The sequence below is a fragment of the Phalacrocorax aristotelis genome, chromosome W (genome assembly GCF_949628215.1).
Source record: "Phalacrocorax aristotelis chromosome W, bGulAri2.1, whole genome shotgun sequence".
NCBI lineage: Eukaryota > Metazoa > Chordata > Aves > Suliformes > Phalacrocoracidae > Phalacrocorax > Phalacrocorax aristotelis.
The window spans coordinates 13,378,842-13,450,930 of record NC_134310.1 but is presented as its reverse complement, the minus strand read 5'-3'; the positions used below and the strand labels follow the sequence as shown (position 1 = coordinate 13,450,930).

At 49.1% G+C, this 72,089-nt stretch overlaps 2 long non-coding RNA genes across 4 annotated transcripts; both read right to left on the bottom strand.

The window, feature by feature from the left end:
* Positions 1–33,458: 33,458 nt before the first annotated feature.
* On the bottom strand, positions 33,459–43,799 carry LOC142049834 (uncharacterized). The gene is made up of 2 exons (XR_012657838.1): positions 39,124–43,799; positions 33,459–33,934 (listed from the first exon to the last, which is right to left on the bottom strand). It is a non-coding gene; the product is annotated as an uncharacterized LOC142049834 (long non-coding RNA).
* Positions 43,800–44,174: 375 nt separating this feature from the next.
* LOC142049833 (uncharacterized) lies at positions 44,175–63,592 on the bottom strand. 3 transcript variants are annotated; one of them, XR_012657836.1, is made up of 2 exons: positions 63,417–63,592; positions 44,175–61,273 (listed from the first exon to the last, which is right to left on the bottom strand). It is a non-coding gene; the product is annotated as an uncharacterized LOC142049833 (long non-coding RNA). The 3 variants fall into 3 exon arrangements; XR_012657835.1 differs by having other exon boundaries at positions 63,439–63,592; XR_012657837.1 differs by lacking the exon at positions 63,417–63,592 and adding an exon at positions 62,661–63,391.
* Positions 63,593–72,089: the final 8,497 nt, after the last annotated feature.

The window sequence follows — 72,089 nt, the reverse complement described above, 5'->3', positions numbered from 1 at the left end:
CCGGGACACAGGGCTCTACCCACCCTGGGGACAGTGATGCACAGACATCAATATGATGGATACAAAATGTCCGTTTATTTAACTGCGTCACACGCTTATATAGCTCTTGCGCTTCCTGTTCCTGCCACTCCTATGGGGAGGAGTCTATCTTTCTGTCACATCCCGTGATCTTCTGGTCGCCAATCCCTGTCTATTCCCCTACGTCTCCCCCTCCCCATGCTACTAAAAGTTCTACAAAGCTACTTGCGTAAGCGGATACATATTGCGGTCAGGTCTATATTCATGTAACTCTTGCAGGCGCTCTCTGATTTGTAATGGCAGCCCACAAGTAACCATGATTACTACACACAACAAGATCCCCCCAATTATTACTGTCCAATCCCAGTTCATATCTCTCTTTTGCCGCCCTTTCCCAGTGTCGCTCTCGTTGCAATATTGCTTGCGATCTTGTCAAGGAGCTCATTTCTTTTCCCAATGGTACGGCTAGCATGAGGATCCATGTCAGCAGACCCTGCAAAGAGACAACTCAGAGAGGGATTATTCATTGTACATCCTTGCACAGTTCTGCTTTCATACACTTTGCAGGCACCCATTCTATGCGCCCTTCATTCTCAACCGCAGCGTAGTCCCTCCCCAGGCATCTCAGTTTCCATCCTCTCTCCCATTGCTCACTGCCTGGGAACCTTACTCGTACCTGCGGATAGCGCTCGCCTGCTTGAGCTTTGCCAAAGTGCTTCTCCACTGCTGTAACTTGCTCCTGCCCGCGTATAAAATGATTAAGCGAATATAATGCACGCATTAAAATAGTTTGCTGAGCTGCTATGGGTATAGCTCCCTTATACCTCTCCCCCTCCCCAAGCTGTATTATCTTTGCTTTCAAGGTGCGATGAGCGCGTTCAACTATTGCCTGCCCCGTGCTATTGTAAGCAATGCCGTGTTTTAATACAATATTCCAAGCTTTACACCATTCTTGGGTACTTCGAGCCCGAAAGCATGGTCCATTATCTGTTTTTAACTCCGTGGGCTTTCCAAGCCACGCCATTACCGTGGTCCAATGCACAGTCAAATGCGTTGCGGTCTGCTTCCGATGTTGAGTAGCCATGATGACTCCACTATATGTATCAATTGTAATTGCCAGGTGCCGTCCGGGGGCCAACTGTGGACATTCAGTAAAGTCAGTCTGCCAGATAGCATTTGCTTCCAGTCCTCGAGGGTTGACTCCTGCCTCCCACAATGGCAAGTGCTGACAGTAAGGACAGGTGGCTACTACTTCTCTTGCTGCTCTTATTGAGATGCCACACTCCTTTGCCAAGGCTTTAGCACCCAGGTGCAGTTGTTCATGCAGTTTCTTTGCCTCCGTCAATGTCCAGACTCCCGCGGCTGCCTCATCAGCCATGCGATTCCCCTCAATCAGTGGTCCAGGCCCCGTCTGATGACTGCGAATGTGAATTACTGTCACAGTTGCTCCTCGCTGCGATAAAGCAACCTCTAGCATCAAGGCAATTTCCGTGTGTGGTACACCCTCTTGTTTCATGGACGTGACTAATTTATACACATATAAAGAGTCCGTGCACACATTGATACGCCGATCTCTATCCTTTCACAGGGCCATCTCTAGCGCTTTCGCTTCTAGCCACTGCACACTTTTACCCTGCTCCTCATACGTCTGGTGCATCCAACTATTCTCTTCTTTCCACGCTACCGCCGCTCTGTTCGTCTTCGAGGAAGCGTCTGTGAAATATGTTGGTCCTGGGTGAGGGGTATCCAAAACTCTACTATCCACACTTAAATCCACCACTTTGGCTGTCTCGGCCCACCTCTGTACCGTGCCTGTGACGATTTTTCCTGGGTACGAGTTGTGCTGGTTTTGTCTGAGAAGGGGTTAATTCTCCTCACTGTGGGGGTCGGCTACCTTTCCAGCTTCCCGCGCTCTGCCGCGTGGCGGGGGGGGAGCTGGGAGGGGCAGGGCCATGGTGGGGACGGCTGACCCCGACTGGCCAATGGCAGGTTCATTCCATACCATGTGACACCATGACCAATATATTGAGGGGGGGCAGTGGCAGCGCGGAGGCGGCGCGGCGTCGGGTCGGTGGGCGGCGAGCGGCTGCGGCGCGTGCGGTTTGTTTCGGCGGTTCGTTCCCCCTCTCCCCTCCTTTCCCCCTCCCCCGGGGCTTTGCGCCTCTCGTTGTTCTCCTTTACATTGCATTTCTACTGCAGTTTCTTTTAATTTTAATTATTAAACTGTTCTTATCCCAACCCATGAGCGTTACCCTTCTGATTCTCTCCCCCATCTACCGGTGGGGGAGTGAGCGAGCGACTATGTGGGGCTGAGCTGCCACTAAACCACAACAGAATATACCGCCAATTGTATATCCTCTTCACTCTCTACCACCTTCCGCCATTTCTCCCCATTCCACGGCACTGTCAGCTTATCTGGCTCCTTCCCAAAGATTCCCTTGCTTTCCCGTCGCAGATGCCAAATCATTCCCCCGGCTACCTTGACTTTTGTGGAGAACGCATCCTTGGGAACCTTCTGATATACCCATCGCGGTGGTTTTTCTTCCCCCGCCCGTATTTGATATAGCAATCCTAATCCTCCACCGGCGGTCAGAATCCAACCTGCAATTAATTCCTCCTGAGGGTCGCACTGCCATACTCCTTCCTTTTGCATTCAACGTTCTATCATCTGCAACTGCTCGACTGCCTCAGCGTCTAAAGTCCTGGGCTCCCATGGGTCGGTCCCTTTCAGCAATGCATAGAAAGGTTGCATCTCCTCACCGGTGACGCGCACGAATGTCCGCAACCACTGCAGTGCTCCTACCAGCTTCTGTACATCGTGTAAATTTTTAACCTTAGGTGTAAGTTTAATAGGCTGAGCTTGTATGCAATCCCCTTGTATTCTAGCACCCAGAAATCCACACACTGGTCCTCGCTGTACCTTTGCCTCAGCTACCTTGAGGCCCTGTCCCGCAAGGCCCCTTTGGGTGTCTGAAAAGACTTGTTCACACAACGCCTCGGTGGGCGCAGCTATGAGGATGTCATCCATGTAGTGGATCATGTAGATTCTCTCCTGATACTGTTGCCTTACTTGCTGCAATGCAGAAGCCACATACCTCTGGCAGATCGCTGGAGAATTTTTCATCCCCTGCGGAAGTACTGTCCACTGCCATCTACTACCTGGTTCTGCGCGGTTCACCGCGGGCAGAGTAAAGGCAAATCTCTTTCTATCATCTGGATGTAGCGGAATGCTGAAGAAGCAGTCTTTGTTATCTAAAACAATGACTTGCCATCCTTTCGGGACAGCACTCAGATCTGGTAGGCCAGGTTGGAGAGGCCCCATGTCCTCCATTTGCTGATTTACTGCTCTAAGGTCATGCAGCATCCTCCATTGGTTTTTATCTTTCTTTTTTATAGCAAATATAGGGGTGTTCCACGGGCTCATCGAGGGCTCTAGGTGCCCTGCTTCGTGCTCTCGTTTTACTATAGCTCTTACAGCCTCTGTTTTCTCTGTTGTCAGGGGCCACTGCTCCACCCAGGCGGGCTGTTCGGTTTTCCACACTAACTTGTGCTGACGAAACCCCTCTGAGGCAGTGGCCCTTATGCTAAATATTTCAACCCGATCCCCATCTGGGCAAGGGCGTCTCGCCCTAACAAGGGGCTTGCTACCCCATCTGCTACTAGTATGGTCACTACGGCCGTGAGGAGCTTCCCTGCCTCCTCGTCCATGACTTCGAGTTTCACAGGGCAAGTACTAGTCCTCGTTTGTTGTTCTCCTCCTACCCCTATTATACGCTTTCCCATGGCAAGGGGCCAAGTTGGTGGCCACCGTTCGAGTGGCATCACTGTGACATCTGCCCCGGTATCCACTAACATTCCCAGGCATATCCGTGCCGGGCAACTCGGCTCTTGCGGGGTAATCATCGCTGCCATGGGTCTCTCGTCACAGCCTATGACCAAGGCCACGCGGGGGCTGTAACCTGCAAATCTTGCTGGTTCTGCTCCCCTGCCTGAAGGTTCACTCCCCCTTGGCCCACTATGGTGGGCCAAGCTCCTGGCACTGGCACCATGATGGGGGCCATTTGACTCACAGGAGGCGTGAATCACCCTCGCTTCACCCTCCTTTGGCCATTTCCCAGCTTTGTGGCTGGACAATCTCTTGCCAGGCGTCCTGGCTTCCCACACACCCAGCACCTCCCTACTGGGCGCGCTCCTCCTCCATTAAGTCCTCCCCCTTCCGCTAGCGGGCACCCAGCTTTAAAGTGCCCTTGCCGTCCACACAAGTGACATCTCGGCCCCGCCCCGGCCACTTGGACCATCACCCTTTCTTCGCTTCCACAGTCAGGGTTCTGGCAGATGTGCACTCCCACACCGCCATGCTGATTCAACGCCTCCTGGCGCAAGACATGCCTTATGGTTTGACCCAATGATGCCCCCACCGCCAGGGTGCGGAGGATATCTTGTGTTTGCGGATTTGCTTGATTTCGGAGGCAATCCATAAGGACTGCATCCTTGGCTGCTGGTGGCAATTCTGATTCTATAATAGCCTTCTGCAACCTGTCACAAAACGTTGTAAATGGCTCTGCTAGTCCTTGCTGTATCTTTTGCCAAGGTTCCGCTTTTTTTTCATACCTGCCCACTTCGCTATACGCTCTGCGGGAACTCTCCGTTACCGCTTGCAGCTCCCTGCCCCTCCTCCAGGAGCTATCCGGACAGGGAATATCCAGGGCATCTCTATCCTTACTCCATCGAGGCTACAATCTCTGGCTATCAGCCGCCAGTTAGGTAACTCGACTGACTGTCGCTGGGGCGCACCCTTTGTTAAGAGTCCTGTCTGCCGCCGAGTTACTTCCCCTAGTGCGCCCATAGCCTGCTGCAGCTGCCGCAGCACGTCCTCCGCGGACCCCTCCGGAGCTGCAGCGCTCCGGACCTCCCCTTTTGGCGGTCCCTCTCTTCCCTCACTCTGATTGGTCCTCCGAGTCCCTGCTGCCTTATGCCTCTTTTTTGAGCGCTGCAGGCAATCTGCCCCATCTTCCCACATGTGGACATCGGTTTCTCCCCCAACTTCTGATTCGCTGCTACTCGAGGTTGATCTATACCCACCCTGTCCTCCCCTCCAGGCACCCCAATCCTCCTCCTCGTCCGACTCCCATCTCAAGGGTTGCCCCGGGAGCCAGTCTCGAGGGTCGGGCAGAGGGCGGCGCCGCTGCCGGCGCTGATCATCCTCCTCCTTCCGCTCCGTCACTCCCGCTGCGTTCGCTGCCACGTCCCCCTCCCCGCGCGCAGGTACCCGCGCCTGTGCCAAATCATCCCAGGGGTATGCAGGGGGGCATTCCAAAGGTCCTGCTGGCTCAACAGGGAACACCGCCGCTTCCCGATCCACCTCTTTGGGAGCCTCAGACTGAGTAGTTGGCCGGGCTACTCCGTCCGAACTCTCCGCTTCTTCCCCATCCCCCGCGATGCTTGCCCCTGTCTGCGTCCCCACTGCCCATCCTGGGTCTATTTCCGGGCTACTGTCGCCTGTAGCACCGTGCAGGCACAGCCGCGCTTGCTGCCACGTCTCCTGATCATCCCGAGCTTTCAATAGTAATCGGTGTATCTTTCCCCAGAGCTGTATGTACTGGGGTTTTCCCATCATAGACCTTTCGGCTAACTCCTCTTTAATTCTCACCCAATTATCCTTATTAAATATGTCTGCGGGACTCCGTATGAGCCCCTGCGTAATCATCCATTGGATGGCCTTTGAGGTAGGCGCCTTCGAAATCGAAGTTCCATATTCCTTCCCCAATCCCTTCAGTACCTTTACGACTGATTCCATGGCGCGCCCGCCGACCTGCGGCTCCCCGTCCCACCCCTGCGTGCCTCAAGCTATCTTTTCCCCCCGGCGAACTTGCCATGCCGCCCCGCCGATCACGTCGGGGTCACCACTTGTTGCTGTACGCTTCTGTGGGAGAACTTATCTTGGGCCGCATATCTCCGGGACACAGGGCTCTACCCACCCTGGGGACAGTGATGCACAAACATCAACACGACGGATACAAAATGTCCGTTTATTTAGCTGCGTCACACGCTTATATAGCTCTTGCGCTTCCTGTTCCTGCCACTCCTATGGGGAGGAGTCTATCTTTCCGTCACATCCCGTGATCTTCCGGTCGCCGATCCCTGTCTATTCCCCTACACAAGGGAAAACAGTCACTCGGGGGTTCTTCCAGGAAAGCTGCTGCTCCAGTTTCCAGTAAGCAAATCCCCAGAGAGAGGAGCATAAGTGCTGATTTTATTACTGATCCTAATAGAGACACTTGTGATTCTTACTTACAAGAAGTGAGTGATGAATACTATGATCAGGACTAGAGGGGCCCTGCCTCCAGCCAGGTGGAAGAAAGGGATAACCGGGTTTACTGGACTGTGTGGATCCAATGGCCTGGCACATCTGACCCACCTTAATGCCATCAAACTATATAGGGGTAGAACCAATCAGCATTGCTGGAGTGACAGGGGGATCCCAAGAGCTAAGCGTACTGGAGGCCGAAGTGAGCCTAACTGGGAATGAGTGGCAGAAGCACCCCATCGTGACTGGCCCAGAGGCTCTGTGCATCCTTGGCACAGACTACCTCAGGAGAGGGTATTTCAAGGACCCAAAAGGTTACAAGTGGGCTTTTGGTGTAGCTGCCTTGGAGACGGAGGAAACTGAACAGCTGTCTACCTTGCCCGGTCTCTCGAATGACCCTTCTGTTGTGGGGTTGCTGAAGGTCAAAGAACAACAGGTGCCAATCACCACCACAACAGTGCACCGGCAGCAATATTGCACCAACTGAGACTCCCTGACTCCCATCCATGAGATCATTCACTGACTGGAGAACCAAGGAGTCATCTGTAAGACCCACTCACCTCTTCACAGTCCCATATGGCCAGTGCGGAAGTCTAATGAAGAGTGGAGGCTTAATGTAGACTATCATAGCCTGAACGAAGTCACTGTGCCACTGAGTGCTGCTGTGCTGGACATGCTAGAACTTCAATATGAACTGCAGTCAAAGGCAGCCAAGCTGCTTCAGAAGTGGTTGGTACTGAAGCACAGCTCCTCCTGGCACCCCGACTGCCAGTGCTGGGCAGGATGTTCAAAGGAAATGTCCCCTCTACAAACCATGCAACTCATGCTATGTGGAGTAAATGGGTTGCACTGATCACCCAGCGGGCTCGAATGGGAAACCCCAGTTGCCCAGGAATCTTGGAAGCAATCATGGACTGGCCAGAAGGCAAAGATTTTGGATTATCATCATCAGAGGAGGTGACACATGCTGAAGAAGCCCCACTGTATAACAAACTGCCAGAAAATGAGAAGCAGTACGCCCTCTTTAATGATGAGTCCTGTCATCTTGTAGGAAAGTACTGGAGATGGAAGGCTGCTGTATGGAGTCCTATATGACAAGTCGCAGAAACTACTGAAGGAGAAGGTGAATCGAGCCAGTTTGCAGAAGTAAAGGCCATCCAGCTGGCAAATGCCCTGTGGGGTGGTTACTAGCAATGGAAGCAGAGCAACTGGCAGTGCCAAGACAAATCCACCTGGGCTGCCACATTGTGGCAAGATATTGCTGCCCAGGTAGAGAACCTGGTCGTGGAAGTATGTCATGTGGGTGCTCACGTACCCAAGAGTCAGGGCACTGAGGTAAATGAAAACAAACAGCAGGTGCATCAGGCTGCCATCAAGGAAACGATGCAACCTACAGATGGGCTCATGATCAAGGGGTGGACTTGACCATGGATGCTATTGCACAGGTTATTCATGAATGTGAAACATGCGCTGCAATCAAGCAAGTCAAGCGGTTAAAGCCTCCCTAGTAAGGAGGCAGATGGCTGAAACATAAATATGGGGAGGCTTGGCAAATTGATTATATCATATTCCAACAAACCCGTCAAGGCAAATGCCATGTGCTTACAATGGTGGAAGCAACCATTATTTTCAGATCCTGCACATTTTCCTCATCTTTAAGCTGGGTAAAATCAAGAAAGACTTTCGAGCCCTAGGGGAGCAAGTGAAAAATATTGGCATCCAAGTTAGCTTCTCCTCCATTTTGCCAGTTTGAGGGAAGGGAGCAGCCAGAAACAGGTGCATAATGTATATCAACTCCTGGCTACGTGGCTGGTGCCACCGTGAGGGGTTTGGCTTTTATGACAATGGGGTGTGTTCAATGACTACAACATGCTAGGGAGGGATGGAATCCACCTGTCCAAAAGGGGTAAGGGAATCTTCAGCAGTAGGCTGGCTAACTTGGTGAGGCGGGCTTTAAACTGAAGGACTTGGGGGGTGGGATCCGTTGCAAAAATGCTCACACCAGCACGTCCAACAGGGGAGTAAGTCAGGCCAAGCAGTGTGGTGACAAAGGTTCCTTAGCTGTCTCCCAAGATGTGAAACAGAAGAGTAATCACCTCAAGTGTATGTATACAAATGCATGCAGTCTAGGTAACAAACAGGAGGAACTGGAGCTCCGTGCCCACTCAGAGGGGTATGACATCATAGGAGTAACTGAAACATGGTGGGACAACTCAACTGACTGGGGGATCGCAATGGACAGTTACAGACTCTTTTGTAAGGACAGGCAGGGTAGAAGAGGTGGAGGAGTCGCACTCTACATTAAGGAAAAACTTGAATGTATCGAAGTCAACTATGGTGATTGCGACTGCTCTATCAAATGCCTCTGGGTTAAAGTCAGAGGGGTCATCTCCAAGCAGGACCTCACAGTGGGCATCTGCTACTGACCTCCTAACCACGATGACGATGCTGGCGAAGTGATACTTGGGACACTAAAGAAAGCTTCTGGCTGACAGAACCTGGTCCTGATGGGTGACTTCAACTACCCAGACATCTGCTGGAAGAACAATACAGTAGCTCGCATGGCATCCACCAAGTTCCTGGAATGCATAGAGGACTGTTTCCTCATACAAATGTTAGATGTACCAACCAGGAAGGAGGTCACTGCTGGACTTGCTATCCACAAACCAAGAAAACCTGCTTTGTAATATCTTGGTCAGTGGTAGCCTTGGCTGTGGTGATCACAATATTGTGGAGTTTGGGATCCTGCTGAGCATGCTGAAGGTCAGTACTAATACAAGGGTTCTAGATTTTAGAAGGGGAAACTTCAGCTCACTCAGGGCTCAGTTGGGAGGGATTCTGTGGGATGCTTCCATGGAAGATAAAGGAGCTAGTAAGTGCTGGGAGTTCTTCAAGAAATTTCTTGGAAGCACAAAGCCAATTTATCCCCTATAAAGGAAAGGGAAGTAAGTGGAGCAAGAGGCCCCCTTGGCTCAACCATGAGCTCCTGGGTCTATTCAAATCCGAAAGAGAAGCGTACCAGAGATGGAGAAGTGGAGGGTTATCTGTTGAGAGCTACAAGGGCATTGCCAGAGTGTGCAGAGATGCAGTTAGAAAAGCAAAAGTCCAGCTCGAATTGAAACTGGCCGTAGATGTCAAAAATCACAAGAAAGGGTTCTTCAGGCATGTCAACCACAAGCAGAAACAGAAGGAAAACATAGGCCCACTGTTAAACAGAAGTGGAGAGTCAGTCACCAACGATGCTGAAAAGGCAGAGGTCCTCAACGCCTTCTTCACCTCTGTCTTTACCAGTACTGTCGGGTCCCAGGCTTTGGGGATGAAATTCCTGGTTGCTCCAAACAGAGACCCACCATCTGTGAAGGAAGAGTTAGTACATGAATTACTACAGGAGCTTGACCCCTACAAATCGATGGGCCCTGTTGCCATCCACCTAAGGGTGTTGAGAGAGCTGGCTGACATCATTGTGAAGCCACTCTCCATAATCTTCGAGAACGGGGGATGTCCCAGAGGACTGGAGGAAGGCAAATGTTACCCCTATCTACAAGAAGGGCTCGAGGGACAATCCGGGTAATTATAGGCCCATCAGCCTTACTTCAATCCCTGGGAAAGTTATGGAAAGAATCCTCCTGGGGGATTGATGATCACAAGTCAAATGAAGCACGTCACTGGGAAAAGCCAACATGGCTTCACTAAGGGAAGATCATGCTTGACAAACCTGGTGGCCTTCTATGACAAAGTGACCTACTTGGTTAACATGGGGCGGGCGGTGGACATTGTCTACCTGGACTTCTCCAAGGCCTTTGATACGGTTCCCCACAGCCTCCTCCTGGAGAAAATGATGCGTTATGGCCTAGAGAAGTGGTCTGTGCAGTGGATGGGGAATTGGCTGAGAGACTGCACCCAAAGGGTGGTGATAAATAGCTCTTTTTCAAAGTGGCAACCTGTCACAAGTGGAGTCCCCCAGGGATCAATATTGGGCCCAATGTTTTTCAACATCTTCATAAGTCATATGGATAACAGGATCAAGTGTAGCCTGATGAAGTTTGCGGATAACACCAAATTGAGTGGGGAAGTAGACACTCCAGAAGGGAGAGCTGCTCTGCAGGGAGATCTGGATAGGGTGGAAGAGTGGGATAACAAGTACCTTAAGAAGTTCAACAAGGACAAGTGTAAGATCATGCACCTGGGAAAACATAATCTGGGAGTGCAGCACAGACTGGGATCCACCTGGCTGGAGAGCAGCTCTGTGGAAAGGGACCTGGGGTTCCCGGTGGACAGGAAGCTCAACATGAGCGGACAGCATGCTGCTGCAGCCAAGAAGGCCAACAGGATGCTGGGTTGCATCAAAAAGGGCATCACCAGCAGAGAGAAAGAAGTCATTATCCCACTCTACTCAGTGCTTGTCAGGCCACACCTGGAGTACTGTGTACAGTTCTGGTCCCCGCTATACAAAGAGGATGTGGACAGGCTGGTCCAGAGAAGGGCCACCAAGATGATCAAAAGACTGGGAAGCCTGCCATATGAGGCTAGGCTGGGAGAACTGGGTTTGTTCAGCCTTGAGAAAAGGAGGCTTAGAGGGGATCTCATCACCATGTACCAGTACTTAAGGTGTAGCTACAAAGAAGATGGAGAGTCCCTTCTTACACGGAGTCACACGGAAAGGACAAGGGGGAATGGACACAAGTTGCTCTTGGGGAGATTCCGACTGGACATGAGAGGAAAATTTTTCACAGTGAGGACAGTCAACCATTGGAATAATCTCCCCAAGGAAGTGGTTGACTCGGCCACGTTGGACACCTTCAAGAGTCGCCTGGACAGGGTGCTGGCCCATCTTGTCTAGACTGTACTCTTCCTGGAAAGGTTGGACTAGATGATCTCAGAGGTCCCTTCCAACCTGTGATTCTGTGTGATTCTGTGATATAATGTTGTATGTCATCACTCCTATGGTGGTGTCACGATCCACTGTTGGGTTGCACAATTTGGCAGAGGTTGAGCCCCATTGCTTTCTAACCAACCTCAGATAATTCTGGGTGGCAAGGGGCGGCTGGGCTTAACTTCTGAGTCATGTTCAATTGGATGTGTTATCGTGACCAGGTTTGTTGTATTCTTGGGAACAGAATTAAGACTGAAAATGGAGTCAAGTGACAAGTCACTTTATTTGGCCGCCAACAAGTACGCAAGAGAAAAGGAGAGAAAGAGGAAAAAAAAGGAAAAAGAGAGACAGAGAGTTACAATAGCTACCACCACGGATCTGCGGCATCCCGTCAGTCCAATGTATCTTCAGTCTGGTGGGGGAACGTTCCAACTGGTCTCCACTGGTTCCGCCTTTTATAGCATTGTCCTGTTGCATAGTCAATGAGCTGTTTTGCATAGCCACAGCTCCCACTCGGCAGTGGGGCGCATGCGCAATATCATCACTAGAGGGTACTCAACGGTTCCAGAGGGTTCCAGGGGGTCCAAGCCCCCCTCCCATATGTTGTAATATGACCCTGGGGCCAGGCGCATGTGCAGAGTACTGGGCCTATGTGCTCCGAGACATCAAGATATATATATATATATGTTCCTGTTGGGTAGAACTTCCTCAGTTGCCGTCATGGTGAAGCCTTGGTAGTCAAGCCATTCTGCCGGCAATGTTGAGACAAGTTTCTAGTCCCTTACAGGTGGCTATATGCCATATCAATGTTATCACAGTGGGAATCTTCCAAAATAATGGAGAACGAACTTTGATGAAAGCGAGCAAAGTGCAGCAGTGATAGAACAACGACTAACTTCAGCATGCAACAATCTAGCACCACACACGCCATCTGTCCTGCCGTTAAAGGCAGTTACGATATATGGAGCCCAAAGTCATGCCCTAAATGAACTCACTGGACAAAGGACTCTGTGACTAAACTGACTCAATGGACTCAGTGGAGCTCTGCCTTGGAGTGGAAGGAGAACAAATTGAGAGCTGGTGGGTAAAAATTAAGGGACAGCCAAATATGGGCAACACTGTCATGGACATTTGCTACAGGCCACCTGATCAAGAACAGGAAGTTGATGAAGCCTTCTACAGACATCTGGAAGTACCCTCAAAATCTCAGGCCCTGGTCCTCGTGGGGGACTTAAAATGCCCTGATATTTGTTGGAATGGCAATACGACAAGCCATGCACGATCTAGAAGGTTCCTGCAGAGCATCGAGGACAACTTTTTGATACAGGTGGTGGAGAAGCCAACGAGGCAGGATGTGCTTCTTGACCTTTAGTAACGAACAAGGAAGGGCTGGTTGAGGATGTGAGAGTTGGGGGTAGCCTTGGCTGCAGTGACCATGAGATGGTCGAGTTCACGATACTGCTAAGTAGAAGCATGGCTACGAGTCGAATTACAATCCTGGACTTCAAGAGGGCCAACTTTGGCCTCTTCAAAGACCTGCTAGGAGGAATCCCATGGGCTAGGGCTCTGGAAGGCAGGGCTGTCCAAGAGAGCTGGTCAATATTCAAGGACCACTTCCTCTGAGCTCAAGATTGGTGCATCCCTAGGAGGAAGAAGTCAGGCAGAGGAGCCAGGAGACCTGCATGAATGAGCAAGGAGCTTCTAGTGAAACTCAAATGGAAAAGGGAGGTTCACAGCATGTGGAAAAAGGGACTGGCCCCTTGGGAAGAATACAGGAATGTTGTCAGTGATGCAGAGATGCAATGAGGAAGGCCAAGGCCCACTTGGAATTAAATCGGGCAAGGAATGTCAAGGATAACAAGAAGGGCTTGTTTAAATACATCAGCAGTAAAAAGAAGACTGGGGATACTGTGGGCCTGCTGCTGAACAAGGTTGGGGCCCTGGAGACTCAGGATGCAGAGAAGGTATAGTTACTGAGTGCCTTCTTTGCTTTGGTCTTTACTGCTAAGGCTGGCCCTCAGGCATCCCTACCCCAGAAGAGAGAGAAGAAAATCTGGAGAAAGGAGGACTTCCCATCGGATGAGGAGGTTTGGGTCAGAGATCACCTAGGCAAACCAGATCCTCACAAATCCATGGGCCCTGATGGGATGCACCCACAAGTGCTGAAGGAGCTGGCGGATGTTCTTGCTGAGCCACTCTCCATCATCTTTGAAAGGTCGTGGAGGACAGGAGAGGTGCCCGAGGTCTGAAGGAAAGCAAATATCACTCCAATCTACAAAAAGGGCAAGAAGAAGGACTTGGGATGCTATAGGCCAGTCAGCCTCAACTCCATCCCCAAAAAGGTGATGGAGCAGTTCATCCTGGAGGTCATCTCCAGGCATGTAGAGGAAAAGAAGGTTATCAGAAGTAGTCAACATGGATTCACCAACCTGATAGCCTTCTATGATGGTGTGACTAGCTGGGTCAATGAAGAGAGAGCAGTGGATGTTTTTTATCTCAACTTCAGTAAGGCATTCAACACTGTCTCCCATAGCATCCTCATAGGCAAGCTAAGGACGTGTGGGTTAGATGAGTGGACAGTGAGATGGCTAGAGAACTGGCTCAACAACAGAACTCAGAGGGTCGTGACTAACGGGACAGAGTCTGGTTGGAGGGCTGTAACTAGCGGTGTTCCCCAGGGGTCTGTGCTGGGTCCAGTCCTGTCCAATATATTCATCAATGACCTGGACGAAGGGATAGAGTGTAACCTCAGCAAGTTCGCTGATGATACCAAGCTGGGAGGAGTGGCTGATACGCCAGAAGGCTGTGCTGCCGTCCAACGAGACCTGGACAGGCTGGAGAGCTGGGCCGAGGGGAACTTTGTGAAATTCAACAAGAGCAAGTGTAAGGTCCTGCACCTGGGGAGGAACAACCCCATGCACCAATACAGGTTGGGGGCTGACCTGCTGGAAAGCAGCACTACTGAGAAGGACCTGGGAGTGCTGGTGGACAGCAAGCTGACCCTGAGCCAACAATGTGCCCTTGTGGCCAAGAAGGCCAACGGTATCCTGGGCTGCATTAAAAGGAGTGTGGCCAGCAGGTCGAGGGAGGTTATCTTCCTCCTCTACTCTGCCCTAGTGAGACCACATTTGGAGTACTGTGTCCAGTTTTGAGCCCCCGCCCAGTTTCAGAAGGACAGGGAACTGCTTGAGCAAGTCCAGTAGAGAGCTACAAAGATGATCAGGGGACTGGAGCATCTCCCTTATGAGGAAAGGCTGAGACACCTGGGTTTGTTCAGCCTGGAGAAGACTGAGGGGGGATCTTATCAATGCTCATAAATATCTAAAGGGTGGATGTCAGGAGGATGGGGCCAGACTCTTTTCAGTGGTGCCGAACAACAGGACAAGGGGCAATGGGCATAAGTTGGAACACAGGAAGTTCCACCTGAATATGAGGAAAAACTTATTTCCTGTGAGGGTGACAGAGCAGTGGAACCCAGAGAGGTTGTAGAATCTCCTTTCCTGGAGACATTCAAAAGAGGAGGCACTCCTGTGCCCCCTTCTCTAGGTGTCCCTGCTCAAGCAGGGTGGTTGGACAAGATGATCTCTAGAGGTCCCTTCCAACCCCTACCATTCTGTGATTCTGTGACATTTTGTGGATATTTGTGGACTCTCTATGGACATTTTACAGGAGTGGTCCATAGACTAAGGAAATTATATCTGTGTATTTTATCAAAGGATGGGAAAGGGGGCGGGTTGTTAATGAGGTTGTATTGGATAGTATGGGACCTGAGCATGATGTAAATGGTATGGAATAAGGGGTGGATACTGTCATGGTTTTGGCTGGGATAGAGTTAATTTTCTTCACTGTAGCTGGTATAGTGCTGCGCTTTGGACTTAGTATGAGAATAATGTTGAGAACAGACTGATGTTTTAGTTGTTGCTAAGTAGTGCTTGTACTAGTCAAGGACTTTTCCAGCTTCCCATGCTCTGCCAGGTGCACAAGAAGCTGGGAGGGGAGGGGGCACAGCTAAGACAGCTGATCCAAACTGGCCAAAGGGATATTCCATATCATATGACATCATGCCCAGTATATTAACTGGGGGGGAGTTGGCCAGGGGAAGTAGCGATCGCGGCTCGGGGACCGGTGGTGTCGGTCAGTGGGTGGTGAGCGTTTACATCACTTGTTTCTTTCCTCTGGGTTTTCCCTCTCTCTGTCATGTTTTTTTCCTTTTCATTATATCATTATTACTATTGCTATTGCTATTACTATTACTAGTACTGTTTTTTTTTAATTATGAAAATGTTCTTATCTTAACCCATGAGTTTTTACTTTCGCTCTTCCAGTTCTCTCTCCTAGTCCACTGGGGTGGGGGGAGTGAGCAAGCAGCTGTATGGTGCTTAGTTGTTGCCTGTAGCTAAACCATGACACCTGTGAAGGTTAAGCCTTATTTCAGCTGTTTGGTAAAGTTTTAATCATTTAACTCGATGCACTTCAAATAAATAATTTTCATTACTCCTTAAAAGGCCTGAGCACTGAGTTTATGACCTCAGTTAAAAGTGAAAGCGGTCTCTAAGGAGTTCAAAAGAGTCTTTGAACCTCTATGGCTGTCCAACAAAAATCTGTCTTTTCTCCCCTTGTAAGTGGTTATGTTTCCCAACACATGAAAGACTGCTAAAGTGGAACCCTATCAAGCCCTGCCAGGTGTCCTAGCTTAGTCCCCAAAGCTGGGTTTAAAATTTATTTTCTATCCAAACACAGTCTTTTGCCATTGCTCAATAATGCAGACAACAGCCAATCTGCCTACTCTCTCTCAAAGCAAGTGTTTATGTTTCAAAGTTTTGATTTCAAAAAGTCTGAGTACTTATCTTGCTTTACTTCCAGTAAGTTACAAGGTTTAAGAGTGACTTAAAATGTGATGCTTTTTGGTAGAACAGTTTAGGGAGGAAAGGTTATATTTGACTTAAACTGGCTAAAATAACCTAGCTGTTTAACAATTTTCAATTGACTGGGTTACCTTTACTGTTTGAAGATGCTTCACTAATAGCTAAATTCTTATTAATCCTCTTCTCAGCACAGCATTTATCTCCTGCTGATAAAGGGGCTCTTCTGCCTCTCACACAACTGGGTCCAGGCCACAAGATAAGGGAAAAGGAGGTGAGTAGAGCTACAGCAGCCAAATCCAATGGCATCATGAACAGATGGTTCTCAGCTTCAGTTTTCCCATTTATAAATTGTGTATTTGCATTACTGCACTTTCTTATAGTGCAGAGAAGAGAACTGCAAGCTGAAAAATTGAACAGCATTTCAAAATATATTTTATGCTGATTCTAGATATTGATACCCAAGGAAGTGTGAGGTTGCTAGAACTCTTGTCTGTCCTGGAACCCCCCCTACCCGAGCCAATGGTCTGATTAGAACAGATTATTTCAGTTGGAAGAGACCTACAATGATCATCTAGTCCAACTGCCTGACCATTTCAAGGCTGACCAAAAGCTAAAGCATGTTAGTAAGGCCATTGTCCAAATGCCTCTTAAACACTGATAGGCTTGGGGCATTGACCACCTCTCTAGGAAGCCTGTTCCAGTGTTTGACCACCTTCTCACAGTAAAGAAATGCTTCGTAATGGCTAGTCTAAACCTCCCCTGGTGCAGGGTTGAACCATTCCCGAGTGTCCTGTCACTGGATACCAGGGAGAAGAGGTCAGCATCTCCCTCTCCACTTCCCCTCCTCAGGAAGCTGTAGAGAGCAATGAGGTCACCCCTCAGCCTCCTTTTCTCCAAACCAGACAGCCCCAAAGTCCCTAGCCACTCTTCATAGGACATTTTTTCCAGCCCTTTCACCAGCTTTGTTGCCCTCCTCTGGATGCATTCAAGTACCTTTACATCCTCCTTAAATTGTGGGGCCCAGAACTGCACACAGTGCACAAGGTGAGGCTGCACCAATGCTAAATACAGTGGGATAATCACCTCTTTTGACTGGCTGGTTATATTGTGATTTGCATAGACAAGTACAATACTTCTGTCCTGTCCCTATACAAGGATTGGAGTCAGAGGCCTGGCAGAGACTGTGTTATCTCATACTTACACATAGCGTCCTTTCTCCAAACTGGCTATAGAATGTCATCTTAACTTTGTGCTTGTATCCAGTCCTTGGATCAAAGTTATTACAGCTGTTGAAGGGTGGGCTTTACAAATGCAGGCTAACAGCAGACTCCATGTGGCTTATGTTCTCCACACAGTGCAGGCCAATGGAGTCTACACAGGTGAGGACATGAAACAAAAAGTTGTATTAATAGTAATAGTCTTCTCAAATGCCTGGAAAAGTGTAATCTAAGCTGAGACTCGTGAATAAGCCAGTTAGGCACACCTGCACTTTTAGGGGCAATGTATAACTCGGCACAGGGAATTTGACTGCTTTTCTCTATCACAGATTCCTGAATACACTGGTACTTCAGAACACTTCATGTAAGTCAACAGATTATCTACTATGGGATAAAGGCCAATAGAAATCCAAAGCAGGTTAAGGAAAGCCTTGCTATCAGTAATTTACTAGCTGTCATTCCAAATGAGTCAAAGGCTACTTTCCTAAGGAATGCTGTTGTTCTAGAGGCAGGAAGATTTGTGTTTCTAAAAATCAGCAAAACAGTTTACAGGGAAAGAGGCTTTGTATTGTTAATTATCCTTATTACTGGGCTGAGGTCAATCACATTAAGAGTTAGATATTTGTATTTGGGGCTTGAGCAGAGATATAGTTGTCTTCTACTGCAGACATCCATTTCCTAATTAATCTTTCCAATTTATTAGTTTGAGGTAGGACAGTTTTTTCATTTGTGTGGTCTTTTGACTAATATGACTAATGACTGACATACTTCCAATCTTAACTGAATAGTAAGCATAGTTAAACAGGTAATAAAACAAAGCACTGTCTTGTGTGGCTACTAATGAATTAGTGTCATTTTCTGGGATGATGGACTAGAAATCAAGGTAGTACATAAAAATGTAAGATATGAAGAATCAAATCCACAAAAACATCCATTTCCATTCTATAGTGAAGCAGAGTTTGAGTTACTCAAGACAGACCTTGAATTTAAGTTTGATTTCTGCTGTAAAAACAACTCAGGCCTATGTACTTGAATTAGTGTTATATAATATTCAAGACCTATATTGTGTAATGTAGGCATGGTATTCTGAGAATCATAAGTACACTCTTAACTCTGATATGTTTGAAGTGTAAACTCTAAGTGTCATTAACATAGTTAATCTAAATAAAGGATGTGGGGGGAAAAGCCCTAAATGTACGCTTGTGTAATGGGAGATTCAAATAGACTCAATTTAGTAGGCTTTAACCTTAGAAGTAAAGTAGAACAGTGACCAAGAAGCACACAATAGAAACACAAAGGTAATTATTAAAATAGTACAGCAATCAAATCACATTGTTAGTGGTTTTCTTCGACTTATTTTATCTGTTTCTTTTAAACTAAAATATCCAGTATGAAACACGGCAGAGAACTAAACTGTCCCAGAGAACTAGATACCAAATTTGTTTTAAGCAACCAAGAAAGCTTTGGATCAGATAAACACAGAATATAATTGTTTGCATTGGAAAGAACCTCATATGGAGGAAAAACTAAACAAGTCTGAGAATGCACGTCTGTCGTGGTTTAGCCGGCAGCTCAGCCCCACACAGTCGCTCGCTTGTAGGGGAATAGACAGGGATCGGCGACCGGAAGATCACGGGATGTGACGGAAAGATAGACTCCTCCCCATAGGAGTGGCAGGAACAGGAAGCGCAAGAGCTATATAAGCGTGTGATGCAGCTAAATAAACGGACATTTTGTATCCATCATATTGATGTCTGTGCATCACTGTCCCCAGGGTGGGTAGAGCCCTGTGTCCCGGAGATATGCGGCCCAAGATAAGTTCTCCCGTAGAAGCGTACAGCAACACTCGCTCACTCCCCCAACAGTAGATGGGGAGAGAATCAGAAGGGTAACACTCGTGGGTTGAGATAAGAACAGTTTAATAATTAAAATTAAAAAAAAAACAACAAGAAGAATGCAATGGAAAGGAAAACAATGAGAGGCGCGAAACCCGGGAGGGGGAAGGGAGGGGGGAGGGGAATGAACCACCGAAACAAACTGCATGCGACAAGCTGCTCACTGCCTGCCGACCTGACGCCGTGCCTTTTCGAGCCGCAAACTGCCCCCCCCTTAATATACTGGTCAAGGTGTCACATGGTATGGAATGAATATGCCGTTGGCCAGTCGCGGTCAGCCGCCCCCACCATGGCCCTGCCCCTCTCAGCCTCCTGACGATAGGGGCAGAGCTCGGGAAGATGGAAAGGTAGCAGACCCCCACAGTGAAGAGAATTAACCCCTTCTCAGCCAAAACCGGCACATTCTCCACCCTTTATTCCATACCATTTACACCATGCCCAGGTTCCATACGATCCAATACAACCTTACCAACCACCATCCCTCCCCTTCCCATCCTTTAACATAATACACAGACATCATTCCCTTAGTCTATGGACCTTGCCTGTAAAGTGTCCATTAAAAAGTCCATTGAGTTCACCCAGTCCATGACTCTGGGCTCCATCTCTCGTATCAGTCTTTCAGGGTGGGAGAGATGGTGTGTGGTGTTGGGTTGCTGCATACCAAGTCAGTCATCATTCCATCACTGCTGTACTTTGCTTGTTTGACAGTTTATCTTCCATGGATTGGGAGGCTTGTACTATGGTATAATTGATACAACACAGAGGTGACACACAATATTATATAGCAGTTCGCATTGTGCCATTCAGTTCATTGACTGTTTTCTCCCAAAATCAAATCCCCTTGAGGCACACATCGGATTTCTCCATCCTCCCGCATCACCCACCAAGTGCACCCAGGTCCTCGAGCAAAAGCAATCCCATGAATGGGTTTGCCTTTGCCAGAAGGAGGAATAACCCAGACTGTTTTGCCCAGCATATATTTTGCATACACTACAGGGACTCTATCCCCTTCCACAGTATGTAGGATTTCTGATTGGGCAGGGCCAGCTCGATTGGCAGATCCCCTCGTGTTGACTAACCACGCGGCTTTTGCTAAATGTGTATCCCAGTGTTTAAATGTTCCACCCCCATTGCTCTCAGTGTAGTTTTTAACAGTCCATTGTACCGTTCAATTTTCCCAGAGGCTGGTGCGAGATAGGGGATGTGATACACCCACTCAATGCCGTGCTCTTTGGCCCAGGTGTCTATGAGGTTATTTCGGAAATGAGTCCCATTGTCTGACTCAATTCTCTCTGGGGTGCCATGTCGCCACAGGACTTGGTTTTCAAGACCCAGGATAGTGTTCTGGGCAGTGGCATGGGGGACAGGATATGTTTCCAGCCAGCCGGGGGTTGCTTCTACCATGGTGAGAACATGGCGCTTGCCTTGGCGGGTCTGTGGGAGTGTGATATAGTCAATTTGCCAGGCCTCCCCATATTTATATTTCAGCCATCATCCCCCATACCACAGAGGCTTTACCCACTTCACTTGCTTGTTTGCAGCGCATGTTTCACATTCGTGGATAGCCTGTGCAATAGCATCCGTGGTCAAGTCCACCCCTCGATCACGAGCCCGCCTGTATGTTGCATCTCTCCCTTGATGGTCTGAGGTGTCATGGGCCCACCGAGCTAGAAATAGTTCACCCTTATGTTGCCAGTCCAGATCTGCAGGGATCCACCCATACGGGGGTCTCTCTTGTCCATTTGAGGCGGAGTGGCGGTTGCGCCTCAATGGACGCTACCGAAAATGTTCAGGGGTGGAGATGGTAAATCTGCGCCGTCCCATCACATCATGTCCCAGCAGGCTGATGGGAATCGGTGTGATGTAAGGATGAACAGTACATGTCGTTCCCTCTTGGGTCTTTATCGTGAAGATTGTAGAACTTTGAAATGTGCTGGATAGGCCTCCGACTCCTACTAATCCGCTAGCTGGGGATGTTGTAGGCCATGTGGAAGGCCAATCTTTGGCCGCGATAACTGTAACATCTGCGCCTGTATCTACTAGCATCGTGCATTGGCTCGTCTGTGGCTGCTCGGTAGGATTCCACAGGGTTACATGTATGGTTGGATGATGTCGTGTGATATCTCATGTCCAAAAAACAGCTGGTTGCCCTGTCAATCCAAACCCAGCAGAGCCGCGGCTTGTTTCACTGGCTGTAAGTACTATTGCTCGAAAAAGTATTAATTGCGCAATTTGGGTTCCTTTCAGAACTGTCAGCAGTGGGGCCGGTGTCCAAACCATAGCTTGTATTTGGCCACTACAATCAGCATCAATTACTCTGGGGAGGACAAACAGGCCTGTCATGGTGGTACTGGAATGACCTAGCAACAGTGCACTACAGCCTCCCCCAATTGGCCCCTTCACATTCAATGGAATGTGATGTACATGTGTGCCCCAGAGAGTTAAGTCTTCTACTGTGGTGACATCCAGTCCGGCACTCCCTCCGGTGCTGGCAGAGAGGGCGCCCATGGTGGTAAGCAGGGTGGCTGCATTCCAGATGGAGTTGGAGATTGTGCAACCATCACATGTGACGCTATTCCCATCGGGGGGCCCTGCTTTGGTTCTTGTGATGAGGGAGCTTGTGTCATTGTGCGACCTTGCCCCACGCTCCGCCTCCCGTTTCCCTGCCACATTGGCAGGGGCTGTCTGTCTGCATCATATTTGGATCTGCACTGGCTCACCCAATGGCATCTTTTACCACACCTTGGGCAAAGCGTGGATGGTGTGGCGGGCGCGCTAGGGGCTCCCCCTCCTTGTCTTTTTTGAGGGCACTCAATAACTAAGTGGCCTGGGCTTCCACAGCGGTAGCACCACTTCTTCGTGTCCCTATTCATTGTTAAAGCTGCTGCAAAGGCTGATGCTAAGGACTCCATTTGATGAGCAATAGAGCCTACATGGTTGCAAGCCTTGATCATTTGCACCAGGTTAGTATTGATTGGCAGCATTTGTAATATCTTTTTACAATCAGTATTTGCATTTTCTACCGCTAATTTCAACAGCAGCAATTCTTTTGCTTCTCTGTTGTCTATCTGCTTGTCTAATGCATCCCGCAAGCGATCCACAAACTGCATATAGGGTTTGGTTGGCTGCTGTTGGACTCGAGTAAATGATAGAGATGGCTTTCTGGCTTCTGGAATTTTTAACATAGCTTGAAGCGCAAGAGTGGCAGACTGTTGGAGTATATTCTCATCCAACCGTGCCTGTAGGCGCAGGTCCGCTACAGGATCCGTGCCCATTAACTGTGATATGCCTGCCCCTAAGAGAGGGTCTTCTTGCCATCGTTCTAAATTTTGAAGGGCAGCTTGTTCACAAAGTTCCCTCCATTTTTGCTCTGACAACAACTTCTGCGTTGGGGTTAATATCATAGCCGCTATTGTTCGTAAATCATAGGGACACAATAATTGCCCTGTCATCACATTTTAAAGCAAAGATTGGGAAAATAGAGCTGCAAGCCTGTATGTAGTTACTGTTTTTCTTAATTCTTTTATTAGAACCCATAGAAAAGGGCCCCAGTCATTGGGTCCTCCATCTCTGATCAATACTGGAAAGACTAGTCCTGCCGCCCCTTCCTCCCTTATTGCATCTTGTTGCAGTTGTTTCCATCGGTCCTGGGGATCAAAGGGCACTGGCAGCTGTAAAACAGCTGTCATGGGTGGTATGGACGGCGGAGCCGTCGGCTTTAACAGGGGCGATGGCAACAGCTCGGTGTCTGCGTCTAAATCTACTATGTCATTTTCTGGCAGGGAGTCCCTACAGGGAGTCTCACCGCCCCTGTCCACGCCTCCGGTCACTTTCTGCACAGCAATGGTTTCCACCCTTTTCTCCGCTTGCCAGGACTTTAATGTGTCCAGCACCAGCCACCAGGTGGTCATCACCTCCTTGGCAGTCTCATTCCCCCAGCAGGCAGCCTCCCATACTATTGTCCCTGCTTCTTCCCAGGTTTTAACATTGAACACTGCTGAGGCTGTTGATGGAGCCCCATGCTGTTGCAGGAATTTCAGGAATAACTTTACTTTAAAAGTATCATATTTAATGCCTCGTTTGCTCAATAACTGAATCAGTAACTTAACAATCGCCCCTTCTTAGGCAGAGAGATTAGCTCCCATGGTTATTGCCCCAGCTGCTCACCTCTAATATCAAGGTGATGTCCCAGGATTAGAGCTACGGTCCCACCGTCATCTTGATTCGTCTGGCTGGGGTCCCTACGGATGCTGCTTGTCAGCATTGCTCTCCCACGTCAGGGGTCACCATTTGCAGGGATGAATGTCACGGACTCCTGACAGATGTTCCACAGAAGACCTCTATTGCCAGCTTTTCACTGCTTATATATCTTTTCGACACACTCTCCACGTGATCAGTTTCTGTTATTCGTCAGCTAGCTCTAAGCACGCGCCTTATACTATATTCTAATAGGCTGTTCTATTCGCGTTACTTACTTGTTTAAGCTTATTTAATTCCTTCTTGACATTCCCGTGCTCCTGTCTCTGTTTTTTACTGCCGCGCTGCTTCAGCTCAAGGACATGTCAAACAGCGCTAAGTTACTTGCAAATTAATTTTCTACACAGATCAACCTCAGCCACTTAAATCTTGGCAGCCTGATCTACCTGCTGGTTGTTTCGATAACTCTTCAGCGGCCCGACTCTTGGGGACGTAAGCATCCACATGACATACCTTGACAACCAGGTTCTATACCCAGGCAGCAATATCTTCCCACAATGGGGCAGCCCAGATGGGTTTGCCTCTGCGCTGCCAGTTCCTCTGCTTCCACTGCTGCAGCCAGCCCCACAAGGCATTTGCCACCATCCAGGAGTCAGTATAGAGATAGAGCACTGGCCACTTTTCCCATTCAGTGATGTCTAAGGTGAGCTGGATGGCCTTTACTTGTGCAAACTGGCTCGATTCACCTTCTCCTTCAGCAGTTTCTGCTACTTGCCATATATGACTCCATACAGCAGCCTTCCATCTCCGGTGCTTTCCCACAAGGCGACAGGACCCATCAGTGAACAGGGCATATTGCTTCTCATCTTCTGGCAGTTTGTGATAGAGCGGGGCTTCTTCAGCACGTGTCACCTCCTCCTCTGGTGATAATCCATAGTCATTGCCTTCTGGCCAGTCCATGATCACTTCCAAGATTCCTGGGTGACTGGGGTTTCCTACTCGAGCCCGCGGGGTGATCAGTGCAACCCATTTTCTTCATGTAGCATCAGTTGCCTGTATGTGTATAAGGGACGTTCCCTTTGAACGTCCAGCCCAGCACTGGCAGTCGGGGTGCCAGGAGGAGCTGTGCTTCAGTACCAACCCCTTCTGAAGCAGCTCGAACCCCTTCATATGCTGCCAATATCTCTTTTTCAGTTGGAGTATAGTGGGCTTTGGACCCTCTGTATCCCCGACTCCAAAACCCTAGGGGTCGACCTCGGGTCTCCCCTGGCGCTTTCTGCCAGAGGCTCCAGGTATGGCCATTCTCCCCGGCTGCAGTGTAGAGAACATTTTTTTACATCTTGTCCTGCCCGGACTGGCCCAAGAGCTACTGCATGAACTATTTCTTGCTTAATGTGTTAAAAGGCTTGTCGTTGCTCAGGGCCCCATTTGAAATCATTCTTTTTCCGGGTCACTTGATAGAGAGGGCTTACGATCAGACTATAATTTGGACTATGCATTCTCCAAAAACCCACAACACCCAAGAAAGCTCGTGTTTCCTTTTTGCTGGTTGGTGGAGACATGGCTGCTATTTTGTTGATCACATCCATTGGAATCTGACGACGACCATCCTGCCATTTGATTCCTAAGAACTGGATTTCTCGTGCGGGTCCCTTGACCTTACTTTGTTTTATGGCAAAACCAGCTTTCAGAAGGATTTGGACTATTTTCTCTCCTTTCTCAAAATCTTCTTCTGCTGTGTTGCCCCACACAATGATTTTGTCAATGTATTGAAGGTGTTCGGGAGCTCAACCTTGTTCCAAAGAATTATGGATCGCTCCATGGCAAATGGTAGGGCTGTGTTTCCACCCCTGGGGCAGTCGATTCCAGGTGTACTGGACACCCCTCCATGTGAAAGCAAACTGTGGCCTGCACACTGCTGCCGGAGGGATGGAGAAGAATGCGTTAACGCTAACAATTGTGGCATACTACTTGGCTGCCTTTGACTCCAGTTCCTATTGACGTTCTGACATGTCTGGCACAGCAGCACTCAACGGTGGAGTGACTTCATTCATGCCACGGTAGTCTACTGTTAGCCTCCACTCTCCATTAGACTTCTGCACTGGCCATATGGGACTGTGAAAGGGTGAGTGGGTCTTACTGATGACTCCTTGGCTCCTCAGTTGATGAATGAGTTCATGGATGGGAATCAGGGAATCTCTGTTGGTGCGATATTGCCACCGGTGCACTGTAGTGGTGGCGATTGGCACCTGTTGTTCTTTGGCCTTCAGCAACCTCACAACAGAAGGGTCCTTCGAGAGGCCAGACAAGGTAGACAGCTGTATAGTTTCCTTTATCTCCAAGGCAACTCGAATACAAGCCTACGAGTACACTTCTGGGTCCTTGAAATACCCTCTCCTGAGGTAGTCTATGCCAAGGATGAATGGAGCCTCTGGGCCAGTCACAATGGGGTGCTTTTGCCACTCATTCCTGGTTAGGCTCACTTCGGCCGCCAATAGAGTTAGCTCTTGGGATCCCCCTGTCACTCCAGCAATGCTGATTAGTTCTGCCCCTATATAGTTTGATGGCATTAAGGTGCACTGTGCACTGGTGTCCACTAAAGCCTTGTACTCCTGTGGGTCGGATGTGCCAGGCCATCGGAGCCACATAGTCCAGTAAACCCGGTTATCCCTTTCTTCCACCTGGCTGGAGGCAGGGCCCCTCTAGTCCTGATCACGGTATTTATTACTCACTTCCTGTACATATGAATCACAAGTGTGTCTATTAAATCAGAAATAAAATCAGCACTTCAACTGCTCTGTCTGGGGACTTGCTCACTGGAAACTGGAGCAGCAGCTTTCCTGGAGACATCCCTGAGTGATTTTTTTCCCTTGCAGCTCACGTGCCCATGCCTCTAGGGCTGAGGTAGGTTTTCCATCCCACTTCTCCATGTCCTCTTTGTGGTCATGCAGGTAGAACTATAGGGTGCCCCATCATTATTATCCTTTCTCTTGAGCAAAGGGACGTTTAGTCCTAATGGTTGAGATACTGGTCTGCACTGGTGGGGAGTAGGACATAACTTCTTTGAATTGCTGGACCTCCTGTTACAGTTTCTCAACAGCAGAGATGAGCGAGGAAGAGAGATTCGCTTCATATTCCCGGAGTTTATCAATCAACTCAGCCACTGTTGGTGTCTCGTCATCTTTCCAGGACATTACTGCCAATGAGTTCCCACGTGTCGATGGTGTGCTCCATACGAAAATCTGCCACATGCACTGGGATTCATCTGGATCTTTGGATGTCTGTTGATTGTCCAGGTACCTATATATCACCTCAAGCATGGCTAGTTCCCTCAGGTACTGGATACCTTTCTCCATAGTCATCCATTTTCCTAGGCGATCTTCCTTGAAGGGATACCTTTCCTTCACTCCGGACAGGAGTCGCCTCCAGAGGCTGAGGTCTTGTGTTCCTTTTCCAATTGCTTTATCAATGCCCCCTTCCCTAGAAAGGGATCCCAGTTGTTTGGCTTCCTTCCCCTCTAATTCCAAACTACTGGCCCCATTATCCTAGCATTGGAGTAGAGAGGTGACGATATGCTCACCTGAAGGACGGCAAAAATCTTCTTGCCTATCCCACAACTCACTCCAGGATAGGGATCAGGTAGTTTCCGTTTCTTGTATTTCTTCTTCTTCCTCCTCCTCTCCTCATGAGGGCACTGCTTCTCCATCCTCTCTTTCTAAACAAGTCGACTTTCTCTTCCAAGATTTCTTCTTGTGTATAGGGGTGACTGATACTGGCAGGGGTTGTTCCTCTGATTTAGCTGCAATGCTTGTCACTAGAGTTGGAGTATCTGCATTGTCTGTTGTGGGGGTTTGAGTGGCCACAATGCTTGTGGCTTTCTTTTTCTTTGTCTTTTTACATCCAGAGTCCTTCTCTTCCCCTTGGGGGTACTGATGAATGTTAAACAGGGCTCAGTAGGCATGGGCCAGGCCCCAGCACATTGCAGTGATTTGTATCTCTCTGGAATTGCCAGCGTGACAACATACTTCCTCCAAATATTCTACTTATCTCTCAGGATTCTGCACTGGTTCAGGGGTGAACTCCCACAACAGTGGGGGTGCCCACCTCCTTAGGCATTTGCCCATATTATCCCACATACCCTGCCACCCATAGCCATTGAGCCTTGCGGCAGACCTCTCGATGATATTCTGAAATTGCTTATTAACCTTAGGCAAAACTGAAACAATATGCCCAAGAAATACCAACAGTTATATCTTAACTACCCAAGGATGTTCAAGATACTGAAAGGTTGTTGTAATGAAGGAGAAGACATTCTAGAAGAAGGTAGCTAAGGTGCCATTCTGTATTTCCTCCATAAAAAACTTCTCAGAGGATGAGGTATAATTGCTAATTGCCTCCATGAGGTGGTAGCTGAAGTACAGTAATGGCTTCCATGCAAGACCCAAATAACCGATAACAGTCAAGGCCAGTGTTTTAATAACAAGTCTCCTAGGCAAAACATCTCTAATCACTGCAGAGCACGGCAAACTACAAAAACCAACACAAATTTTTATCATGTACTTTACAATCAGCATGGTATAGACTGGACAAACTAATACTGAGAGCAGATGAATCAATGCTGTGACCAGCAAGTGTTATAATCTCAAACCCTTCGTGCCCCACGTTGGGCGCTATAATGGACTGTTATGGTTCAGCCCCAGTCGGCCAACTAAACACCATGCAGCCGCTCGCTCACTCCCCCTAACCCTGTGGGATGGGGGAGAGAATCAGAAGAGCACAAGCAAAATAAAAACTTGTGGGTTGAGATAAGAACAGTTTAATAATTAAAATTTTAAAATAATGGTAATAATGATAATTATTATAGTAATAGCAATAATGATAATATAATAAAAAGAAAAAGGGAAAAAGGAAAAAAACAGAAACACAAACGATACTACCGCTCACCACCCGCTGACCAACGCTGCCCGTCCCCGAGCTGCAATTGCTGCCTGCCTCCCCTGGAGAGCTCCTCCTAGTTAACATACTGGGCATGATATCACATGATATGGAATAGCCCTTAGGCCAGTTTGAATCCACTCTCTTAGCTGTGCCCCCTCCCCTCCTGGCTTCTTGTGCACCTGGCAGAGCATGGGAAGCTAGAAAAGTCCTTGACTAGTATAAGCACTACCCAGCAACAACCAAAACATCGGTGTGTTATCAACCTTGTTTTCATACTAAGTCCAAAGCACAGATCTATGCCAGCTGCAGTGAAGAAAACTAACTCTGTCCCAGTGTGCTGGTTTTGGCTGAGAAGGGGTTAATTCTCTTCGCTGTGGGGGTCGGTTGTGCTTCATCATCCCGTTCTAAACAACAGGTGCCAATCGCCACCACAACAGTGCACCGGCAGCAATATCACACCAACAGAGACTCTCTGATCCCCATCCATAAACTCATTCACCAACTGAGGAGCCAAGGAGTCATCAGTAAGACCCACTCACCCTTTAACAGTCCCATATGGCCAGTGCGGAAGTCTAATGGAGAGTGGAGGCTAACAGTAGACTACCGTGGCCTGAACGAAGTCACTCCACCATTGAGTGCTGCTGTGCCAGACATGCTAGAACTTCAATACGAACTGGAGGCCAAGGCAGCCAAGTGGTATGCCACAACTGATATCGCTAATGCATTCTTCTCCATCCCTCTGGCAGCAGAGTGCAGGCCACAGTTTGCTTTCACATGGAGGGGCGTCCAGTACACCTGGAATCGACTGCCCCAGGGGTGGAAACACAGCCCTACCATTTGCCATGGACTGATTCAGACTGTACTGGAACAGGGAAAAGCTCCCGAACACCTTCAATACATTGACAAAATCATTGTGTGGGGCAACACAGCAGAAGAAGTTTTTGAGAAAGGAGAGAAAATAGTCCAAATCCTTCTGAAAGCTGGTTTTGCCATAAAACAAAGTAAGGTCAAGGGACCCGCACGAGAAATCCAGGTCTTAGGAATCAAATGGCAAGATGATGGTCGTCAGATTCCAATGGATGTGATCAACAAAATAGCAGCCATGTCTCCACCAACTAGCAAAAAGGAAACACGAGCTTTCTTGGGTGTTGTGGGTTTTTGGAGAATGCATATTCCAAATTACAGTCTGATCGTAAGCCCTCTCTATCAAGTGACCCGGAAAAAGAATGATTTCAAATGGGGCCCTGAGCAACAACAAGCCTTTTAACACATTAAATGAGAAATAGTTCATGCAGTAGCTCTTGGGCCAGTCCGGGCAGGACAAGATGTAAAAAATGTGCTCTACACTGCAGCCGGGGAGAATGGCCCTACCTGGAGCCTCTGGCAGAAAGCACATGGGGAGACCCGAGGTCGACCCCTAGGGTTTTGGAGTCGGGGATACAGAGGGTCCGAAGCCCACTATACTCCAACTGAAAAAGAGATATTGGCAGCATATGAAGGGGTTCGAGCTGCTTCAGAAGTGGTTGGTACTGAAGCACAGTTGCTCCTGGCACCCCGACTGCCGGTGCTGGGCTGGATGTTCCAGGAAACGTCCCCTCTACACACCATGCAACTGATGCTACGTGGAGTAAATGGGTTGCACTGATCACCCAAGAGGCTCAAGTAGGAAACCCCAGTCTCCCAGGAATCTTGGAAGTGATTATGGACTGGCCAGAAGGCAAAGATTTTGGATTATCACCAGAGGAGGAGGTGACACGTGCTGAACAAGCCCCGCTCTATCACAAACTGCCAGAAGATGAAAAGCATTATGCCTTGTTCTCTGATGGGTCCTGTCGCCTTCTGGGAAAGCACCGGAGATGGAAGTCTGCTGTATGGAGTCCTACATGACAAGCTGCAGGAACTGCTGAAGGAGAAGGTGAATCGAGACAGTTTGCAGAGGTAAAGGCCATCCAGATGGCCTTAGACATTGCTGAACGGGAAAAGTGGCCAGTGCTCTATCTCTATACTGACTCCTGGATGGTGGCAAATGCCTTGTGGGGCTGGCTGCAGCAGTGGAAGCAGAGGAACTGGCAGCGCAGAGGCAAACCCATCTGGGCTGCCCCATTGTGGCAAGATATTGCTGCCCCGGTAGAGAACCTGGTTGTAAAGGTATGTCATGTGGATGCTCACGTCCCCAAGAGTCGGGCCACTGAAGAACATCGGAACAACCAGCAGGTAGATCAGGCTGCCAAGATTGAAGTGGCTGAGGTGGATCTGGACTGGCAACATAAGGGTGAACTATTTCTAGCTCGATGGGCCCGTGACACCTCAGGCCATCAAGGGAGAGATGCAACATACAGGTGGGCTCGTGATCGAGGGGTGGACTTGACCATGGATGCTATTGCACAGGTTATCCACGAATGTGACACATGCGCTGCAATCAAGCAAGCGAAGCAAGTAAAGCCTCTGTGGTATGGGGGACGATGGTTGAAATATAAATATGGGGAGGCCTGGCAAATTGACTATATCACACTCCCACAAACCCGTCAAGGCAAGCGCCATGTGCTTACCATGGTAGAAACAACCACCGGCTGGCTGGAAACATACCCCATGCCCCACGCCACTGCCCGGAACACTATCCTGGGTCTTGAAAACAAGTCCTGTGGTGACATGGCACCGCAGAGAGAATTGATTCAGACAACGGGACTCATTTCCGAAATAACCTCATAGACCCCTGGGCCAAAGAGCATGGCATTGAGTGGGTGTATCACATCCCCTATCTCGCACCAGTGTCTGGAAAAATTGAACGGTACAACGGACTGTGAAAAACTACACTGAGAGCAATGGGGGGTGGAACATTTAAACACTGGGATAGACATTTAGCAAAAGCCACATGGTTAGTCAACACGAGGGGATCTGCCAATCAAGCTGGCCCTGCCCAGTCAGAAATCCTACATACTGTGGAAGGGGATAGAGTCCCTGTAGTGCACACAAAAAGTATGCTGGGCAAAACAGTCTGGGTTCTTCCTGCCTCAGGCAAAGACTAACCCACTCATGGAATTGCATTTGCTCGAGGACCTGGGTGCACTTGGTGGGTGATGCGGGAGGATGGAGAAATGCGATGTGTGCCTCAAGGGGGTTTGATTTTTTTGGGTGGAGATGTTTTAGTTATTTCTAAGTACTGCTTACACTAGTCAAGGACTTTTTCAGTTTCCCATGCTCTGCGAGGTTCACAAGAAGCTGGGAGGGGACACAGCCAGGACAGCTGACCCCAACTGACCAATGGGATGTTCCATACCATATGACATCATGCTCAGTATATAAAGCTGGGGGAAAAAGAAGGAAGGGGTGGCGATGTTCAGAGTGATGGCGTTTGTCTTCCCAAGTAACTGTTACACTTGATGGAGCCCTGCTTTCCTGGAGGTGACTGAACACCTGCCTCCAATGGGAAGGAGTGAATTAATTCCTTGTTTTGCTTTGCTTGTGTCCACAGCTTTTGCTTTACCTATTAAACTGCCTTTATCTCTACCCACGAGTTTCCTCACTTTTACTCTTCTGATTCTCTCCCCCATCCCGCCAGGTGGGGCGAGTGAGCGAGCGGCCGTGTGGTGCTTAGTTGCTGACTGGGGCTAAGCCACAATATTAATGAAGAATGAACTTTGGTGAAAGTGAGCAAAGTGCAGCAGTGATGGAACAAGGTCTAACTTCGGCATGCAACAATCCAACACCACACACAAAGCAACCCTCCTGCCCTGAAAGACTGTTATGATAGGTGGACCCCAAAGCCATGGACTAAATTAACTCAGTGGACATTTTGTGGATATTTGTGGATATTTGACAGACATTTTACAGGGGTGGTCCATAGACTAAGGGAATGATATCTGTGTATTATATCAAAGGAGGGGAAGGGGGCGGGTTGTTAATGAGGTTGTATTGGGTAGTATGGGACCTGAGCATGATGTAAATGGTATGGAATAAGGGGTGGATACTGTCATGGTTTTGGCTTTGGAGTTAATTTTCTTCACTGTAGCTGGTATAGTGCTGCGCTTTGGACTTAGTATGAGAATAATGTTGAGAACACACTGATGTTTTAGTTGTTGCGAAGTAGTGCTTATACTAGTCAAGGACTTTTCCAGCTTCCCATGCTCTGCCAGGTGCACAAGAAGCCGGGAGGGGAGGGGGCACAGCCAAGACAGCTGATCCAAACTGGCCAAAGGGATATTCCATATAATGTGACATCATGCCCAGTATATTAACTGGAGGGAGTTGGCTGGGGAAAGCAAGAATTGCGACTCGGGGACTAGCGGCATTCATCAGCGGGTGGTGAGCAATTGCATCACTTGTTTTTTTTTTCCCTGGGGTTTCACCTGTCTCTGTCATGTTATTTTCCTTTTCATATTGTTTTTGATATTATTGTCATTATTACTGTTACTGTTATTATTTTATTTTAATTATTAAACTGTTCTTATCTCAACCCATGAGTTTTCTTACTTTGGCCCTTCTTATTCTCTCCCCCATCCCACTGGGGTGGGGGGAAAGAGCAAGCAGCTGCGTGGTGCTTAGTTGCTGACTGGGGCTAAACCGTGACATTTGGTATCATGTTTATCCTGTTGTGCTGCCACCAAGGAGGCTCCTAAAACCCCACAGACCAATGCTTTTTCTTTCCCAAGCTTCAGCCTTCATTTGTTAGCTAAGGTGAAATTTCTGTCTGTTACAGCTTGCAGATTGTGCCAATTACTACAGGCCCAGGTCATACCAGAGGCAGAGGGTCGAGCTTTATAGCCCTTTAATTTCTCCAGGAGAGGGTTACAGTCTACAGTTGGACCTCCTAATGAGGTCATAAGGGCTACAATTGGACCTCCCAGGGAGGCCATAATGGACACACAATGATAGGGACCAGATCCCTTAGTTGTCTGAGGACTATCTCCCCTTATTCATGGCTTCTCTCAGAGAGGTGACCATATTAAAGTCTTAATTTTAATGATCGCTTTAGTAACAATGAGGGGATCCTGTCCATGACACCAATAAAATATGACACACCCCAACATGAGAGGAGGAGGAAGAGGGACTGTTGCTGTACGCTTCTACGGAAGAACTTATCTTGGGCCGCATATCTCCGGGACACAGGGCTCTACCCACCCTGGGGACAGTGATGCACAGACATCAATATGATGGATACAAAATGTCCGTTTATTTAGCTGCGTCACACGCTTATATAGCTCTTGCGCTTCCTGTTCCTGCCACTCCTATGGGGAGGAGTCTATCTTTCCGTCACATCCCGTGATCTTCCGGTTGCCGATCCCTGTCTATTCCCCTACATCTTCCCCTCCCCATGCTACTAAAAATTCTACAAAGCTACTTGCGTAAGCGGATACATATTGCGGTCAGGTCTATATTCATGTAACTCTCGCAGGCACTCTCTGATTTGTCTTATAACACAGCATAACGATGGCAGCCCACAAGTAACCATGATTACTACACACAACAAGATCCCCCCAATTATTACTGTCCAATCCCAGTTCATATCTCTCTTTTGCCGCCCTTTCCCAGTGTCGCTCTCGTTGCAATATTGCTTGCGATCTTGTCAAGGAGCTCATTTCTTTTCCCAATGGTACGGCTAGCATGAGGATCCATGTCAGCAGACCCTGCAAAGAGACAACTCAGAGAGGGATTATTCATTGTACATCCTTGCACAGTTCTGCTTTCATACACTTTGCAGGCACCCACTCTATGCGCCCTTCATTCTCAACCGCAGCGTAGTCCCTCCCCAGGCATCTCAGTTTCCATCCTCTCTCCCATTGCTCACTGCCTGGGAACCTTACTCGTACCTGCGGATAGCGCTCGCCTGCTTGAGCTTTGCCAAAGTGCTTCTCCACTGCTGTAACTTGCTCCTGCCCGCGTATAAAATGATTAAGCGAATATAATGCACGCATTAAAATAGTTTGCTGAGCTGCTATGGGTATAGCTCCCTTATACCTCTCCCCCTCCCCAAGCTGTATTATCTTTGCTTTCAAGGTGCGATGAGCGCGTTCAACTATTGCCTGCCCCGTGCTATTGTAAGCAATGCCGTGTTTTAATACAATATTCCAAGCTTTACACCATTCTTGGGTACTTCGAGCCCGAAAGCATGGTCCATTATCTGTTTTTAACTCCGTGGGCTTTCCAAGCCACGCCATTACCGTGGTCCAATGCACAGTCAAATGCGTTGCGGTCTGCTTCCGATGTTGAGTAACCATGATGACTCCACTATATGTATCAATTGTAATTGCCAGGTGCCGTCCGGGGGCCAACTGTGGACATTCAGTAAAGTCAGTCTGCCAGATAGCATTTGCTTCCAGTCCTCGAGGGTTGACTCCTGCCTCCCACAATGGCAAGTGCTGACAGTAAGGACAGGTGGCTACTACTTCTCTTGCTGCTCTTATTGAGATGCCACACTCCTTTGCCAAGGCTTTAGCACCCAGGTGCAGTTGTTCATGCAGTTTCTTCGCCTCCGTCAATGTCCAGACTCCCACGGCTGCCTCATCAGCCATGCGATTCCCCTCAATCAGTGGTCCAGGCCCCGTCTGATGACTGCGAATGTGAATTACTGTCACAGTTGCTCCTCGCTGCGATAAAGCAACCTCTAGCATCAAGGCAATTTCCGTGTGTGGTACACCCTCTTGTTTCATGGACGTGACTAATTTATACACGTATAAGGAGTCTGTGCACACATTGATATGCCGATCTATATCCTTTCGCAGGGCCATCTCTAGCGCTTTCGCTTCTAGCCACTGCACACTTTTACCCTGCTCCTCATACGTCTGGCGCATCCAACTATTCTCTTGTTTCCACACTACCGCCGCTCTGTTCATCTTTGAGGAAGCGTCTGTGAAATATGTTGGTCCTGGGTGAGGGGTATCCAAAACTCTACTATCCACACTTAAATCCACCACTTTGGCTGTCTCGGCCCACCTCTGTATCGTGCCTGTGACGATTTTCCCTGGGTATGAGTATACTGCCAATTGTATATCCTCTTCACTCTCTACCACCTTCCGCCATTTCTCCCCATTCCACAGCACTGTCAGCTTATCTGGCTCCTTCCCAAAGATTCCCTTGCTTTCCCATCGCAGATGCCAAATCATTCCCCCGGCTACCTTGACTTTTGTGGAGAATGCATCCTTGGGAACCTTCTGATATATCCATCGCAGTGGTTTTTCTTCCCCTGCCCGTATTTGATATAGCAATCCTAATCCTCCACTGGCGGTCAGAATCCAACCTGTGATTAATTCCTCCTGAGGGTCCCACCGCCATACTCCTTCCTTTTGCATTCGACGTTCTATCATCTGCAACTGCTGGACTGTCTCAGGGTCTAAACTCCTGGGCTCCCATGGGTCGGTCCCTTTCAGCAATGCATAGAAAGGTTGCATCTCCTCACCGGTGACGCGCACGAATGTCCGCAACCACTGCAGTGCTCCTACCAGCTTCTGTACATCGTGTAGATTTTTAACCCTAGGTGTAAGTTTAATAGGCTGAGCTTGTATGCAATCCCCTTGTATTCTAGCACCCAGAAATCCACACACTGGTCCTCGCTGTACCTTTGCCTCAGCTACCTTGAGGCCCTGTCCCGCAAGGCCCCTTTGGGTGTCTGAAAAGACTTGTTCACACAACGCCTCGGTGGGCGCAGTTATGAGGATGTCATCCATGTAGTGGATCATGTAGATTCTCTCCTGATACTGTTGCCTTACTTGCTGCAATGCAGAAGCCACATACCTCTGGCAGATCGCTGGAGAATTTTTCATTCCCTGCGGAAGTACTGTCCACTGCCATCTACTACCTGGTTCTGTGCGGTTCACCGCGGGCAGAGTAAAGGCAAATCTCTTTCTATCATCTGGATGTAGCGGAATGCTGAAGAAGCAGTCTTTGATATCTAAAACAATGACTTGCCATCCTTTTGGGACAGCACTCAGATCTGGTAGGCCAGGTTGGAGAGGCCCCATGTCCTCCATTTGCTGATTTACTGCTCTAAGGTCATGCAGCATCCTCCATTGGTTTTTATCTTTCTTTTTTATAGCAAATATAGGGGTGTTCCACGGGCTCATCGAGGGCTCTAGGTGCCCTGCTTCGTGCTCTCGTTTTACTATAGCTCTTACAGCCTCTGTTTTCTCTGTTGTCAGGGGCCACTGCTCCACCCAGACGGGCTGTTCGGTTTTCCACACTAACTTGTGCTGACGAAACCCCTCTGAGGCAGTGGCCCTTATGCTAAATATTTCAACCCGATCCCCATCTGGGCAAGGGCGTCTCGCCCTAACAAGGGGCTTGCTACCCCATCTGCTACTAGTATGGTCACTACGGCCGTGAGGAGCTTCCCTGCCTCCTCGTCCATGACTTCGAGTTTCACAGGGCAAGTACTAGTCCTCATTTGTTGTTCTCCTCCTACCCCTATTATACGCTTTCCCATGGCAAGGGGCCAAGTTGGTGGCCACCGTTCGAGTGGCATCACTGTGACATCTGCCCCGGTATCCACTAACATTCCCAGGCATATCCGTGCCGGGCAACTCGGTTCTTGCGGGGTAATCATCACTGCCATGGGTCTCTCGTCACAGCCTATGACCAAGGCCACGCGGGGGCTGTAACCTGCAAATCTTGCTGGTTCTGCTCCCCTGCCTGAAGGTTCACTCCCCCTTGGCCTGCTATGGTGGGCCAAGCTCCTGGCACTGGCACCATGATGGGGGCCATTTGACTCACAGGAGGCGCGAATCCCCCTCGCTTCGCCCTCCTTTGGCCGTTTCCCGGCTTCGTAGTTGGACAATCTCTTGCCAGGTGTCCTGGCTTCCCACACACCCAGCACCTCCCTACTGGGCGCGCTCCTCCTCCATTACGTCCTCCCCTTTCCGCTAGCGGGCACCCAGCTTTAAAGTGCCCTTGCCGTCCACACAAGTGACATCTCGGCCCCACCCCGGCCGCTTGCACCATCACCCTTTCTTCGCTTCCACAGTCAGGGTTCTGGCAGATGTGCACTCCCACACCGCCATGCTGATTCAACGCCTCCTGGCGCAAGACATGCCTTATGGTTTGACCCAATGATGCCCCCACCGCCAGGGTGCGGAGGATATCTTGTGTTTGCGGATTTGCTTGATTTCGGAGGCAATCCATAAGGACTACATCCTTGGCTGCTGGTGGCAATTCTGATTCTATAATAGCCTTCTGCAACCTGTCACAAAACGTTGTAAATGGCTCTGCTAGTCCTTGCTGTATCTTTTGCCAAGGTTCTGCTTTTTTCTCATACCTGCCCACTTCGCTATACGCTTTGCGGGAACTCTCCGTTACCGCTTGCAGTGCCCTGCCCCTTAATTCTGCTGCTTGCAACTGCGGGGTTTCCAGTCCTTGACTTCTGCCATTGAGCCGGTCAAGGGTGGTCCCTCTCAGCGGGTGGCCCGGAACTGCCGCCGCTTGCTGTACGAGGGCATGGCAGGCACTGTGCATTGCCTCCTTCCAAAGTATGTACATTGTGGGAGCCAATATTGCTTTCGCCAACTGCTTAGCATCAGAGGGGGTCAACGGCGCTGCATGCGCAGCGTCCAGCAGCAATCCTACTCCTTCGTCTTTCAGCCCCTTTTCTCTAATTTCTCGCCATAAACTTCGCACTAGCTTGGCATCTATCAGCGTCCACTCCACCCCTCCTCCTGGAGCTAGTCGGACAGGGAAGATCCCAGGCATCTCTATCCTTACTCCATCGAGGCTACAATCTCTAGCTATCAGCCGCCAGTTAGGTAACTCGACTGACTGTTGCTGGGGCGCCCCCTTCGTTAAGAGTCCTGTCTGCCGCCGAGTTACTTCCCCTAGTGCGCGCATAACCTGCTGCAGCTGCCGCAGCACGTCCTCCGCGGACCCCTCCGGAGCTGCAGCGCTCCGGACCTCCCCTTTTGGCGGTCCCTCTCTTCCCTCACTCTGATTGGTCCTCCGAGTCCCTGCTGCCTTATGCCTTTTTTGCGCGCTGGAGGCAAGCTGCCCCCTCTTCCCACATGTGGGCATCGGTTTCTCCCCCAACTTCTGATTCGCTGCTACTCGAGGTTGTTCTATACCCCCCCTGTCCTCCCCTCCAGGCACTCCAATCCCCCTCCTCGTCCGACTCCCATCTCAAGGGTTGCCCCGGGAGCCAGTCTCGAGGATCGGGCAGAGGGCGGCGCCGCTGCCGGCGCTGATCATCCTCCTCCTTCCGCTCCGTCACTCCCGCTGCGCCCGCTGCCACGTCACCCTCCTCGCGCGCAGGCACCTGCGCCTGTGCCAAATCGTCCCAGGGGTATGCAGGGGGGCATTCCAAAGGTCCTGCTGGCTCAACAGGGAACACCGCCGCTTCCCGATCCACCTCTTTGGGAGCCTCAGACTGAGTAGTTGGCCGGGCTACTCCGTCCGAACTCTCCCCTTCTTTCCCATCCCCCGCGATGCTTGCCCCTGTCTGCGTCCCCACTGCCCCTCCTGGGTCTATTTCCGTGCTACTGTCGCCTGTAGCACCGTGCAGGCACAGCCGCGCCTGCCGCCACGTCTCCTGATCATCCCGAGCTTTCAATAGTAATCGGTGTATCTTTCCCCAGAGCTGTATGTACTGGGTTTTTCCCATCATAGCCCTTTCGGCTAACTCCTCTTTAATTCTCACCCAATTATCCTTATTAAATATGTCTGCGGGACTTCGTATGAGCCCCTGCGTAATCATCCATTGGATGGCCTTTGAGGTAGGCGCCTTCGATATCGAAGTACCATATTCCTTCCCCAATCCCTTCAGTACCTTTACGACTGATTCCATGGCGCGCCCGCCGACCTGCGGCTCCCCGTCCCGCCCCTGCGTGCCCCAAGCTACCTTTTCCCCCCGGCGAACTTGCCATGCCGCCCCGCCGATCACGTCGGGGTCACCACTTGTTGCTGTACGCTTCTACGGGAGAACTTATCTTGGGCCGCATATCTCCGGGACACAGGGCTCTACCCACCCTGGGGACAGTGATGCACAGACATCAATATGATGGATACAAAATGTCCGTTTATTTAACTGCGTCACACGCTTATATAGCTCTTGTGCTTCCTGTTCCTGCCACTCCTATGGGGAGGAGTCTATCTTTCCGTCACATCCCGTGATCTTCCGGTCGCCGATCCCTGTCTATTCCCCTACAAGGGACCAAGGTTCTAATGATCCCCTTGGAGTAAATGAAGGTGAAATGACACCAAGCGATCAATTAAACATTTTCTTTTAATGCAGAAAGAAAAATAGGTACAGGGACACAATGTCCCAAATCAAGGACTCCCAAGGAACAAATCCCTTGTCCAGGCCTCTCTCAGGGCTGGCCGAGCAGAGCCATCATCCCTACAGTCCAGGTGTGAAACCCATCACCATGAGTCATCTGGAGCAGCTCTTTGGATCTCCTTTCGAACTAAAGGTGGTTGCTGCCTAGGGGTGTGGGACACAATATCGGATGCAGGGGAAAAGCAGTTTGGGATCGCATAGGACTTATGGGATGTTCAGGAGAGTAACCAAAGGCAGGAAAAGGGAGGTGTTTAGGTGAATTGGGGAGGAACAAGAGTGGGAAAATAGAGGGATAAGGGGATAAAAAGAGCTGGTCGAGTGTAAATAGTTGACTGGTCAGTAAGCTTGTCTGGCTATGCCCTGTGCCTGATCAGCACAGTTTGTCCTGTCTTCTTATTAAATTGCTTTCTAACTCTTTCCTGGGTGAGTGGCTCTCTATTCTGTGTGTATGCATGGGGGTCTGAGTGCACAGGTTGGAGGGCCCATGTGTCTGTGGTGCTAGCAACTGGAGCGAGTGCGAGTATGTGATTACTAGCGAAGATCAAGCCGGATTAGCTGGTGAAGAGGTAAAGTAGCCTGGGAGCAAGGGTGGGTGAGGTCTATACCAACAACTGGAGTGGGGCTGCTGCCTTGGGGGCTCATGTCCAGGTGCTGGACACATGAGCCTGGGGAGACTGAGATCCAGGGGCCAGCTGCTAGGCAGACTCTATGTCTGAGCCCAGTTGCTGGAGGGTTCCACCTTGTATATATGTGTACATATATTCTCACTAGTGGACCTCCATCCTACTTAGCCAGAGAGGGGAGCAGGATGAGGCCATTGGTGCTGTCTGTGTTTGTGTGAGTGCTCTGAGTGTCCATCTATTATCTGTGTGGCCAGCCATGTATATATGTATACATATATATGTAGTGCATATGTGTGCTCTGTGTGCATGTGCCTGCTGGGCATCTTCAGCCTCATTACTGATTGGACCTGGGCACATTCAGTGTCAGCAACCTTGCCTCTCTCAAGCTATTGGATCTGGCCTGATATATTTTCCTCTAACAGAATCTCTTCAGGCTAACAGGCCAGAGGAAAGAAGCAAGTCACAGGCTTGCTTTCACTCTCATTTTGTCTCTAGTCCAAAGAATATGTATTCACTCTAGGCACTGTCATTTGAATACATCACTATGTAGTATCACTCTGTGATCATACAGATGTTATGGCATGATAAAGATTCACTAGTACCAAATGTGATTATGTATCTCCTCCAAGAATCACCAATGAGTGCCAATATTAAGCTAAGGGCAAAGTACCTGTTAATCATGAAAGCCAAGGACTGAGACAACAGGTGATGCCCAAAGACAGGGTGATAGATCTAATTTGTGAAGCATGTTTGGTACAGTAGGGTTCTGCTAGAAAATGATGGAGTAGAAGGGATTGATTGTGTACTTTTTCACCTTCATTCATGTGTGACTAGGCATGATACCTGAGGAACCGCCAGTGAAATTCATGAATACCAGCTGGTGTTCCATTCTACATTGAAAGATATCTAAATGTAAATCACTGTGCATTTACCTCAACTTTGAACTTATTTTTCAAATAAGCTTTAAGTAATTGATCTTAAAAGGGACCTAAGCTGTTTGTTATAAAATTTAAAGTTACAACATCCCTTACATTTTTTGGAATAAAGCTTCCCACAGTCTGAATATTATTCTAATGAATAGCTGAGGTACATGGCTATTCACTGAATAATGAATTGGCTGGACAGTTGCATCCGGAGGGTAGTGGTCAACGGCTCAATGTCCAGATGGAGATCAGTGATGAGTGGTGCCCCTCAGGGGTCTGTATTGGGACCACTACTGTTTAATACCTTCATCAATGACATAGTGGGATCAAGTGCACCCTCCGCAAGTTTGCAGATGACACCAAGCTGAGTGGTGCAGCTGACATGCCTGAGGGACATGATCCCATCCAGAGGGACCTGGACAAGCTTGAGAAGTGGGCCCATGTGAACCTCATGAGGTTCAACAAGGCCAAGTGCAAGGTCCTGCACCTGGGTCAGGACAACCCCCATTATCAATACAGGCTGGTGGATGAAGGGTTTGAGAGCAGCCCTGTGGAGAAGGACTTGGGGGTGCTGGTGGATGAAAAGCTGGACATGAGTTGGCAATGTGCTCTCACAGCCCAGAAGGCCAACTGCATCCTGGGGTGCATAAAAAGAAGCATGGCCAGCAGGTCGAGGGAGGTGATTCTGCCCCTCTACTCTGCTCCAGCTCTGGAGCCCTCAGCACAGGAAAGACATGGACCTGTTGGAGCAGGTCCAGAGGAGGGCCATGAAGATGATCAGAGGGATGGAACGCCTCTCCTATGAAGAAAGGCTGAAAGAGCTGGGGTTGTTCTATCCTGGAGAAGTCCAGGGGAGTACCTGCTTTGTTGTGGGCTTATCCATGGCCACACGCTTTGAGGTGCTCCAGCATGACCTCATGCACAGCCAATGATGCTTCAAGGTGTACCTTCTCCAGTGTGCACTTATCCTTGGGCCACAATCCCTGCATACCTGCTGCGGCACAGACATAACCATGGCCAGAGACGCTTTGAGATATACCTGCTCTGGCATGGGCTTATACACAGCCACAGATGCTTTGGGGTGTCCTGCTCCCACATCGACTCATCCACAGGTCACATTCCCTTCGACTCAAGTTCACACTGGAGTTCCGGCCTCTCCAGTATAGGAGCACAGAAACAGCAGTGATACCCTGGCCACCTGCCAGCCCAGGCATGAGCCATTGCTGTTATCAAAATGTTCCCAGGCACAGCAGAGTCAGATGATCAGCAGTATGGCAGTACAGCAAGCAGAGAAAGCAAAAAGCAGCCACTAACGAGCACTAGACTAATATACAGTGAGGCAAGCAAGCCCCATTGCAAGCACAGGAGCCTGTCAATTAATAGCTAAACAGCAATAACAGCTATAAATTCCATCTAGCACATTCCAATCAAATCTGTCGTTATCTCAAAGCCTTCGAGCCCCACGTTGGGTGCCAAAAAGCACTGTCATGGTTTAACCCCAGTCAGCAACTAAGCACCATGCAGCCGCTCGCTCACTCCCCGCACCCAGTGAGAAAACTCATGGGTTGAGATAAAGACAGTTTAACAGGTAAAGCAAAAGCCATGCACACAAGCAAAGCAAAACAAGGAATTAATTCACTACTTCCCATTGGAGGCAAGTGTTCAGTCAGCTCCAGGAAAGCAGGGCTCCATCAAGCGTAACAGTTACTTGGGAAGACAAACGCCATCACTCTGAACATCCCCCCCTTCCTTCTTCTTCCCCCAGCTTTATATACTGAGCATGGCATCATATGTTATGGAATATCCCTTTGGTCAGTTGGGGTCAGCTGTCCTGGCTGTGTCCCCTCCCAGCTTCTTGTGCACCTGGTAGAGCATGGGAAGCTGAAAAAGTCCTTGACTAGTGTAAGCGCTACTTAGCAACAACTAAAACATCTCCACATTATCACCACTGTTTCCAGCAAAAATCCAAAACATAGCCCCATACTAGCTACTATAAAGAAAATTAACTCTATCCCAGCTGAAACCAGGTCACCTCTCTATCATGAAAGCATCATTCTGTCTTGACGTTTTTTAAAATCTCCTTTCTTACACTGACTCTTCTCCATTCAGAACAAATCACAAAATTATAAGAGAACACAGGAAATTAAGAATTAGAAAAACAAAGTGTGGCAACATTAGAAGTATGCATGACAGCCTTTCTTTTGGTCAGTCGGGCCTGCTCTACAGAAATAACAGCACCTGAAAAGTTCAGTCAAAAGCCAACATTGATTGCTTATGTTTTGACATCTGTCTTGTAGCTGACGTTTTTCAAGTCCTGCTATATGTAAGCTTATCCCAATACATTTCTAATGCAGCAGTTTTAAGTAGACATACCTTAGCCACTGTGATTATTTTTTTCCAAGATGTCTGTGCATGACAAATGTGTGATAGCATTTCATTCTAGGGCTATGTCCAGATACAATATTCTGTGCCATCTGTCCTGTTTCCTATATTTAAATTAAATGCATATATCCAACTGAGTTTGGCTATTTTTTTTACATATATAGCAGCATCCATGATCACAGTGACTCACACTGTTTTATGAAGATCCTCCAGGGAAATCTAAAGGAAACTCTGTTTCAATGGCCTGAGGAAAAAGGGAATGGTGAAATGACTAAGAAATCAGAATGAGTTTTGAGGGAAAATCAGTGTCATGGTTTTAGCTGGGATAGAGTTAATTTTCTTCACTCTAGGTGGTATAGTGCTGTGCTTTGAAATTAGCATGGAAAAAAAACCCTGTTGAGATAACACACAGATGTTTGGGCTGTTGCTGGGTAGCGCTTGTACTAGTCAAGGACATGTCTAGCTTCCCATGCTCTGCTGGGTGCACAAGAAGTCGGGAGGGGAGGGGGCACAGCTAAGAGAGGGGATTCAAACTGACCAAAGGGATATTCCATATCATGTAACGTCATGCCCAGTATGTTACCTGGGAGGGGCTGGCCGGGGGAGGAGGGAAGCAATTGCCGCTCGGGGACGGGCAGCGTCGGTCGGCGGGTGGTGAGTGGTTGTATCGTTTGTGTTTCCGTGGTTCTTTTTCCTTTTTTTCCCTTTCCCTTCCTTTTCCATTTTATTATATTAACATTATTGTTATTATTATCATAATCATTGGTACTATTATTATCATTTTATTGTAATCATTAAACTGTGCTTATCTCAACCCACAAGTTCTTTTGCTCGTCCGATTCTCTTCCCCATCCCACAGGGGTGGGGGGGGAAGTGAGCGAGTGGCTGCGTGGTGTTCAGTTGCCAGCTGACGCTGAACCATGACAGTCTATTTTTGGCGCCCAACGTGGGACACGAAGGGTTTGAGATAATAACAGTTGCTGGTCACAGCATTGATTTATCTGCTCTCAGTATTAGTTTGTCCAGTCTTTACCATGCTGATGGTAAAGTACATGTTAAAACTTGCTGTTGGTTTTGTCAGTTTGCTGTGCTCTGCAGTGATTAGAGATATTTTGCCTAGGAGACTTGTTATTAAAACACTGGCCTTGACTGTTATTGGTTATTTAGGTCTTGCATGGAAGCCATTACTGTACTTCAGCTACCACCTCATGGAGGCAATTAGCAATTATACCTCCTCCTCTGAGAAGTTTTTTATGGAGGAAATACAGAATGGCACCGTAGCTGCCATCTTATATAATGTCTCCTCCTTCATTACAACAACTTTTCAGTACCTTGGGTAGTCAAGAAACATCTGTTGATATTGCTTTGGCAGATGGTATCAGATCTGTCTAAGGTTAGTAAGCAAGTTAAGAATATAATCCAGAGATCTGCCCCAAGGCTCGATAGCTATGCGTGGCAGGGTATGTGGGAAAGTATGGGCAAATGCCTAAGACGGTGGGCACCCCCCGTGGTGTGGGACTTCACCCCTGAACAAGTGCAGAATCCTGAAAAATTAGTAGAACATTTGGAGGAAGTATGTTGTCACCCTGGCAATTCCAGAGAGATACAAATCACTGCCATGTGCTGGGGTCTGGCCCACGCCTAATGAGCCCTATTTAACACTATTCAGTACCCCCAAGGGAAAGAGAAGGGAGCTACTCCAACCCCCGTGACAAGCACTGCGGCCACCCAACCCCCTACGACAGATACTGCAGCTACTCCAACCCCAGTGACGAGCACTGCGGCCACTCAAACCCCCACGACAGGCACTGCAGCTACTCAAACCCCAGTGCCAAGCATTGCAGCTAAACCAGGGGACCAACCTGTGCCAGTATCAGTCGCCTCTAAACGCAAGAAGAAATCATGGAAGAGAAGGTCAACTCGTTTAGAAAGAGATTACGAGGAACCAGGGCCATCACGAGAAGAGGAGGAGGAAGAGGAAGAATGTGTACAAGAAACGGAAACTACCTGATCCCTATCCTTGAGTGAGTTGTGGGATATACGGAAAGATTTCGGGCGTCATTCAGGTGAGCACGTTATCACCTGGCTGCTCTGATGCTGGGATAATGGGGCCAGTAGTTTGGAATTAGAGGGGAAGGAAGCCAAACAACTGGGATCCCTCTCTAGGGAAGGGGGCATTGATAAAGCAATTGGAAAAGGAACACAAGCCCTCAGCCTCTGGAGGCGGCTCCTGTCTGCAGTGAGAGAGAGGTATCCCTTCAAAGAAGATATGGTATTTCGCCTAGGAAAATGGATGACCGTGGAGAAAGGCATTCAGCATCTAAGGGAATTAGCCGTGCTTCAGGTGGTTTATGGTGACCTGGACGATCAACAGTCCTCCAAAGATCCAGATGAAGCCGAGTGCACATGACCCATGTGGCGGAAGTTTGTACGGAGTGCACCATCCTCGTATGCAAACTCATTGGCAGTGATGTCCTGGAAAGATGACGAGACACCAACAGTGGCTGAGTTGATTGATAAACTCTGGGAATATGAAGCGAATATCTCTTCCTCGCTCATCTCTGCTGTTGAGAAACTGTCCCGAGAATTCCAGCAACACAAAGAAGATAGGTCCTACTCCCCACCAGTACGGACCAGTATCTCAGCCATTAGGAGTAATCGTCCCTTGGCTCAAGAGAAGGGATACACACGACGGAGCACCCTATGGTTTTACCTGCGTGATCACGGAGAGGACATGATGAAGTGGGATGGAAAACCTACCTCAGCCCTAGAGGCACGGGTACGTGAGCTGCAAGGGAGAACAATTACTCAAGGGAGTTTCTCCAGGAGAGCTGCTGCTCCAGTTTCCCGTAAGCAATTCTCCAGACAGAGGAGCAGAAGTGCTGATGTCCTGACTGATCTTAACAGAGACACTCGTGATTCATATTTACAGGAAGTGAGTGATGAATACTATGATCAGGACTAGGGGGGCCCTGCCTCCAGCCAGGTGGAGGAAAGGGACAACTGGGTTTACCGGACTGTGTGGATCTGATGGCCTGGCACATCTGACCCACAGGAGTATAAAGCTTTAGTGGACACCAGAGTACAGTGCACCTTAATGCCATCAAACACTTCAAACAAATCCAGCTTGGGTTTGGTACATTCTTCTGAGCAGCCATGAATGAAAGCCATCCTTTTAAAAATATATTTCCTTTTCTAGATGTAGAACAAGACACCTTTCTCTGGGTTATCCATTTCTTTTGCACTACTCGGCCTGGCTTGTTCTTTTTCTTCTTCTTGTCCTGGTCAGACTGTTGTCTGGCACTCCTGATTTGCTGGCATTTCCAACTTTTCCATGGCAACCTTGGAAACATGTCCAAACACGTTTTCCGCAATATCTTGAGCGGCACTTTTAACGTGTGGCTTAACAATTTTCAAACTCCTTTTCAAAACCTGGATGGCCTTTTTGAGCAGGCTACAGAATATATCTCCGACACCTGCACCATCCATCAGAAGGACGTCTTGAAAACTAAGACGACCATTACCAACCTGGGCTCTATAACAACTCACATACAAGGAAGGGTCCCCATAATTTTTTACTACTACCATTTTGGCGGGGTTTTTTTAAAACTATCAGAGGTCCGTGTAGAGGTAGAGCAAGCTAAACCCTCTGGTGATGTCTGCCAAAAAGGGAACTTTCTTAGTGGCAACACCCAGAGAAGCCCCCAAAACATGTGCCAGATCCCCAGCTGTAGAAAAAAATGTAAGGCTTTTCATCCATCTTGAGCTTTGATTTCCTTATGATGGGGTCATAGACCAGGCCCACTGGTGGAGAGTAAACAGCTGAAGCTTTCTTGTGGAGGTTAAGAAGATGGTTCATACATTCCATCAACATGAAGAGGGACAGATAGCCTTTCTGCAAAGTACACTGCCATATCTTGTCCTGCAGTGCTATTTCAAAGATGGTGACTTCATTGATGTTATTCCACCAGTGCAGGTACTGTATTTACGCCACACTCACCTCCCACTTGCCTGAGAGCTCAAGGGATCTCACCAGCTGTACGGTAAAGTCTGAGCTGGTGTTTTGTGGGAAGATTCTGGTGCTGGCATTGCTAGGTACCATTATGTATAAGCCCGTCTGCCATCCTTCCCCTTCCCTCTGCTCCACTGCTGTTTTCCCAAAAGCAGGTTCATTCACCCAGTGTGCAAAACGCCAAACTACACACAGAGTGGAGGTATTTTATTCAGTTCATTTTTGCACAAAGATGGGTGCTAGGTGGTAATTCCACAAAGCTAACACACTGCACTAAGAAACTACAAGGCATTTATAGAGTTAAATGTGTCAGTAACAGCTAATATCCACACCCCCCAGCTAATCAGTGGTTAGTTTATTTCTCACTTATCGTAAAGGTACAGCTCCCTTTAAATTTACCACCCATGCTCAGAGAGTAAGGGGCTTATTTGAGTAGGGGGTTTTCTGGCCTATGGGAGTGATTTTTAGTATTATAATGAGGATAAGCGCCTAGTGGGTGCTTAGTTTTAGTTCTTATCAACATGCATAAAAATCCCAATTAGTTGTCCTCCTTGACTTCATACTTTATTGCCCAGCTTTTGGTGTCGTCTTGTTATCCTGAAAAGTGGGTTCGTTCACCTGGTGTGCAAAACGCCAAACTACACACAGAGCAGAGGTATTTTACTAAAGTCATTTTTGTGCCAAGATTGGTGCTAGGTGGTAACCCACAAAGCTAGCACCCCACACTGAGAAACTGCAAGGCATTTATACAGTTAAATATGTCAATCACAGCTAATATTCACATGCCTCAACTAATAATTGGTTAATTTCTTTCTCACTTGGATGTAACAGTACAGCTCACTTTTAATTTATCATGCTGACCCCAACTGGCCAATGGGATATTAATTCCATACCATGTGACACCATGACCAGTATATTAACCAGGGCAGCTGCTGTGTGGTGGGGTAGTTGTGGCTCAAGGACTGGTGGTATCTGGTTGGTGAGTGTCTGTGACATGCATTTTGTTTTGGTTGTTCATTCCCCCCCTCACCCGGCCTGGGTTTTGTGCCTCTCATTGTTTTCCTTTCCATTGCATTATTGTTGTTGTCATTGTTTTATTTTAATTATTAAACTGTTCTTATCTCAATGCAGGAGCTTTACCCTTCTGATTCTTCCCCCCCCATCCTGCCGGTGGGGGAGTGAGCAAGTAGCTGTGTGGGGCTGAGTTGCTGGTTAAACCACAACGGAGGGTGTTGTTTCTTTCTTACCAGCTGGGGTCCTGGTTTTAGTTCCATCTTTATTGGAGTCACATTATTGGCTTATCCTGGCGTTCCTGATGACCACACCATGGATATGACTGCATCTAATACCTTGTCTGGAATATTTCCTTCTGCTGGACCCTTCTCAGGTAGCAGGCATATCTGGGCGCTCCATGCATTCTCTGGAGGAATATGTAACTGGACAAAATCTTCAGAGAAGGCTAATTGCGCATTTAATTTACAGAGTAAATCCCATCCAAGTAATGGGAAGGGACATTCTGGCATATAGAGAAAATGATGTGTTAATGTAGTATCCCCAATCATGAGCTCCATAGGCTGTAAAAATGGCCTAAAGGGTTTTTTTTTCCCTGTAGCACCAACAATGCTTACTTTAGTCTTACTTAAAGGTCCCTTGCAACTAGTTATCACAGAATAGGTGGCCCTGCCATCAGTCAAAGAATCAATTGCTTCATTCCCCAGCTTAACTGGAATCCGAGGATCGGCTGAGAAAGCTTTAATAGATTCCTCCAGTCCCCTTCAGCCTAACCCAACTTCTGCCATTACCCCAACCTCTTCCTCTGCTTCTCTCTCCTGGTCATTAAAAAGACGTGGGCATTTCTCCTTGCAGTGACCCTCCTGCCTGCAATTTAATAAGTCAGAAGCAGTCACTGGTTTATGTACACACACTGGTCCTCCTTCAGGTCCCACAGCCTGCCTAAGAGGAGCCTGGATTCCAGGTCTCTGTTCCCTAGTCTTACTGGCTGTAAGACTAGTAATCTCATCTCCCTCCTCACTGAAGGAGCTTGATCCTAATTGTTTCAGGGGGGGCTACCAATAGCTGTGCATCCTACTGCATATCCTCCGACTTGTTTGTTTTCTTACAGTTAGTACAGCACAAACTCTCTTTTCCCTTTTTTCCTTTTTTCTCATTTAAAGAATATATTCCATTCTGGTATTTTGAATCCACCAAACCACGTTTCTTTCTATTATCCCAGTCACCTCTTAACATAAAGAATAATTCAATGTATAGCATTTCGTCCCATTTCTCATTTTTCTGACAAAACATTAATTGCAGTATAGTATCATATTTCAAAGACCCATTTTCAGGCCATTTCTCAGCCTCTTCTAATTGATATTGTGGCCACAATTGATTGCAATACCATTTTAATTTATCCTTAGTCAGGGGGTCCCCTCCAAATTTACTCCAATTCTTTAGGATGCATCCTAAGGGAGAACAAGGAGGAGGGTTCCTGGAAGCAGCGGAACCCATTTCAGTAATGAACTCCAAACCAATGTTTCATAGACAACAAATTCCAAAATTCCCCATGTAAAATGAGGGATCTTCTCCCTGCGTTAGGAATTTCAAATGCAAATACAATGTGTAGAAACAAAACAACACTGCAATGTGTCTTATGCAGAGTAAATACCAAAACAATTCCAGTTGCTTCCTTAAGATCTTGCTCTTCCCCCCTTTTCCCCTTAAAATACCTCTTTTAAATAGCATTGCACCATTGTGTCGCTCACTGCCCGACTGCAGGAGAGAGGAGCCGATGGAGTCCCCAATCAACAGGTTGTTGTGTGCTGGCGTCTAGTGGCTCCATTTCTCCTCATCAGGTACGGTGAGACAATCAGGGCAAGGCTGTCAGCACAGTCCCATCTGGGTCGCCAAAACTGTTATCCCAAAAAGCGGGGTCATTCACCTGGTGTGCAAAACGCCAAACTACACACAGAGCAGAGGTATTTTACTAAAGTCATTTTTGTGCCAAGATTGGTGCTAGGTGGTAACCCACAAAGCTAGCACCCCACACTGAGAAACTACAAGGCATTTATACAGTTAAATGTGTCAGTCACAGCTAATATTCACGTGCCTCAACTAATAATTGGTTAATTTTTTTTTCACTTGGATGTAAAAATACAGCTCACTTTTAATTTACCAGGCATGCTCATAGATTAAGGAATTTACTAGAGGGGGGCTGGTTTCTGGCCTATGGGCCTGATTTTTAGTATTATAACGAGGATAGTTCCCCTACTGGGCACTTTGTTTTAGTTCTTATCAACATCCCAATTAGTTGATCTCCTTGACTATACAGAATGCTTCTAACCTCACGCTGGGCAAGCACACCTCTAACGCTAACACCAACTGTAATTGACCCCCAAACTGTGATGATACTCCCAATACTGTCGCTCTGCATAGAAAACCTTAGGTAGGGAGGTATGTCGCTGCTTTACATATTTCCAAGCAATACTGGTCCACAAAGCGAGTACAAATAAAAAGTACAGCTGCTTGGCAGTTTCAATTCTTTGACATGTCTTAAAGAAAAGAGAAAATGTCATGAGCATAACATTAAGTTAAAGCTGTGGAGAAAAAACATCAGCAGCAGTCCTGGTGCTTTCCTTATTTTCTCTGACTAGGATTTTGATACATTTCACTTCCACTGACTAAAATGGCCTTCTGGAGGATCTAGCAGCACAAACTCAGAGGCCTACAAGATATGTGTAAAATCAGTGGGGCACATTTGTATAGCTGGGGACTACCGAGTCCAAAACTGGTCTGAACAGGAAATAAAAGAAAAAAAAAAAAGATTAAAAAAATAATTTTATAAATATTATCAAGAAGAGCTGTTTTGCATTCTAGGATTTCAGATGCAGGGTAGGTAGTTCCTGTGCGTGGCTGGGGTTTACTGAGGTCAAACCCAGAGCTCAGCAGGCCCGGGACAGCAGTCCAACTCACCTTAAGTTTTCCCAAAAGTGTGATCATTCACCTGGTGTGCAATATGCCAAGATACCCACAGAGCAGAGATATTTTATTAATTTCATATTTGCTCAAAGATGGGTGCTAAGTGCTAACTCCACAAAGCTAGCACAAAGAAACTACAAGGTATTTATCTTGTTACATGATTAGTAAAAACCTGCATAAATTCATATTAATTGGTTAGTAATTATCATCTCATCTGCTATTGGTTAGCTATATTTTAATTAGCCTTGCTAGCTATGTAAATTAGCACACATGTTCCTTAGGGGGGGAGCAATTGTTCTCAGTACTGAATTGAGTCGGAGGAGGGAGCTGAGAGATAAGGAAATATTTGTTTTACGACTATATCCTTGCAGAACCGAGAGACTGATAAAAGGGAACATCCTGCCCCAGAAGACCTCGAAAGCTGGGTGATAAAGTGTGAAGTCAGTCAAAACTGTGGTAACTGGGGGAAAGGTAAAGGCGGCAGGGGAGATCACAACCAGATGCTGTTTTGCAAACGTTACATGGATCATTGTTATTACATAGTGGAGAATTCAATTTTATGCAGTGTATCACTCAGGGCAGCCCAAGAGCGAGCCTCCCCCATCCCCACGTCTCGCAGCTGTGGGACACTCGCTTCCCTCTGCGCCACACCTGCTCTAACACATGCACAGGTACACACAGAATCACAGGTTGGAAGGGACCTCTGAGATCATCTACTCCAACCTTTCTAGGAAGAGCACAGTCTAGACAAGATGGCCCAGCACCCTGTCCAGGCGACTCTTGAAGGTGTCCAACGTGGCCGAGTCAACCCCTTCCCTGGGGAGTTTATTCCAATGGTTGACTGTCCTCACTGTGAAAAATTTTCCTCTCGTGTCCAATCGGAATTTCCTCAAGAGCAACTTATAGCCATTCCCCCTTGTCCTTTCCGTGTGACTCCGTGTAAGAAGGGACTCTCCATCTTCTTTGTAACTACCCCTTAAGTACTGGTACACGGTGATGAGATTCCCTCTAAGCCTCCTTTTCTCAAGGCTGAACAAACCCAGCTCTCCCAGCCTATCCTCATATGGCAGGCTTCCCAGTCCTTTGATCATCTTGGTGGCCCTTCTCTGGACCAGCCTGTCCACATCCCTTTTGCATAGCGGGGACCAGAACTGTACACAGTACTCCAGGTGTGGCCTGACAAGCACTGAGTAGAGTGGGATAATGACTTCTTTCTCTCTGCTGGTGATGCCCTTTTTGATGCAACCCAGCATTCTGTTGGCCTTCTTGGCCGCAGCAGCACGCTGTCCGCTCATGCTGAGCTTCCTGTCCACCGGGAACCCCACGTCCCTTTCCACAGAGCTGCTCTCCAGCCAGGTGGATCCCAGTCTGTGCTGCACTCCCAGATTATGTTTTCCCAGGTGCATGACCTTACACTTGTCCTTGTTGAACGTCATAAGGTACTTGTTGGCCCTGTGCTGGTTTTGGCTGAGAAGGGGTTAATTCTCCTCACTGTGGTGGTCGGCTACCTTTCCAGCTTCCCAAGCTCTGCCTCGTGGCAGGAGGGGCAGGGCTGTGGTGGGGGCGGCTGACCCCGACTGGCCAATGGCAGGTTCATTCCATACCATGTGACACCATGACCAGTATATTGAGGGGGGCAGGTTGCAGCTCGGGAGCGGCGCGGCGCCGGGTCAGCGGGCGGCTGCGGCGCATGCGGTTCGTTCCGGTGGTTCGTTCCCCCCCCCCACCCACCCCCCCGGGGCTTTGAGCCTCTCGTTGTTCTCCTTTCCATTGCATATCTGTTGTTCTTTATTTTAATTATTAAACTGTTCTTATCCCAACCCACGAGCGTTACCCTTCTGATTCTCTTCCCCCATCTACCGGTGGGGGAGTGAGCGAGCGACTGTGTGGGGCTGAGCTGCCGGCTAAACCACGACAGTCTTTTTGGCGCCCAGCGTGGGGCTCAAGGGTTGGAGATAACAACAGCTGCTGGTCACAGCACCATGTTGTCCTTTTTGCAGTTGGTGTTAAAGATTGGTGTTGGTTTGCTGAGTCTACTGTGTTCTGCTGTGATTAGTAATGTTTTGCCTACAAGATTTATTATACAAACACTCGTTTTCAGCTTTATCTGGTATTTGGGTTTTTTGCTGAAACCGTTACTGTACTTTGCATACCACCTTGTTGAGGCAATTAGCAATTATACCTCCTCCTCTGAGAGGTTTTATATGGAGGAAATACAGAATAGTACCTTTGCAACTTTGTTCTATGATGTCTGTGCCTTTGTTACAACAACCTTTTTGTATCTTGAACATCCTTGGGTGGTTAAAGTGCACTTATTGTTAGTTTTTGGGCATGTTGTTTTGGTTTTCACTAAGCAAATTAAGAATATCACCCAGAAATCTGCCCCAAGCCTTGACAGTTACGAGTGGCAGGGCATGTGGGATAGCATGGGCAAATACCTTGGGCAGTGGGCACCCCCAGTGTTTTGGAGTTTCACCCCAGAACAAGTGCAAAATCCTAAAAAATTAGTAGAATATTTGGAGAATGTATGTTGTTACACTGGGCCACCCTATGATGCTACCTGCGTGGGCATGGAGAGGACATGATGAGGTGGGATGGCAAGCCTACCTCGACCCTACAGGCATGGGTACGTGAACTGCAAGGAAGAACAGTCACTCAGGGAGGCTACTCCAGGAAAGCTGCTGCTCCAGTTTCCAGTGAACAAGTCCCCAGACAGAGGAGTAGAAGCGCAGATTTTATTTCTAAGTGTAATAGAGGGACTCTTGATTCACATTTACAGGAAGTGAGTTGTGACTGCCATGATCAGGACTAGAGGGGCCCTGCCTCCAGCCGGGTGGAGGAAAGGGATAGCCAGGCTTACTGGACTGTGTGGATCTGATGGCCTGGCACGTCCGACCCACAGGAATATAAAGCTTTAGTGGACACCGGCGCACAGTGCACCTTAATGCCATCAAACTATATAGGGGCAGAACCCATCAGCATTGCTGGAGTGACAGGGGGATCCCAAGAGCTAACTGTATTGGAGGCCGAAGTGAGCCTAACTGGCAATGAGTGGCAGAAGCACCCCATTGTGACTGGCCCAGAGGCTCCGTGCATCCTTGGCATAGACTGCCTGAGGAGAGGGTGTTTCAAGGACCCAAAAGTGTAGAAGTGGGCTTTTGGTGTAGCTGCCTTGGAGACGGAGGAAATTAAACAGCTGTCTACCTTGTCTGGCCTCTCGAAGGACCCTTCTGTTGTGGGGTTGCTGAAGGTCAAAGAACAACAGGTGCCAATCGCCACCACAACAGTGCACCGGCGGCAATATCGCACCAACAGAGACTCTCTGATCCCCATCCATGGGCTCATTCATCGACTGGAGAGCCAAGGAGTCATCAGTAAAACCCACTCACCCTTTAACAGTCCCATATGGCCAGTGCGGAAGTCTAATGGAGAGTGGAGACTAACAGTAGACTATCGTGGCGTGAATGAAGTCACTCCACCATTGAGTGCTGCTGTGCCAGACATGCTAGAACTTCAATACGAACTAGAGTCCAAGGCAGCCAAGTGGTATGCCACAACTGATATCGCTAATGCATTCTTCTCAATCCCTCTGGGAGCAGAGTGCAGGCCACAGTTTGCTTTCACATGGAGGGGTGTCCAGTACACCTGGAATCAACTGCCCCAGGGGTGGAAACACAGCCCTACCATTTGCCATGGACTGATACAGACCGTACTGGAACAGGGAGAAGCTCCAGAACACCTTCAATACATCGATGACATCATTGTGTGGGGCAACACAGCGGAAGAAGTTTTTGAGAAAGGAAAGGAAATAGTTCAAATCCTCCTGAAAGCTGGTTTTGCCATAAAACAAAGTAAGGTCAAGGGACCTGCACGAGAAATCCAGTTCTTAGGAATAAAATGGCAAGATGGTTGTCGTCAGATCCCCATGGATGTGATCAACAAGATAGCAGCCATGTCTCCACCAACCAGCAAAAAGGAAACACAAGCTTTCTTGGGTGTTGTGGGTTTTTGGAGGATGCATATTCCACACTACAGTCTGATCGTAAGCCCTCTCTATCAAGTGACCCGGAAAAAGAATGATTTCAAATGGGGCCCTGAGCAACGACAAGCCTTTTAACACATTAAACGAGAAATAGTTCATGCAGTAGCTCTTGGGCCAGTCCAGGCAGGACAAGATGTAAAAAATGTGCTCTACACTGCAGCCGGGGAGAATGGCCCTACCTGGAGCCTCTGGCAGAAAGCACATGGGGAGACCCGAGGTCGACCCCTAGGGTTTTGGAGTCGGCGATACAGAGGGTCCGGAGCCCACTATACTCCAACTGAAAAAGAGATATTGGCAGCATATGAAGGGGTCCGAGCTGCTTCAGAAGTAGTTGGTACTGAGGCACAGTTGCTCCTGGCACCCCGACTGCCAGTGCTGGGCTGGATGTTCAAAGGAAATACCCCCTCTACACACCATGCAACTGATGCTACTTGGAGTAAATGGGTTGCACTGATCACCCAAGAGGCTCGAGTAGGAAACCCCAGTCGCCCAGGAATCTTGGAAGTGATTATGGACTGGCCAGAAGGCAAAGACTTTGGAATATCACCAGAGGAGGAGGTGACACGTGCTGAACAAGCCCCGCTCTATCACAAACTGCCAGAAGATGAAAAGCATTATGCCCTGTTCACTGATGGGTCCTGTCGCCTTCTGGGAAAGCACCGGAGATGGAAGGCTGCTGTATGGAGTCCTATATGACAAGTAGCAGAAACTGCTGAAGGAGAAGGTGAATCGAGACAGTTTGCAGAGGTGAAGGCCATCCAGATGGCCTTAGACATTGCTGAACGGGAAAAGTGGCCAGTGCTCTATCTTTATACTGACTCCTGGATGGTGGCAAATGCCCTGTGGGGCTGGCTATAGCAGTGGAAGCAGAGTAACTGGCAGCACAGAGGCAAACCCATCTGGGCTGCCACATTGTGGCAAGATATTGCTGCCCAAGTAGAGAACCTGGTTGTGAAAGTACGTCACGTGGATGCTCACGTCCCCAAGAGTCGGGCCACTGAAGAACATCGAAACAACCAGCAGGTAGATCAGGCTGCCAAGATTGAAGTGGCTGAGGTGGATCTGGACTGGCAACATAAGGCTGAACTATTTCTAGCTCGGTGGGCCCATGACACCTCAGGCCATCAAGGGAGAGATGCAACATACATATGGGCTCATGATCGAGGGGTAGACTGGACCATGGACGCTATTGCACAGGCTATCCAAAAATGTGAAACATGCGCTGCAATCAAGCAAGCGAGGCAGGTAAAGCCTCTGTGGTATGGGGGACGATGGCTGAAATATAAATATGGGGAGGCCTGGCAAATTGACTATATTACACTCCCACAGACCCGCCAAGGCAAGCGCCATGTTCTCACCATGGTAGAAGCAACCACCGGCTGGCTGGAAACATATCCTGTCCCCCACGCCACTGCCCGGAACACTATCCTGGGTCTCGAAAAACAGGTCCTGTGGCGACATGGCACCCCAGAGGGAACTGAGTCAGACAACGGGACTCATTTCTGAAATAACCTCATAGACACCTGTGCCAAAGAGCATGGCATTGAGTGGGTGTATCACATCCCCTATCACGCACCAGCCTCTGGGAAAATCGAAAGATACAATGGACTATTAAAGATGACACTGAGAGCAATGGGGGGGTGGAACATTTAAACACTGGGATACACATTTAGCAAAAGCCACCTGGTTAGTCAACACGAGGGGATCTGCCAGGCGAGCTGTCACTGCCCAGTCAGAATCCTTACATACTGTGGAAGGGGATAGAGTCCCTGTAGTGCACATAAAAAATATGTTGGGCAAGACAGTCTGGGTTATTCCTGCTTCAGGCAGAGGCAAACCCACTCGTGGGATTGCATTTGCTCGAGGACCTGGGTGCACTTGGTGGGTGATGCGGGAGGATGGAGGAGTCCGGTGTGTACCTCAGGGAGATTTAATTTTGGGTGAAAACAGCCAATGAACTGAATAATATGCTGTTAATTGCTATATGATGTTGTATGTCATCACTACTATGGTTGCTATATGCCATATCAATGGAATGTTATCATGGTGGGAATCTCCCAATTAATAATAATAGCAAATGAACTTTCAATGGAACCGAGCAAAGTGCAGCAGTGAGAGAACAAGAACTACCAGTGCAGCGGTGATGGAACAAGGACGGACATGCAACAATCTGACCCCACACACACCTCCTCTCTGAAGGACCCTTACAATAGATGAAACCCAAAGTCATGGACTAAATGAACTCAATGGACATTTCACAGGCATTTTACAGGGGTGGTCCATAGACTAGGGGAATGATAAATGAAAAATCTGTATATACTGTTAAAGGATGAGAAGATGGGTAGGGATTATTGAATTTGTACTGAATAGTATGGGACCTGAGCATGATGTAAATGCTATGGAATAAGGGGTGGATACTGTCATGGTTTTAGCTGGGATAGAGTTAATTTTCTTCACTCTAGCTGGTATAGTGCTGTGCTTTGAAATTAGCATGGAAAAAAAAGCTGTTGAGGTAACACACAGATGTTTGGGCTGTTGCTGGGTAGCGCTTGCACTAGTCAAGGACATGTCTAGCTTCCCATGCTCTGCTGGGTGCACAAGAAGTCGGGAGGGGAGGGGGCACAGCTAAGAGAGCGGATTCAAACTGACCAAAGGGCTATTCCATATCATGTAACGTCATGCCCAGTATGTTACCTGGGAGGGGCTGGCCGGGGGAGGAGGGAAGCAATCGCGGCTCGGGGATGGGCAGCATCGGTCGGCGGGTGGTGAGTGGTTGTATCGTTTGTGTTTCCGTGGGTTTTTCTTCCTTTTTTTCCCTTTCCCTTCCTTTTCCATTTTATTATATTAACATTATTGTTATTATTATCATAATCATTGGTACTATTATTATCATTTTATTGTAATCATTAAACTGTGCTTATCTCAACCCACAAGTTCTTTTGCTCGTCCGATTCTCTTCCCCATCCCACAGGGGTGGGGGGGGAAGTGAGCGAGTGGCTGCGTGGTGTTCAGTTGCCAGCTGAGGCTGAACCACGACAACCTATATTAATGGTAAGCTCTTCTAATATTTTGTTTGATAGCTACCCATCCATGAGTCTGTCTTCTAATAGAAGAGTTCATGTACTCTCTTAGTAGGCTCTTACCTTTAACAGTATTGTACTTCAACAATTGTGTGTGAAGCCATTAGAACTTGGCTCTATAGCTTCTGCACAAAGCTGTGTTTAGATTCAGTAAAACAAAACGCTTCCTTTTAACTTGCTCTTAAGACATGAAAACAATTGTTTGGTACTTAAAAATACCAGCTAGCTCCTCTACACCAAGTAGACTTGAGCACTGTAACTGTCTGAAATTACTTGTTTTGCACCAGGAGGTGCTGGTTGCTTATGATCCCAGTAAGAAAGGCACTCAGACTCTGAAATATCATTTAAAATGCTGTCTATTAGAGCTAACACTCTAAAAAAAAGAGCATAGTAAAGATAATCTTAAGTCCCTTGAGGCGCTGTGATTCCTGAGTGATTTAGCATCAAACAGCCCTCTAATCTATGCACAGTATACCATGCAGACCCCACCCATAGAAGAGATTCCCTTGGTTTGGTCTTTTGAGCTGTTATAGGATTGGAAGGAGTGAACTCTGGAACTTCCTCAGTTCAAGGGGGTCACATCCACAGCATCATACTGGGTTGTGGATTAGGCCAGGGTGACGGGCATGGAGGAAACTTAAATAGTACTCTACAGCCCTTTGAAGGTATGACACATTAAGTGAAAGTACAAAATTCATAGAACAGGAAATGCAAGAAAGAGCTTGACATGTCTGCTGATGGAAGGAACATTGCCCTACCTGAGACATTGTGCTGGTTTTGGCTGAGAAGGGGTTAATTCTCTTCACTGAGGGGGGTTGGCTACATTTCCAGCTTCCTGCGCTCTGCCATGTCAGCGGGAGGCTGGAAGGAGAAGGGCCACAGCGGGGGCAGCTGACCCTGACTGGCCAATAGGATGTTCATTCCATACCATCTGACACCATGACCAGTATATTAAGGGGGTACAGTTTACAGCTCGAAAAAGAGTGGCGTCGGGTTGACGGGCGGATGTGTTGCGTGTGGTATGTTTTGGCGGTTCATTCCCTTCCCTCCCCCCACCCCCGTGTTTCGTGCCTCTCGTTGTTTTCCTTTCCATTGCATTCTTGTTGTTTTTTTTAATTTTAATTATTAAACTGTTCTTATCTCAACTCACGAGCGTTACCCTTCTGATTTGCTCCCCATCTACTGGCAGGTGAGCGAGCGAGCAACTGTGTGGGGCTGAGTTGCTGGCTAAACCACGACAGTCTTTTTGGCGCCCAACGTGGGGCTCGAGGGTTGGAGATAATAAGAGCTGCTGGTCACAGCACCATGTTGCCCTTTTTGCAGTTGGTGTTAGAGATTGGGGTTGGTTTGTTTAGTCTGCTGTGATTAGTAACATTTTGCCTACAAGATTTGTTATGCAAACACTGGTTTTCAGCTTTATCTCATATTTCAGCATTTTGCTGAAACGGTTACTGTACTTTGGATACCACCTGACTGAGGCAATTAGCAATTATACCTCCTCCTCTGAGAGACTTTATATGGAGGAAATACAGAATGGTATCTTGGCAACTTTGTTCTATGATGTCTCTGCCTCTATTACAACAACCTTTTTGTATCTTGAACATCCTTGGGTAGTTAAGGTATACTTATTGCTAGTTTTTGGGCATGTTGTTTTGGTTTTGACTAAGCAACTTAAGAATATCACCCAGAAATCTGCCCCAAGGCTTGATAGTTACATGTGGCAGGGCATGTGGGATAGCATGGGCAAATACCTAGGGCAGTGGGCACCCCCAGTGTTTTGGAGTTTCACCCCTGAACAAGTGCAGAATCCTGAAAAACTAGTAGAATATTTGGAGAATGTATGTTGTTACGCTGGGAACTCCAGAGAGACACAGATAACTGCAACGTGCTGGGGCCTGGCCCATGTGTACCAAGCCCTGCTCAACAGTATTCAGTGCTCCCAAGGGGAAGAAAATGTCTCTGGATTGAAATGCAAAGTGACTGGCACTGTAGACAATCCAGCCCTGATGACAGGCACTGCAGCCACTCAAACCCCCACCAAAAGTACTGGAGCTGGCTCAGAGAATCAACCTATACCAGTATCAGTTGCCCCCATACACAAGACGAAATATTGGAAGCAGACGTCAACTCATTTAGAAGGGGATGATGAAAAAGCAGGGTCGTCACGGTGAGAGGAGGAAGAAGTCATAAATGAAATAGAGACCACCCGATCCCTGTCCTTAAGCGAGTTGCGAGATATGCAAAAAGATTATAGCCGTCGTTCAGGTGAGCACATTGTCACCTGGCTGCTCCGATGCTGGGATAATGGGGCCAGTAGCCTGGAACTAGAGGGAAAAGAAGCCAAACAATTGGGATCCCTTTCTAGGGAAGGGGGTGTTGACAAAGCAATTGGGGAAAAAAACACAAGCCCTCAGCCTCTGGAGGCGACTCCTGTCTGGAGTGAAGGAAAGTTACCTCTTCAAGGAAGATATTGTATAGCTCCTCGTAAAATGGACAACTATGGAGAAAGGCATCCAGTACCTAAGGGAATTAGCTGTGCTTGAGGTGATTTATGGTGACCTGGACGATCAACAGTCATCCAAAGATCCAGATGAAGCTGAGTGCACACGATCCATGTGGCGGAAGCTTGTACGGAGCGCACCATCTTCACATGCAAACTCATTGGCAGTAATGACCTGGAAAGATAACGAGACACCAACGGTGGCGGAGGTGATTGATAGATTCCGGGATTACGAAACAAATATCTCTTCCTCGCTAGTCTCTGCTGTGGAGAAACTATCCCAAGAGGTCCAGCAACTCAAAGAAGATATATCCTGCTCTCCACCTTGACATAGTAGTTTCTCAGCTGTTAGGAATAAGCGTCCTTTGGCTCAAAGGACCCACTGCCATGGGTCTCTCGTTACAGCCTACGACCAAGGCCACGCGGGGGCTGTAACCTGCAAATCTTGCTCGTTCTGCTCCCCTGCCTGAAGGTTCACTCCCCCTTGGCCTGCTATGGTGGGCCAAGCTCCTGGCACTGGCACCATGATGGGGGCCATTTGACTCACAGGAGGCGTGAATCACCCTCGCTTCACCCTCCTTTGGCCATTTCCCAGCTTTGTGGCTGGACAATCTCTTGCCAGGTGTCCTGGCTTCCCACACACCCAGCACCTCCCTACTGGGCGCGCTCCTCCTCCATTACGTCCTCCCCTTTCCCCTAGCAGGCACCCAGCTTTAAAGTGCCCTAGCCATCCACACAAATGACATCTCGGCCCCACCCCGGCCGCTTGCACCATCACCCTTTCTTCGCTTCCACAGTCAGGGTTCTGGCAGATGTGCACTCCCACACCGCCATGCTGATTCAATGCCTCCTGGCGCAAGACATGCCTGATGGTTTGACCCAATGATGCCCCCACCGCCAGGGTGCGGAGGACATCATCTTGTGTTTGCGGATTTGCTTAACTTTGGAGGCAATCCATAAGGACTGCATCCTTGGCCGCTGGTGGCAATTCTGATTCTATAATAGCCTTCTGCAACCTGTCACAAAACGTTGTAAATGGCTCTGCTAGTCCTTGCTGTATCTTTTGCCAAGGTTCCTCTTTTTTTTCATACCTGCCCACTTCACTATACGCTCTGCAGGAACTCTCCATCACCACTTGCAGCTCCCTGCCCCTCCTCCAGGAGCTATCCGGACAGGGAATATCCAGGGCATCTCTATCCTTACTCCATCGAGGCTACAATCTCTGGCTATCAGCCGCCAGTTAGGTAACTCGACTGACTGTCGCTGGGGCGCACCCTTTGTTAAGAGTCCTGTCTGCCGCCGAGTTACTTCCCCTAGTGTGCCCATAGCCTGCTGCAGCTGCCACAGCACGTCCTCCGCGGACCCCTCCGGAGCTGCAGCGCTCCGGACCTCCCCTTTTGGCGGTCCCTCTCCTCCCTCCTTCTGATTGGTCCTCCGAGTCCCTGCTGCCTTATGCCTCTTTTTTGAGCGCTGCAGGCAATCTGCCCCATCTTCCCACATGTGGACATCGGTTTCTCCCCCAACTTCTGATTCGCTGCTACTCGAGGTTGATCTATACCCACCCTGTCCTCCCCTCCAGGCACTCCAATCCCCCTCCTCGTCCGACTCCCATCTCAAGGGTTGCCCCGGGAGCCAGTCTCGAGGGTCGGGCAGAGGGCGGCGCCGCTGCCGGCGCTGATCATCCTCCTCCTTCCGCTCCGTCACTCCCGCTGCGTTCGCTTCCACGTCACCCTCCCCGCGCCTGTGCCAAATCATCCCAGGGGTATGCAGGGGGGGCGTTCCAAAGGTCCTGCTGGCTCAACAGGGAACACCGCCGCTTCCCGATCCACCTTTTTGGGAGCCTCTGACTGAGTAGTTGGCCGGGCTACTCCGTCCGAACTCTCCGCTTCTTCCCCATCCCCCGCGATGCTTGCCCCTCTCTGTGTCCCCACTGCCCATCCTGGGTCTATTTCCGGGCTACTGTTGACTGTGGCACCGTGCAGGCACAGCCGCGCCTGCCGCCACGTCTCCTGATTATCCCGAGCTTTCAATAGTAATCGGTGTATTTTTCCCCAGAGCTGTATGTACTGGGGTTTTCCCATCATAGACCTTTCGGCTAACTCCTCTTTAATTCTCACCCAATTATCTTTATTAAATATGTCTGCGGGACTCCGTATGAGCCCCTGCGTAATCATCCATTGGATGGCCTTTGAGGTAGGCGCCTTCGAAATCGAAGTTCCATATTCCTTCCCCAATCCCTTCAGTACCTTTACGACTGATTCCATGGCGCGCCCGCCGTCCTGCGGCTCCCCGTCCCGCCCCTGCGTGCCCCAAGCTACCTTTTCCCCCCGGCGAACTTGCCATGCCGCCCCGCCGATCACGTCGGGGTCACCACTTGTTGCTGTACGCTTCTACGGGAGAACTTATCTTGGGCCGCATATCTCCGGGACACAGGGCTCTACCCACCCTGGGGACAGTGACGCACAGACATCAACACGACGGATACAAAATGTCCGTTTATTTAGCTGCGTCACACGCTTATATAGCTCTTGCGCTTCCTGTTCCTGCCACTCCTATGGGGAGGAGTCTATCTTTCCGTCACATCCCGTGATCTTCCGGTCGCCGATCCCTGTCTATTCCCCTACAGGGCCCTGAGCAACAACAAGCCTTTGAACAGATTAAACAGGAAATAGTCCATGAAGTAGCTCTTGGGCCAGTCCGGGCAGGACAAGATGTAGAAATAGTGCTCTACACTGCAGCTGGGGAGAATGGCCCTACCTGGAGCCTCTGGCAGAAAGCACCAGGGGAGTCACGAGGTAAACCTCTAGGGTTTTGGAGTCGGGGATACAGAGAGTCTGATTCCCGCTATACTCTAATTGAAAAAGAGGTGTTGGCAGCATATGAAGGGGTTCGAGCTGCTTCAGAAGTGGTTGGTACTGAAGCACAGTTGCTCCTGGCACCCCGACTGCCAGTGCTGGGATGGATGTTCAAAGGAAACGTCCCCTCTACACACCATGCAACTGATGCTACGTGGAGTAAATGGGTTGCACTGATCACCCAAGAGGCTCGAGTAGGAAACCCCAGTCTCCCAGGAATCTTGGAAGTGATTATGGACTGGCCAGAAGGCAAAGACTTTGGAATATCACCAGAGGAGGAGGTGACACGTGCTGAAGAAGCCCCGCTCTATCACAAACTGCCAGAAGATGAAAGCAGTATGCCATGTTCACTGATGGGTCCTGTCGCCTTCTGGGAAAGCACTGGAGATGGAAGGCTGCTGTATGGAGTGCTATAGGGCAAGTAGCAGAAACTGCTGAAGGAGAAGGTGAATCGAGACAGTTTGCAGAGGTGAAGGCCATCCAGATGGCCTTAGACATTGCTGAACGGGAAAAGTGGCCAGTGCTCTATCTCTATACTGACTCCTGGATGGTGGCGAATGCCCTGTGGGGGTAATTACAGCAATGGAAGCAAAGCAACTGGCAGCGCAGAGGCAAACCCATCTGGGCTGTCACATTGTGGCAAGATATTGCTGCCCGGGTAGAGAACCTGGTTGTGAAAGTACATCATGTGGATGCTCACGTCCCCAAGAGTCGGGCCACTGAAGAACATCGGAACAACCAGCGGGTAGATCAGGCTGCCAAGATTGAAGTGGCTGAGGTGGATCTGGACTGGCAACATAAGGGTGAACTATTTCTAGCTCGATGGGCCCATGACACCTCAGGCCATCAAGGGAGAGATGCAACATACAGGTGTGGTCATGATGGAGGGGTGGACTTGACCATGGATGTTATTGCACAGGCTATCTCTGGATGTGAATCGTGTGCTGCAATCAATCAAGCAAAGCGGGTAAAGCCTCTGTGGTATGGGGGACGATGGCTGAAATATAAATATGGGGAGGCCTGGCGAATTGACTATATCACTCCCACCAACCCGACAAGGCAAGGACCATGTGCTTACAATGGTGGAAGCAACCACCGGCTGGCTGGAAACATATCCTGTGCCCCATGCCACTGCCCGGAACACTATCCTGGGTCTTGAAAACCAAGTCCTGTGGTGACATGGCACCCAGAGAGAATTGAGTCAGACAACGGGACTCATTTCCGAAACAACCTCATAGACACCTGGGCCAAAGAGCACGGTATTGAGTGGGTGTATCACATCCCCTATCTCGCACCAGCCTCTGGAAAAATTGAATGGTACAATGGACTGTTAAAAACTACACTGAGAGCAATGGGTGGGGGTGATCATGGTGGGGGTGGGGTGGGGGGGTGGGGGATTGTGAGTGTCTGTGTCACTTGCTGTTTGTTTTGGTTGTTCATTCCCCCCACCCCTGGCTTTTGTGCCTCTCTTATTTTCCTTTCCATTGCATTATTGTTCCTATTGTTGTTATTGTTTTATTTTAATTATTAAACTGTTCTTATCTCAACCCACTAGTGTTACCCTTCTTATACTAGTCAAGGACATGTCTAGCCTCCCATGCTCTGCTGGGTGCACAAGAAGCTGGGAGGGGAGGGGGCACAGCTAAGAGAGCGGATTCAAACTGACCAAAGGGATATTCCATATCATGTAACGTCATGCCCAGTATGTTACCTGGGAGGGGCTGGCCGGGGGAGGGGGGAGCAATCGTGGCTCGGGGACGGGCAGCGTCGGTCGGCGGGTGGTGAGCGGTTGTATCGTTTGTGTTTCCATGGTTTTTTTTCCTGTTTTCCCTTTCCCTTCCTTTTCCATTTTATTATATTAACATTATTGTCATTATTATCATAATCATTTATCATTATAATTTTATTGTAATCATTAAACTGTGCTTATCTCAACCCACAAGTTCTTTTGCTCGTCCGATTCTCTTCCCCATCCCACAGGGGTGGGGGGGGTGAGCAAGGAGCTGCGTGGTGTTCAGTTGCCAGCTGAGGCTGAACCACGACAGGGCACTGAGGCAGAGAGAGGGGGCTGAGGAAGGAAGCCTGTATGGCAGACACCAATTTCAGTGCTGAGTTCCAGGATGGTGCTGCAACTGCAGTGCTGTCCTTTCTCTGGCTGAAAGGGAACTGGGCTGTGCCCCAGCATCTGGTCCTGCCTTAGCACTCCTGGGCTACTGCCATGAGCAGGGGTCACACCGTTCCGGGACCTGGGAAGCAGCTCCTGTGACCCTGGGTTGGGACAACCACTGTGCAGGGAGCTGGCATGTCCCTGGGCTATGCTCCATCTGGGCTAGCCTTAAAGCCAGATGTTCAGCTGTATTCAGCATGCACAAAGCTCTCAGGGGTTAATATGAGCTCATACACAGCTTGATATTCCCAAAGCAGTGGTTGAAGAAGTGTCAGTCACCTGTATGCCCATCCCCAGCCTGGCAACCCCTGCCCTGTATGGCATGGCTGCTGCATGGAGCCTCATGGACTTTGGGGATGTGTCCCTGCCTGCTGGATGCTGGCAGGATGAGCACCAGATCTGGCTTCCAGGAGGGGCACAGGAGGGAAAGGCTTCCCCCCCCAACATGTAAGCCTTTCCTGCGGACACACATGTGCCTACCTGTGCCCCATGCTCCCTCGAGCAGATGTCTACCCCTCTGCTGCCCTCGAGTTTGGTGCTGTCTCCAGCTCTTGCAAAAGAAGGGTCGATCCCAGCAGAGCATGAGTCTGTGTTTCCCACCACACTGACACTTCCTCACTTGCTCAGGTTTTAGTGCCTTTAGTGCCTTGAAAAGCTGCCATGCTAATGGGGTACCTCCTTTGTTCTCCATTCGCTGCCACCCAGTTGCAGTGATGTGACAGTCACACTCCTGTGCCAGGCCTGATATTGGCTACTGCCGAGCCTTTTCAATGACATACCCTCTGCTTTCCTGTGAGTTGTGCTGGTTGGCATGGCTTGCAGATCTGTCCTTGGAAACTGTTCATGACATTCTGGCTCAGCTGTAGGGTTCCCTCCTTCAATGACAGCTCTCTATCAGCTTGCTGTGGCTGCAGACCCACAGGGACTTGTGCTCACCTCTGGGGCTACTTGTCCTGCCCTGTGTGCATCCCCATCTCACCTCTCCCTGCCTGCTCTGACTCCATGTGCATCCCCATCCCATCTCTCCCCGACTGTCCTGCTGTGCTGGTTTTGGCTGAGAAGGGGTTAATTCTCTTCACTGTGGGGGTCGGATACCTTTCCAGCTTCCCTTGCTCTGCCGCATCGGTGGGAGGCTGGGAGGGGCGGGGCCACGGCCGGGGCGACTGACCCCGACTGGCCAATGGGATGTTAGTTCCATACCATGTGACACCATGACCAGTATATTAAGGGGGGGCAGTTTGTGGCTTAGGAGGCATGGCATCGGGTTGGTGGGCAGTTCGCTGCTCTCCCTCTCCCCTGGATTTCATGGCTCTTGTTGTTCTTCTTTACATTGCATTTTTGTTGTTGGTTTTTCTTCTAATTTTAATTATTAAACTGTTCTTATCTCAACCCATGAGCATTACCCTTCTGATTCTCTCCCCCATCTACCGGTGGGGGAGTGAGTGAGTGACTGTGTGGGGCTGAGTTGCTGGCTAAACCATGACACCTGCCCAAATGTGCATTCCCACCTCAGCTCTCCCAGTCTCTCCCCAAGGCAGCCTGGTAGTTTGCTGGTGCCTCTTCCCTTTTCAGTCTCCTACAGCAGCCTCTGAGAGCTTCCAGTATTGCTTTAGCCCTGGCAGGCATCCAGGGGCTGTGGCCACAGCCTTTGCCCTGATGATGAGCCAGGTCCTGACAACCTGGGCAGAGAAGGTCCAATGGGACCTGTCAGGACCCCCTAGCATTTGGCACCAGCAGGTCTCTGCCTCTCAGCTGGCTTGTGTCCCTCAGGTTGTCATGTGCATTTGGACTCCCACTGCACCTTTAATCTTCCTCCAGCCACACTGTCGCTCCATGCCTTTACCTCCTTGACTGCTGGGATCCACAGACCTCCTCATCACCCCAGAGCAGACCCCCCCATACCATGAAGCTGGGCTCCTCTTTGCTTCCTGCATGCCAGATCTTCTCCAAGGATTCATCTCCAGAGCCCAGCACTTCTTTGCTAAGACCTACTCCAAGATCTGCAAGGCGGCCAGGAGCAATTTTGCCAAGCAGCATCTGAGAGCTGTCTGCAAGGAGTAGGAGTGGAGGACATGGCCACTACTCCAGGACCCGACCCCACACAGGAGAGTGATGGGAGATGGGCAGGACCAAGTGTGCATCTCACTGCTGGTCCAGAGCTGCCCCTGGCCTCGCTCTGTGCCTCAGGGCATGTGAGGTAGGCACTGGTACTGGGGTGGGCACTGATGCTGGGGCTGGCAACTGCTCTGCCTTGTGCCCACAGAGGGCAGGGTGATGTGGGGCTGGTCCTGGCAGGCAGCCTGCCACTGGGAGGTTGGGAAAGGATTTTGATGCAGTAACGAGGCCAAGGACCTGCACTGTTTTCTAGACTGAAGGGTTGCTGGGTTTGGGTTCACAGAAGCACCAAGGAGGGGTCATGTGTACGGCATGACCATCTTACCTGCTCCCATCTGCTCTGGAGGTGCTCACAAGGCTATGGGCTAGCACCCATCCCTCTATCACCATCCACTCCCTACAGCACCCATCTTTCTGTTGCCATGTCTCAGCCAAAGGGGTGCCAAGGGGTGCTGAGCTCCCTGTGCTGGGATCTGGCTGAGCTGCCCTCCCCAGACCAGGGTCAGCTCCAGGGAATGGCAGCACCTGGCAGTTCATCTTCCTGCTCAGTCTGCCCCTGGTGGTACTCACAGCCCCATGTCCCCATCAGGATTCCGCAGCTGACCTTCCAGGGCCAGGCCACCATCAGGGCCACTCAAGCCATAGCAGCAGTGTTGGCAGCCACTGCCCCATACACATTGCCACATGCCTTCCAGCCATGCAGGCTTTGTGGGCTTCATGCCCTGTGCCCAGTTCCTGATCAAGACAGGCTGTTTGATAACTACCAACTGGACCATGCTTGAGTTTAGCCAGATGACTCTGAAGAAGACTTCAGCAGCTGAAAACCCTGTAGCAGTGACCCCAAATCCAGCCTGTCACACCCTAATTACCCCACTATGCCCCCCCCCCCAGCATCCAAGGCTGCCCTGGCAGTGAGCACCCATCCCTGTGGCTGAACTTGGCTGAGAGCCACTCAGTGTCTGCGCCAGCAGCACAGGAGGCTGGAAATCCCCTCTCCTGCCCCAGGGATGACTCAGAACGCCATGGGGCAGTTTAGCAGCACACAGTCCCCTTCCCCATTTGGGCCAGCCTGCACATGTGAGGAGAGCAGCCTGGCCCCATGCAATTTGTAAACAGCCCTGACCACTATCCCCTCTGAGAGGTTTATTAAAACAGCCCATGTGCAAGCCCTGGCTGTTCCATACCTCTCTAAGCCAGGACAGAGGCTTATGCTGCTTAATTTCTGGATTTTTTTCCAACTGTTTTGACTCATTCCACCACTGCAGACCATTTGTCTACATGGATGCAACAAGCTCCAGCATGGTGTCCTTGCAGCAAAGGCTGGAGTCTCAAGCAGAGCTTTTCCCTTCTCCTGGGGGCTACTGAGGTGTAAAGGGAATGGATGGGCTCTTGGGGCTCATTCCTGCTGGACTTGGAGGTCCAACACTCATGCTAGTCTAAGTTTAAAAGCCCCAGACTCCTTCCTTGTGAGTGATCTGCAGCCACCAAGCCTCATGGCCAGGTTCTCCCAGGCTCTGGATCCTAGACTCACAACCCATCCTTCACTGTCTCCTTCCTGTGCTACTCAGGACTTCCTCCTGCTGCCCACAGGTTACAAGTTCCAGTTTGGCCACGTGTATCGTGTCTGGCTGGGATGGAGTTAACCTTCCCCATAGCAGCCCTCACAGTGCTGTGCTTTGTATTTGTAGCTAGAAAGGTGTTGATAACTGCCCTGGTTTCAGCTGCAATAGAGTTAAATTCCTTCATAGTAGCTAGTATGGGACTGTGTTTTGGATTTTTGCTGGAAACAGTGGTGATAGTGTGGAGATGTTTTAGTTGTTGGTAAGGAGCGCTTACACTGGTCAAGGACTTTTTCAGCTCCCTGTGCTCTGCCGGGTGCACAAGGAGCTGGGAGGGGACACAGCCAGGACAGCTGACCCCAACTGACCAACGGGATATTCCATACCATATGACGTCATGCTCGGTATATAAAGCTGGGGGAAGAAGAAGGAAGGGGGGGGAATGTTCAGAGTGATGGCGTTTGTCTTCCCAAGTAACCGTTATGCATGATGGAGCCCTGCTTTCCTGGAGATGGCTGAACACCTGCCTGCCGATGGGAAGTAGTGAATGAATTCCTTGTTTTGCTTTGCTTCCATGTGCAGCTTTTTCTTTACCTATTAAACTGTCTTTATCTCAACCCATGAGTTTCCTTACTTTTACTCTTCTGATTCTCTCCCCTGTCCCACCAGGGGGGGAGTGAGCGAGCGGCTGCGTGGTGCTTGGTTGCTGACTGGGGCTAAACCATGACAATAACACACCAGTGTTCTGGCTATTGCTGAGCAGTGCTCCCACAGCATCAAGGCTGTCTCTCCAAACCCACCCCACTCCCAAAGGTCAGTAGGCTGGAGGTGGGCAAGAGGTTGAGAGGGGGACGTAGCCAGGACAGCTGACCCAAACTGACCAAAGAGTTATTCCATACCATATGATGTTGTGCTCAGCAATAAAGACTAAGAGAAGGGGGTGAGGGTGGAATTTGTTATTTAGGTTTTTGTCTTCTGGAGCAACTGCTATGCATGCTGAGGCCCTACTTCCCAGGAAGTGGCTGGACATTGCCTGCTGATGGGAAGTAGAGAATAATTTTTTTTTTCCCCCCTTTGCTTCCATGTGGGGCCTTTGTTTTTCTTTATTAAACTGCCTTTATCTTGTCCCACAGGGGTTTTTTAATCTTATTTTCTCCCCCACATCCAGTTGAGGAGGGGGAGTGATAGAGCAGCTTGATGGGCACCTGGCATCCAGCCAAGGTCAACCCACAATACCACACCTACGGGCATCTTACTCACAACACACTGAGCACCCTGAAGAAGCAGATGCCAGACTGAAATGGTGTGAACTCCTGTCTGAAACCTGCTTCGGCCCCTACAAGCATGCACAAGGAATAAAGACAAGGAACTCTGAACAATGCTGCCTCCCTGAGACATACCATCATCTGATGATGTGATGTAGTCCCCCCACTCTGAACTGACAGGTCAAAGCAACCCATTTTCAGCAAGAACAAAAGATGGGACAGGTTTATGAGATGCTCAGGAGTAGTGCCCTTAATGGTCAGCTGCTTCTTCCCTGCCTCAGGTCTCAGCAGAGCCTCTGAGCCTGTGTGGCACCACTGGCCAAGTACTGCCAGAGCTGGAAAGGGTCAAAACAACATGGGCTCATGCAGGACAGAAGAGAAAAGAAATACCTGGTCAGGGGCAGGCACATCCAGCCTGGGTCTGGGAATACACCAGAGGGATGAGGAAAGGACCTCTGGTCCTGCACTTCAACTGGACAATACAGGGACTGAATCAACTACTCTTGGCCAGGTGGGGTCTATCTCCTCCCTTCTCCCATGGTCTGCCATAAACCAAGGATAGTTAGGGACAACCTATTTCCTTCTGAAGGTCTGGTGTTGGCTGTGGCTGGAGGCAGGACAAAGCCCGCAATGCAGTGTCCCAGCACAGATAACCTTCAGGCCCTTCCCAGGGACAGGCTGAAATCACAAGACACTAGCAGGAAGCTCAATCAGCACCTTTTTAATTAATATGCATCATAAATAAAGAAATAAATAAAGGCAATACATCTTGTTCTAACAGGGAAATACAAATTAAATATGGTGCAACATCTGCTAAGTGATGTACAAGCAGGAGATAACCTTGCAAGACCAGGGCCCCTTGCCATGGGGAAGCCAGCTGAGGCACAATGCTGCGAGCAGCATCAACCTGGCCAAGGCACCAAATACTGGTATAGCCTTTCATTAACATTGTTCCCCACCTGACGTGCAGCAGGCAGCATGAATGTGGCAAGGAAGGGGTTGACTGGCATTGCCTCTACCAAGGACCCCA